We start from the raw sequence: 65737 nt of genomic DNA on the forward strand, positions 1-65737 counted from the left end.
GAATTTTCTCTGGCCAAAGATTGCCTAGTGAGTAATGCATTGATTTGGCAAGCTTTGATGATTATACTCCCCAGTTCTGATTTACTTAAAATTTCTTTTGTAGCACTCCTTGATCTATGGAGTTATTTCAGGAACTCCTTAGCCATGCATTGTGGAGAAATTCAGGCTTCAAGTGTTTTTTGTAGATTATTTGAGATACTAATTAGTCTATGCAGTAATATTGGAATCCTTTATTTTTAGAGTTATTCAAGGTGTTTCTTGATTTAGCTGGGTATCTAGGGCATCTATTTTATTCACCAGTTTTGAATATTCCTTCGTTTGCAGAAATTTTCTGTAGCACACACTGGTTTATTTAGGCCATCATTTTGTCTTTGGAGTTATTTTGGGCTTTTTCTTTTGTCCATTCAGTTGTTCATAAGCTTTTTTTTTTTTTTTTTTTTTTTTATCTTGGAAGTAATTCTGAATACTTTCGTCTTTAGTGTCATTAAAACACTTCTTGGGGTTTGTCTTTGACGATCATTGTATAATGAAGTGATCTATAAGTTATTTGGAGCACTATATTGCCTCCTGAATTATTTAGAGCAATGGTTTTGTGCATGGAGTAATCTTCATTGGATTGATTATTTCATGTCACTCACTCTTTCCTTGTTTCTATTCAAGTAATTCCTTCTAACGTTTTTTTTTTTCAATCTTGTTTCGAAGAGTTCCAGATTTCTTGCATATCTTGAAGCTCCAAAGTTATGTAATTGGTGGATTTAAGATTTATGCATATTTCTAATAATTCTGCTTTTATCTTTTGGGGGATATTTAAAAGAGAACTTCTGTATCAATGGAATTCAAGGTATGTTCGTCACATGTAGCACCTCAAGTTTTTCTTCCTAAGCTATATGCCAAACTATCATAAAACTTGCGAGGTATTTACTTTATCCCATTTTATTTTTATATGAAAATATTAAAAGCATAATAATCTATAATTTCTTGTATATTTGCTAAGGAAAATTCGTGTACAATAATTAACTATTGCTTTCCTCTTATTGAAAATATTGTATTTCCCTTTTACAATAATGTTTTTTTAAGGATGAAAACAAACTAGAATCCTTACTTTGAACTATAAGTCAGAGATAAAAATAAGTATGGTATCTTGTATTTCTTATTCTTTAATGAGTGAATAACTCTTAATCACTTGTCAAATTTCGTCCAAATAATAATCCATCCTCCCTTTGACCTTTTGTATTACTTTGCACAAGTTGGTATCTCTCTCTCTCTCTCTCTCTCTCTCTCTCTCTCTCTCTCTCTCTCTCTCACGTTCAATTTTCGAGTAATTAGGAACTTGGAGTGACAGAAGTAATGGAGATGCTAGCTAATGTAACTAAACAGATTGAATAATGAAAGGAGGTGATGAAATATAGGTCAGTGAACGTCCATAGATCAAGATTAATTTGAAACATCGGTTGTGAAGAAAAAATGGTGATAAGATTTAAGTTATTAAAAGGCTAGATATGAAATAAAATTATCATATCGGTAGGGGCGTAGTGCCATCAGTGTACCTGTGGTGGTCCATTGTAGGCATTGCTTAATTCTCTTTGCAACGCTCCTTCAGACCTTAACTCCATTTGCTTTATACCCTTTTACAATAACCCCCTTCTTGCTTCCTTTCTTCCATTTTGGTGTTCAGTTTCTTATCTTTTACTACAGTGCAACTGCCGGGGCATCCCCCAGTTGCAGCTAGTCACGGAATGACCTCAGAGGCCCAAGAGATGAGTTTTATAGCCAAAAATCTAAATCAAATCCGATCCTGAATATATTATGAACTATGCATGATCGGCAGTGTAAAAGAATGTGGTTGACTGAAATGATAAGATATCGTATATTGATTAATGGAAGTATGAAATATAGAATATGTAAGTATATGAGAAATAATGGATATGTCATGAGTTATTAGTATAATGAAGTCGACTTCAGCTCATTAGATATTTGTGAATTAAAATGCACTAGAAGTAAATATCAGTAATATTAAAGCTTATAAGTTCAGGTTGATATGGGTTTAACGAAAGCAAGTATTTGTTATGCAGTGTTCATGATGTTTTGGTAAATATAAATAACCTTTGGCATATCAACTCCTAAAGCTTCATTTATTTATGAATCACTAACTGTAGACCCAGGGCATAAAATAAACGAATCTAAATGGTGTGACTGTTGACTGATATTAGAAAGGATCTTTCGTTAATTGGGAATTTTAGAAGGCGACCTCAGCAAGCAACTGATTACTGATAAACTTTTGCTGTGAATTGCATAGTTAGATGAAAATTTTGATTTCTTGGGTTAATAAAATCTTTGTGTAAAGTGTTTTTGTGTAGCTAAATGGAGGGAGAAGGGTTTAGAATCATGTGGTTGTGTAGCCAAATGTAAATTTGTGATTATGTATAAGATAGATGGGATATAAACTAAATGGAATTTAATGGCCACCCCAATCTAAGGAATTCCCTTAATTTACTAGTGCTTTAAACAATTTAGTAATGCTCTCTCTCTCTCTCTCTCTCTCTCTCTCTCTCTCTCTCTCTCTCTCTCTCTCTCTCTCTCTCTCTCAGTGCTACATGAATATACCTTGAAGAATATGCTAATTGTTAAAAGTAAAAGGAGACTTTAAACATATTTTCAAATATCGTTGAATCTTGAAGAAGTTCTCTTTTATTTCAACCTGATGCTCACCTGCAATTTCAGATCTCTCACTCCCCATCCTTGATCCTTCCTTTATCCCAAAATTTGGAAATGTTTAAAAAACCAAAGACTCGGCTCATATGTCTGATGAGTCTCCCACTGCCCCCCTCCTCTTTGAGTATCAGCATTTGCCAATTTGTTCCTCGCCACAAAAAGGGCTAAAGAGACCATGAGGTAGATCCTGATCTTAAATAGATTAATCATTTGTTCTTTTAGACTGTTATTTTATTCCCCATGTACAGAACTCTTGAGAGTTGTATATTAATGTCATAGCTTGAATATATTGTTATTTTCAAAGGCTGACAGTCTGTACTGGCAAACATGTTTGACTATAGTGTGCTTATTGATGCAGCTGTCTTGTCTGTGAAGGTTTTATCTGCCAGCTAAAGTCGTGTAAAATAATGGCTGTGTTATGTCATTATTAGCTTGCTCAAAAGCCTCAGATTCTTTAAATTTGTAATATTTATCTGATTTTAGAATTTGGTAAAAATTATCTTATTCAAATTAAATATTTCGGAATCTTTATGAAGCTTGCATTGTAGAAGGTTAAAATGTCAAATGTACAGGTTTTGATACTATCATTTTCATTTCTAGCAAAGTTTTATGTACTTGTGTCAATGACAAAAACATCAAATATGTTATGAACTGTGTAATGTAAGTAGTGGAAAGTATCTAATGTAAAAGGATTGTGATTCAATGTGCTTCAGACATGTTATGCTCTTTTTGAAGTTATATGTAATGGATTATGACTTGTTTTGGAATTATTCATTAAAACTTCACGTTCGAGTAATACCATATTACTGTAGTAAAGGTTAATGATAAGTTTATTTAACGTAAGTGCTTCAAGGAATTAGTTAAGAGGGTCATTTTCAAGTCTTGCATTTCAGAGCCTTTTATTATAGCGTGATACCTGGGCTCTCGGAAAAGGTGCACAGCTCGGTTCATAAATTCCATTTTGTTTCTTGACTCGTGTCGTTTGTGCCCTTGACATAAAGGAGGGATAAATAACACTTTAATCATTTTTAGATAAATTGTGTAATAAGTTTTTGAATATGTTGTCGTTGACGAGAAAGCTGTCCAGATGTGTGTTTGCGAGTGTTTGTGTTGTTAAGAGTGGGAAGACTGATTTGGTATGAATAGGTTTGTAAATCGTTGACAAAGAATTTTGTCAGGTTTGTGTGTTTTAAGGGTGATTTTTTTTCTTTTGGTGGGGTTGGGTGTTGGATTCATGGCAAGGATTTTTTTTTTTTTATTTTCGTACATTGGTCAAGGTAAGAAAGTTCCATTTCCATAAAATTGCTTCGTTTGCATATCCTCATTACATGTGTTTTAAAGATGCATGAGTTCTGGGTAGTTTTTATGGTTAATGCAATACTTATGTGCAGAAATAGTCCTGTCTTTAAACAGTATCATTCCTTGAGGAAAATTCATAACATTGTAAGAGACTTATTAGGTTTATAAAGCTTGCAAAATTTTCAATAATTGGAGTATCGTTAATGCCCTAAATATAAATTATTCATAATCCGCTTTACTTCTTTTATAAATCCCTTAACTAACTTTATAGTTAGATATCTTGTCAATGTATTGATACTGTAAGATTATTAGATTATACACTGAATCGTGGGTAGGTTCTTACCCGACATTTTTTGTGTAGCGAGTTTTAGTTCGTCTTTTAGATTGCCTGATATTTTGTCCAGTTTTTCTTTTAATTCATTAGATAACTTTTATCAGCTTCTCCTATATGCAACTGGCGTCATCTTTGATTATCGCTTTAATGATTAAAATACTTCCCACTCAGATCATGGATAGTTATGAGAAATTTACAGATTGCCTTATTGAAGGATGGTAAGATAAAAAATGTTACAGTACAATATTAAATGTTATGTCTTTCGATGCCTTAAGGTTTTAATTTTGCCAAAAACAAAGTACCCACTACTATCCTTGTAATTATTTATTTCTGTGCTCACACCCTTTTGTTTAGTTGCTTGCCCTTAAGAGATTACAAGAACTCAAGCTAGAGTATTTTTAGCATTAAAATTAGAAATATAAGATTAGATTAAAATTAACTGATGGTGCCGCAAAAGTAATAAAAATTAAGTATACGAAATTGGATATTGCATAACCTAGCCACCTTAATGTTACTTTTTTGTTCCACGACGCAATGAAATAGGGTAATTCATACCTCTCCGTCTCTTCTCTATCTCTCAGAAACTAGAATAGTTCAGTGTTATCAGTGCACCTCACAGGATTCTCTGTAGGCTTTACTTAATGGTCTTGGCAATGTTCCTTCAAGCCCTATTGTAGCTGCACTAGCTCTCTAGCCTTCAACTTTACCTCCTTTCCTGCCTCATTCTTCCGATTCCCTCCAAGCTATTATAACTTTTACTTCCAACATTGCACTGTGGTGTTGAATAGCCTCACAGGCCCAAACGCCGGACTATATCCCTAAATGTAATCCAATCTGCTTTTTAAAACCCCGCCAATTGCACGTTCCCCATAGGAGAAGGTTTTTTCTTACTGGTCAAGAGATCAACTGCATTTTACACTACATGTTTTCTCATTCATCGCATATCGGTATAGCAATAGGATTTAAAACCCAGTAAATTTTCCTCCTTGATATCAGTGTCTGATTTAATTGTGATGAGGATCTGCAAATACTGAATATTGGGACTTAGTGCTATGAAAATTTTAAGAATTCCACTGCAAGGAATGAGTGATTGTTGTGCTAGTATTGAGTGATTGGTTTGAGTTTCTTATATAGATGTTAGGTCGTTCTTTAGTCTAATTCTTTTCAAAGTATGCCGCAAGGTGGACAAGGGAAGTCTGCTTTTATTTTTAGCAGTTTACTTAAAGAAGTCAGACAGGAAGGATTTGAGTTACAGCTTTTTGTAGAGGAGTACGAATTAGGATTGTATTTTTTTTTTCATATAGAATTATGGAGAGTTTTGCATTGTAATTTACCTAGCGTAGTTTCTGAAAATTTTTTATTTAACTATGTGAAAAGGTGTAACATATCCTTAATCCAATTAGCAAGTACCACACTCAGTAAGTCAGCCCATTGGCAAGCTTACCTCAAAGTTACAACAAAAATAAATAAGAAAATAAAAGGACTTTTCAAGAGAGTAGAATCATCAAGTTTAGTAAGTAGAGAACATAAAGAGAATTTGGTGTTTTAAGTTTTTGAAATAGCCCTTCTTATATTCTTATTAATGTATTAGGTTACAAAATCACTTGAAGTTTTAGTGTATGCCCGAATATTATAGATATGCTGACATAGCTTTGTACCTAATTTAAAAATTTTGTTTTTTTATATGAATTTCCATAAACGTATTCTCTAAAGATAGTTTTTTCTCGAATTTAAAGTTTTGAGGTACTAATTATGTGATTTGCTGAACTATCTAAGAAGAAAATTTCAGTCTCCATAAAGTCACTCATATGTAATTGATAGAAGAATATATTTTTTTCTTTTTGTACAGGGAAATATGACTTTGATGCTTCTCTCTTTTTAAGTGTATATTTTCCTGATAATAATTAACTATTATAGAAGTTGTTATTCCGGGTCCTGTGTTTCTATTACGAAAACGATTCTGTTTTTTTATTCTGAAATAAACCCCGCAATGAATTCATCATTATTAAATGTTATCAAGTAAGGGTATTGATGACTTTTATCGATAAGTATTTAATTATTTGAAGATATATTTTTGTTCAAGCACCTTATATTAAAAGGTATTTGGGGGTTCAGAGTTGTTTGCGTTCCGAACAATACTAAAATCATATAGCTCATTTGATATTTGTTTATCTTGTTCTAGTTTTCACCAGAGAATGGCGTTTCACAAACGTGATCTCTCATGAGCCTGATCACATTTTGGTACCTTCAAAAAAGGCATTCTAAACTCCAATTTCAGGTTGGGTAATATAAAGTCTGTTAATGACAAAAATTCGGGAAATGTCAAATTATCTTAACAGCTTGATCATCACTATATTGACCGTAATTTGAGGTGATATATTAAGTTACACAGGACCTGCGTAAAATGCATAAGAAATTTTATAGGATCGTCTCCTTTGATTATTTCCTGAAGATACGTTATTCACGAAATATGTGCTCGGGATAGTATAGTAAGGAATTGTAAGCAAAGAATAGTGTAGGAGGAAAGGGAGTGTATCATAGATGATTATAAGATGATCATATATTATGGGCTTATATACTGAGGATAGTATACTGCAGTAAGGGAACATAAGCTAAAGATAGTGTATTAAAGGTGACGATAGTATCTAGTGGGGTTGACTTTAATTAATTCTATAGGTGTGTAAGACAGAAGCTTATTTCTCAGAGTACTGTATATGATTTAGGTATTAGTTTTAAGCTTAAGCTTGTCATTAGGATTATGTCAACTTTGAATTAAAACTTAATCCACCTCAAACTGCAGGTAAATATTCAATAAGAATCATGTGTTTTATAACTGTCTCTACATGTTGAATGAAAGCCATTTCCATAAGGTTATGTTTTAAAAAATTGTGTCGTTAGCTAAGTGTTTTGGGCTAAACTCGCTTTCCAGGTTTTTCTTGGGTTTGCATTTGAGAACTTTATTACACAGCTAAAGTGATTCAGGTGTCCATGTGTAAGGTGAATGCGTACTTCGGTCCGATCTGACTGTCTGCTGGGGGAAGTAGCAAGGATGGTCAGGGCAGTAGCCTTGCACGTCTCTTCTCTTTTACCTGACACAATCATGTGCATTAAATGGGGCGAGACAGGGAGGCATCTTGGCATTTGTGAATCTTGTCTGCTTTTGAGTGAGCTTTAGGTGTCTGTAGTAATGGATCGTTCTGAAATTGCACAAAGGCCTGAACATGAATTTTATTTATTTTAGATTTTCACTTTGTTTTTTAATCTAGATATATTGATTATCTTTTTTTCTTCTTTTCTAAGTGTATAATTTTGTGTTTCATTAAAAATAAATTAACGTAACACTATAATTGCTGGAATCTGCCTTATAGTAGTAATGTAAATAATGACATGTCTTTTACCATTTAACTTCAGGGGAGCTCCAAACTATTCCTGAAATCTTTAAATTGCAATCCTATTATCATTGTTTGTAAAAAAAAAAAAAAAAAAAAAAAAAAAAAAAAAAAAAAAAAAAAGGAAAGCATTCAAGGGCCTAGTAACATTGCTTCCTCAGAAAAATACTTTGCTCTAAGTTTGGTTACTAGGTGGGACAGGGGATGGCCTTGGTGGGCTTTCCTTTTCCTTCTTTTTTATTAATAATTTTATGTTTCTATTAGAGAAAGCACTACTTACTTACACAATCATGAAATATGCAACTCTAAATACTGAGCTTTAAATACACCTGGCCTGATAACAAAGAAAACGAAACGTTTTGTCATACTGTGCACCAAATTGGACGAAGGGCGACTAGCCTAAGGACGTTTCTTTGTCGAATCATGAGTTTAATGTATGGCAAAGATTAAGTTTTCTTCGAATCTAGGAAATTTAAAGTTTTCAGAAAATGGGGTTTCGTGAATTTGATACTTATATGTCATTGACTTCGTAGTGTTTGCTTTTCCATTATATAACATTGGAACCTGTCTGTTTGACATTGTCTTCTACAATAAAAGTATATAACGAATTTATAAGTTTTTCTTCAGCCATATTATGTTAATGGAAAGCTTTAATTACATATTTAAGTATACTTTTGTACCTATAAATGAAATCTGATAGCTTCAAGATTGGACCTAATTCAGAGTCTTTTGAGGAATATTAATTCATGGGAAAAGGGTCATTATTGTTGTGACTTTAGTAAGGAAAAAACCTCACTTGACAGACAGCTAGATTAAAAAGTGTACTTTGGTCCAAAATGTAATATGAGATGGTTAGGCTATCTTGACTTTGAATATATCGTAAGACATTAGTACTGCTGCTCTCATCACCCAGTGGCGGTGTTAAACTACTCTGTAAGTGGGGGTTCAATAACAGTCTAAATGAACAAGTGGCTAGTTAGGAGAAAAGATTATTTCATGAGCTTTTTGGCCACCTTTCCGTGGGGAATAAGGCATTTGCTGGTACTAGAAGGGGTAGGGGGGCGTTTAGGGAGAACACTCGGCCATATGAGGTTTGATATAGGGAGAATACTCAAGTTGTTACATTTTCTTTTTTTGTTTTTTTTTTCTTTCTTTTCAAATACCAGGGAGACCAAATTAAAAAGTAAGTTTTCTTATATACTTTTTATTTCGGAATTTTCAAGATGTTAAAGTTTGAGTATGGTAAATATATCTTACATAATTTAATGGAGTTTGATATTTTCATATAGTATAATGAAAATATAATAAACACTTAAAAGGTCTGTTACAAATATAGAAAATGGAGCTGTAGGCCTAGATTTTATTCGTGGAAATACCCGTTGTAAATAATAGGCACCATTCGATAATCGTCAACTAAGAAAAATTTGTATGAACGAAATACCTAAAGATATAAGAGCATGGATCCCGAATGATTATTTATGACAAAGTAACATCTCAATGATAATGGTATGATTACATATTTCCTAAGTAAGGTTGATGGTCCATCATTTAAGATATCAGTGGTTTGTAATTTGGACATTAAGGACCACTTTAGTCATATGCTAAGTTAATTATAATTAGGGAGCTGATGATAACATTTTAATAAATAGCTAATTATTAGACATATCTTGAGTTGAGCAATATTAAGGTTTAGTAAAGGGGGCAATATTTCTTATTCCCCATGATTAATAGCAAATCTTGAGTTATTTTTCAAAAGTGAAATAGATATGCAAGACCATTCAGATGATTAAGCTTTATTCTTTATAAAAGTTTCTACTCTGTAAACTATGCCTATAAATGCTTCATTTGAGGCTGAATTCTGTCCTCATTGACTTTAGCATCAATATTATTAACAAATTGAGCCTGTGTAAATAAGTTTAAGCACTTGGAAATAAGTCTTCTGAACTAATGATCAGAGATTCAATCTCATATATAAGACTAGATTTACATTTATATATGGAGTTATGAAAAATTAACAAACAATTAGGCTTTACATTTTATATGGCCGCGGGGGCATATAAAAATTAGAATAGCGCCAACGTTATCCCTGCGTGTCGTAAGAGGCGACTAAAAGGGACGGGACGAGGGGGCTGGGAACCCCCTCTCCTGTAAAAAATTCCTGCGAGACATCGACAAGGAGATGGAGCTGGGGGGAGAGTGACTGCTCCCCGCACTCTAGTTTTGGGGTGTTTAAATGTGCGTGGATGTAGTACGATAGAGAGTAAAAGATGTGAGATTGGAAGTATGTTTAGAAGTAGAAGGATGGATGTATTGGCCTTGTGTGAGACAAAGATGAAAGGAAAGGGTGAAGTGATGTTTGGTGAAATGTCTGGTAGAGTGTCTGGGATTGAAAGGGGAAGAGCGAGAGAGGGTGTGGCGTTATTGCTGAGTGAATGGATGACAGGTAAAGTAGTGGAATGGAAGGAGATATCCTCTAGGTTAATGTGGGTAAGGGTTAGGTTGGGTAGGGAATGTTGGGCGTTTGTCAGTGCGTATGGGCCAGGTAGTGAGAAAAGTGAAGAAGATCGGAATGAGTTCTGGAATGATTTAACTAGGTGTGTAGAAGGACTGGGTAGAAGGAATTATGTAGTTGTTATGGGTGACTTGAATGCTAGAGTGGGCGCTGGAGAGGTAGAAGGTGTCATTGGTAAGTATGGCGTACCAGGTGAAAATGAGAGTGGTGAGAGACTGGTAGACATGTGTGTTGAACAAGAGATGGTAATAGGTGCTAGCTTCTTTAAAAAGAAAGATAAGAATAAGTATACATGGGTAAGAGTGGCAAATGGAAGAGTAGTAGAAAGGGCATTAATGGATTATGTGTTGGTAACTAAAAGAATGTTTGGAAGATTGAAAGACGTGCACGTGTTTAGGGGTATGGCTAACGGTATGTCTGATCATTTTTTGGTGGAAGGAAAATTAGTTGTAGCAAAAGAGTGGGGGAATAGAGTAGGTGGATGTAAAAGGGAGGTAGTGAGGATTGAAGAGCTAATAAAACCGGGGGTAAAAAGTAAATATCAGGAAAGGTTGAAAATGGCATATGATGAGGTGAGAGTAAGAGAAACTGGTAATTTAGAGGAGGAATGGAAGTTAGTAAAAGAAAATTTTGTTGGGATTGCAAGTGATGTATGTGGCAAGAAGGTTGTTGGAGGCAGCATGAGGAAGGGCAGTGAATGGTGGAATGAAGGAGTGAAGGTGAAAGTGGAAGAGAAAAAGAGGGCTTTTGAAGAATGGCTGCAGAGTAATAGTATAGAGAAGTATGAAAAATATAGAGAGAAAAAGGTGGAAGTAAAGCGCAAGGTACGTGAGGCAAAGAGGGCAGCTGACCTGAGGTGGGGTCAGGGATTGGGTCAGTCATATGAAGAGAATAAGAAGAAGTTTTGGAAAGAAGTGAAGAGAGTAAGGAAGGCTGGCACAAGAATTGAAGAGACAGTGAAAGATGGAAATGGAAGGTTGTTAAAAGGAGAGGAGGCAAGGAAAAGGTGGGCGGAATATTTTGAAAGTTTGCTGAATGTTGAGGATAATAGGGAGGCAGATATAATTGCTGTTCCAGGTGTTGAGGTGCCAGTGATGGGAGATGAGAATGAGAGAGAGATAACAATAGAGGAAGTGAGGAGAGCACTAGATGAAACGAGAGTAGGAAAAGCATCTGGTATGGACGGTGTGAAAGCTGAGATGTTGAAGGAAGGGGGTGTGACTGTACTTGAATGGTTGGTGAGATTGTTTAATATGTGTTTTGTGTTGTCAATGGTACCAGTAGATTGGGTTTGTGCATGTATTGTACCACTATATAAGGGTAAGGGAGATGTGCATGAGTGTTGTAATTCAAGAGGTATTAGTTTCTTGAGTGTAGTTGGAAAAGTGTATGGTAGAGTACTGATTAATAGGATTAAAGATAAAACAGAGAATGCAATCTTGGAAGTACAGGGTGGTTTTAGAAGAGGTAGGGGTTGTATGAATCAGATTTTTACAGTTAGGCAGATATGCGAGAAATATTTAGCAAAAGGTAAGGAGGTGTATGTTGCGTTTATGGATCTGGAGAAAGCATATGATAGAGTTGATAGGGAAGCAATGTGGGATTTGATGAGGTTATATGGAGTTGGTGGAAGGTTGTTGCAAGCAGTGAAAAGTTTATACAAAGGTAGTAAAGCATGTGTTAGAATAGGAAATGAAGTGAGTGATTGGTTTCCGGTGAGAGTGGGGCTGAGACAGGGATGTGTGATGTCGCCGTGGTTGTTTAACTTGTATGTTGATGGAGTGGTGAGAGAGGTGAATGCTCGAGTGCTTGGACGAGGATTAAAACTGGTAGGCGAGAATGACCATGAATGGGAGGTAAATCAGTTGTTGTTTGCGGATGATACTGTACTGGTAGCAGACACAGAAGAGAAGCTTGACCGACTAGTGACAGAATTTGGAAGGGTGTGTGAGAGAAGGAAGTTGAGAGTTAATGTGGGTAAGAGTAAGGTTATGAGATGTACGAGAAGGGAAGGTGGTGCAAGGTTGAATGTCATGTTGAATGGAGAGTTACTTGAGGAGGTGGATCAGTTTAAGTACTTGGGGTCTATTGTTGCAGCAAATGGTGGAGTGGAAGCAGATGTACGTCAGAGAGTGAATGAAGGTTGCAAAGTGTTGGGGGCAGTTAAGGGAGTAGTAAAAAATAGAGGGTTGGGCATGAATGTAAAGAGAGTTCTATATGAGAAAGTGATTGTACCAACTGTGATGTATGGATCGGAGTCGTGGGGAATGAAAGTGATGGAGAGACAGAAATTGAATGTGTTTGAGATGAAGTGTCTGAGGAGTATGGCTGGTGTATCTCGAGTAGATAGGGTTAGGAACGAAGTGGTGAGGGAGAGAACGGGTGTAAGAAATAAGTTAGCGGCTAGAGTGGATATGAATGTGTTGAGGTGGTTTGGCCATGTTGAGAGAATGGAAAATGGTTGTCTGCTAAAGAAGGTGATGAATGCAAGAGTTGATGGGAGAAGTACAAGAGGAAGGCCAAAGTTTGGGTGGATGGATGGTGTGAAGAAAGCTCTGGGTGATAGGAGGATAGATGTGAGAGAGGCAAGAGAGCGTGCTAGAAATAGGAATGAATGGCGAGCGATTGTGACGCAGTTCCAGTAGGCCCTGCTGCTTCCTCCGTGGCCTTAGATGACCGCGGAGGTAGCAGCAGTAGGGGAGTCAGCATTATGAAGCTTCATCTGTGGTGGAAATGTGGGAGGTTGGGCTGTGGCACCCTAGCAGTACCAGCTGAACTCGGTTGAGTCCCTGATCAGGCTGAAGGAACATAGAGAGTAGAGGTCCCCTTTTTGTTTTGTTTCATTGTTGGTGTCGGCTACCCCCCAAAATTGGGGGAAGTGCCTTGGTATATAGATAGATATAGATGAAGAAAGAACTAACCTCACCAAGACCAAGGAATGCTCAACTTGAGGCATATCATTTCCATTATGGGTGAATTAGATTCTAATTAGATTTTCACGTATCTGGTACTAAATAATATGAATGAACCATTGCCAGCTCTCAGACCATACTATCCACCAATGGCATCCAAAAGCTATGATATGTGACTTTTTGCCATGAAGTTTCATCAAGGGCCTTTGCTCTTACATCTTAAAATATTTTCATCCATACATTTTTTTCTGAAGCAATTGACATGAGTAATGCCTATTATTTAAAAATAATATCTTGAATAATCATTATAACCAAATTAAATTATGAGTTATACAGGCATCTTTCCAAGTTTTTATAATTAACATTTGTACATAAAATTGTAAATGACAAAAAAGCATACTGTATTATTGTGTATAAAAAGGCAACTGGTTTTAATCATTTGATATTTATATAACCATTTTGAATTCCCATTCCATTTATATGAAGTTGCAAAGCAATTCTACATATAAAACCTTTGCTAGCTTGAAAAGATACAATATATATTTCTATTATAATTGAAAATTTCAACCACTACATTACCCACTAAATCTATAATCATTAATTTAAAGTAACCTTTAAAATACTTAACGAATCTCACAGGCATTTACCAAACTGTTTTAAGAAACCCACATTTTTTTTTTTTCACTTTGAGATTCCTTATAGGTAATAATTCCTCCATTGTCCTAAATAATTGATCACGACACTATTATGTTTCTTCTTGAAATTAGATGCAATTCCTAAATCCCTGAAGTTTAACCTACATATCAAGAATGACCTGTGCCTAAGCATTCCCTTTACATAACATTTAATCTTAACCCTTCCATTAGGCCTTTCGAAAATAATCTTGAAATTTTACATCAAAAGCACTCTTAGAACATCTGTTTTTAAAAAATATTTAGTGAATGTTGATTTAAAACTATTTTACTGATGGTTTCCTACTTTTAAGACTACCATAACTTGAACCGAATCACTATTCCTTTCACAAAACCTTTCAACAGATTTAATTCCTAAAATGCTCCAAATTACAAACATTAATAACTATATAAACTACATTCTAAACTAGAATACAACCAAATAATTGCACCTTTTGTATAACAAATTTGCTAAGCTTAAAACCAGTAAACAAGAAATTTTATCCTTTTGATAGCAATTTTGTCAATTTAATGTTTTGAAGTAAATTCCTGCTCACTAGATTGAAGAAAAGAGATTATGATCTTCCACTAAAAACAAGCATTTGGAATGTTATACGTGACCAGAATAATTAAAATAATGACATTTTGATAAAAAAAAAAATACATACATACATACATACATACATATACCAAAGGCACTTCCCCAATTTTAAGGGGTAGCCGACATCAACAAAGAAACAAAAACAAAAAGGGGACCTCTACTCTCTACGTTCCTCCCAGCCTAACAAGGGACTCACCCGAGTTCAGCTGGTACTGCTAGGGTGTCACAGCCCACCCTCCCACATTATTCACCACAGATGAAGCTTCATAATGCTGAATCCCCTACTGCTGCTACCTCCGCGGTCATCTAAGGCATCGGAGGCAGCAGCAGGGCCTACCGGAACTGCGTCACAATCGCTCACCATTCATTCCTATTTCTAGCACGCGCTCTTGCCTCGCTCACATCTATCCTCCTATCACCCAGAGCTTCTTTCACTCCATCCATCCACCCAAACCTTGGCCTTCCACTCGTACTTCTCCCATCAACTCTTGCATTCATCACCTTCTTTAGCAGACAGCCATTTTCCATTCTCTCAACATGGCCAAACCACCTCAACACATTCATATCCACTCTAGCTGCTAACTCACTTGAACAAGCTTTATATAAAGTTTTGAGATTAAGCTTACAAACATTGCACTTTTAACCAGACCTCCTTTTATAGTAAAGATAACCTTAATGAGAGAGAGAGAGAGAGAGAGAGAGAGAGAGAGAGAGAGAGAGAGAGAGAGAGAGAGAGAGAGAGAGAAATTATGTTAGCCTTCTAATGCTTACTATTATGACCTTAAATACAGTGACACTCTTCAGAAATATTCCAAATTATTCTATTCATGACTTTCCTCAATTCCCATTACACAAGATAATTGGATAACATGCTTGCAAAAAATGTGCACCTATTTAATAAAGGCAAAAGCAAAATCTTTAGAGAGAATACTTGCATCTTCCTTTAACTGAAAAATATGGAAAGTATATGGAAATATATGGAAGAAAAGCGCAAGGTACGTGAGGCAAAGAGGGCAGCTGACCTGAGGTGGGGTCAGGGATTGGGTCATTCATATGAAGAGAATAAGAAGTAGTTTTGAAAAGAAGTGAAGAGAGTAAGGAAGGCTGGCTCAAGAATTGAAGAGACAGTGAAAGATGGAAATGGAAGGTTGTTAAAAGGAGAGGAGGCAAGGAAAAGATGGGCGGAATATTTTGAAAGTTTACTGAATGTTGAGGATAATAGGGAGGCAGATATAATTGCTGTTCCAGGTGTTGAGGTGCCAGTGATGGGAGATGAGAATGAGAGATATATTACAATAGAGGAAGTGAGGAGAGCACTAGATGAAACGAGAGTAGAAAAAGCATCTGGTATGGATGGTGTGAAAGCTGAGATGTTGAAGGAAGGGGGTGTGACTGTACTTGAATGGTTGGTGAGATTGTTTAATATGTGTTTTGTGTTGTCAATGGTACCAGTAGATTGAGTTTGTGCATGTATTGTACCACTATATAAGGGTAAGGGAGATGTGCACGAGTGTTGTAATTCAAGAGGTATTAGTTTATTAAGCGTAGTTGGAAAAGTGTTTAGTAGAGTAATGATTAATAGGATCAAGGATAAAACAGAGAATGCAATCTTAGAAATACAGGGTGGTTTTAGAAGAGGTAGGGGTTGTATGAATCAGATTTTTACAGTTAGGCAGATATGCGAGAAATATTTAGCAAAAGGTAAGGAGGTGTATGTTGCGTTTATGGATCTGGAGAAAGCGTATGATAGAGTTGATAGGGAAGCAATGTGGAATGTGATGAGGTTATATGGAGTTGGTGGAAGGTTGTTGCAAGCAGTGAAAAGTTTCTACAAAGGCAGTAGTGTTAGGATAGGAAATGAAGTGAGTGATTGGTTTCCAGTGAGAGTGGGGCTGAGACAGGGATGTGTGATGTCGCCGTGGTTGTTTAGCTTGTATGTTGATGGAGTGGTGAGAGAGGTGAATGCTCGAGTGCTTAGACGAGGATTAAAACTGGTAGATGAGAATGACCATGAATGGGAGGTAAATCAGTTTTTGTTTGCGGATGATACTGTACTGGATGCAGACACAGAAGAGAAGCTTGGACAATTAGTGACAGAATTTGGAAGAGTGTGTGAGAGAAGGAAGTTGAAAGTTAATGTGGGTAAGAGTAAGGTTATGAGATGTACGAGAAGGGAAGGTGGTGCAAGGTTGAATGTCATGTTGAATGGAGAGTTACTTGAGGAGGTGGATCAGTTTAAGTACTTGGGGTCTGTTGTTGCAGCAAATGGTGGAGTGGAAGCAGATGTACGTCAGAGAGTGAATGAAGGTTGCAAAGTGTTGGGGGCAGTTAAGGGAGTAGTAAAAAATAGAGGTTTGGGCATGAATGTAAAGAGTGTTCTATATGAGAAAGTGATTGTACCAACTGTGATGTATGGATCGGAGTTGTGGGGAATGAAATTGATGGAGAGACAGAAATTGAATGTGTTTGAGATGAAGTGTCTAAGGAGTATGGCTGATGTATCTCGAGTAGATAGGGTTAGGAACGAAGTGGTGAGGGTGAGAACGGGTATAAGAAATGAGTTAGCAGCTAGAGTGGATATGAATGTGTTGAGGTGGTTTGGCCATGTTGAGAGAATGGAAAATGGCTGTCTGCTAAAGAAGGTGATGAATGCAAGAGTTGATGGGAGAAGTACGTGAGGAAGGCCAAGGTTTGGGTGGATGGATGGAGTGAAGGAAGCTCTGGGTGATAGGAGGATAGATGTGAGCGAGGCAAGAGAGCGTGCTAGAAATAGGAATGAATGGCAAGCGATTGTGACGCAGTTCCGGTAGGCCCTGCTTGCTGCCTCCGATGCCTTAGATGACCGCGGAGGTAGCAGCAGTAGGGGATTCAGCATTATGAAGCTTCATCTGTGGTGGATAATGTGGGAGGGTGGGTTGTGACATCCTAGCAGTACCAGCTGAACTCGGTTAAGTCCCTTGTTAGGCTGGGAGGAACGTAGAGAGTAGAGGTCCCCCCCCCCCTTTTTTTTTTCTTTGTTGATGTCGGCTACCCCACAAAATTGGGGGAAGTGCCTGGGTATATGTATGTATGTATATGGAAAATCATTCTAGTAGGCCTACTTGTGCTTTATGAAATTTTCAGTTAAGCAGAATATGTCACTATTGCAAGAGGGAAGGAAATATGGCAGTTATTTTGAAACTTATAAGCCAAAAACATCAATTAATGTGTCTTGATTCTCTGATATATTTACAATGTCAGCAATTATACATGTATTGATTGCTAGGATATGATAAGCTATTCCCAACCCTACCCTACAGAAAATAATTGACTTATAAGAACTGGTAAGATGTGGCTACTCAAGAGACCCTATTTTTTTTTCAATAGCTACTATCTTTTAAGAGAAAATTGACCTTGTATAGATTCGACAGTGTAAAAGAAAATTCAATGACAGTTACTAATAATTAGTGGACAGTCTTGAAAGAGAAGAATTGGTGTACGAAGACAAATATCAAATGACATTTAAAGTTAAAATAATTAGTTGTAGGTTATATTCATGTGTAAATAATGTACTTTAATATACAGATTGTAAAATGAATTTGAATCAATAGCTAATAAGGTGATTAATATAAATTTGTCCACATTTAGATAACTTGTGTACATTACTTTACACAATTCTACACATTATATGATATAGAAGTATGTTAAGAGTTTCAGAGGAAATTGACATTTGATTTACAGCTAGTTAATGCAGTTTAAAAACATCAACAAATTTCAAAGGAAAGTCTCCTCCTTCTTCAACATTTGTCGATCTTAATTGGTTTATTAATGTGTAATTTTATCATCTTTCAAACAAATTTACAATAATATACAGTATATATGAAACTAATCTATTTAACATTATCTATAACAATTTTGGTTTATTATTTTTTGAGAGGTTCGCCAACTAGTTAGAAGGCAACTAAACGAATATTTTGCTTGTTTAAAATAAAGTAACTAGGAAATTGCCATCTAAATTTGAATTAAAAAGTAAAGAAAAAAATATCTAAAGTTGATCTGGACCCAATTTTCAATTCAAATTTTGGATGTTTAAAATTCACTCGCAAAAAATATTATCATATAGATGCATAGATTTAACTTTCTAAAGTTGGCTTTATAAAAACTGACTTTGTAAAGAAGATTAAGAGCAAATATAATACTTGCTACTAGAATGAGTAAAAGTCAATGGCTTTGATAATTAAATTCACGGTTTCCAGAAGCAAATACTTTGATAAACATGAAATAATCTGGTAGGATCATTGTTGTAAAAATGACAATCTAGGAGGAAATTTGTATTTTTCCAAACTATACAAACCTGCGTTCCTTACATAAGAGAAAATATCAGCTCAAGCTGGCATACAGGTATAAAAATATTTAACAAGATGTCGACAACCAGTTTTTACCAGTACAGTAGTAGCAAGGAAGCACCGCCTCTCCTATTCACTCATTACTACTCCACTTTGATGGCAAAAGGGGCTTCCCGGTGTAAGTGATGGCAGGCAAAATTTGTGTAAAGAACATTCAAATCATTCAAATGTTCCTACACGAATAGAAACCTTTGTTTTTTTTTACAAACGAGACTCGCACTAGCTGAAACTTTTACGTAGTATTGCAACACTCGAGCATGATAATGTGTAAGGAGTGAGCATCCTGACATCTTGTGAACCAGTGACTTGACAATGGTAGCGAGTTGACGGCCCGTGTAAAAGAGGAAAGTGAGTTTAAGAACATAATTGTGACAACGTCTCGGGCAATTTATAATCAATAAAATTGCAAATACGTATACACAATGTGGTCCACTGATTCCACCAACTCCCGTTTGTAAGGAGATTGGTTACGTAACAAGTTGACAAGTTACAGCTGACAGGGAGTTAGATATTGTACTGCACCCCAAGAGAAGGGGAGATGGAGAAAAGTAAAAGCCAGTCATTCTTTTACATTGATTGCAGACTAAAGGGTTGTGGTGGCCGATGTGGTAACGTCCTTGATTGGTGAAAGCCAGACTGGAGTTAAGAGTCCCACTCAAACTAGTTAGTTTCTATGGTTGCTGCAACCTCACCATCCTTCTGAGCGAAGGATCGGGTGTTTGGAGGAGCCTATAGCTCTATCTGCTGAGTCATCAGCAGTCATTGCCCGGCCCTCCTTAGTCCTAGCCTAGGTGGAAAGGGGGCTTGGGCACTGATCATATGAATATATGGTCAGTCTCTAGGGTATTATCCTACTCGTTATGGTAATGTCACTGTCCCTTGCCTCCGCCATTCATGATTGGCCATTAAACCTTAAAGCCTAACCTCTGTCCTCGAATGACTAGTAATAGTCTTGTGAGAGGAGCTAAGGTAGCTATACCACTTGCAGAGCAGCTACCACAGGGCCAGGCATAAACTCATCTAGAGCCTTGTGTGTCACATCTTGCTGGTAGTGAGCTGTGAACATGGTTTGTTGTTTCCATATGCCGGCCTGTAAAACCTGTATCACAGAGAGGTTCTTTCTGAACACCAGAGCCATGCTTATGTTGCTGATGTCATGAGCCCTGGGTCATACCCCTCGTTGGGGAGGGGAAGGATTGATGGCACGGTCGATGACAAATACCTATCTAGGGGATGGTGTTCTTGGTCACTTTCCTCTCAACCCTTCACAAACTGATTAACTTATATCAATTGAGGGCAAGCTCCTCATTTCTTTGAGATAATGCCTTAATGCTCTCATACGACACAAAATCAGCCGATTAGGGTCATCGGTTACCTGCTGAAGACAAAATCTGGAAGGAACTAAATCTAGTTGGAAACCACCGGATTTTGAGCTTTAGAAACAAACTCAGGGATGAAGCCAAACGAAAACTGATTCCATCCCCTTAAGTGAGCGATGTCGTAAAAGAGACCACGTAGCCCACTGAGCCTCTTCGCAGAGGTCAAACCAAGTAGAAATACTGTCTGAAAGTTAAATCGTGGTCTGAAACCAGACTTGACAGATTGTATGATGTTCCTTCCAAGGAACAAAGAACTTTTGTCAGTCCCAGAGGTTTCACTTCCGACTGGGAGCAAGTTTGCTTAAAACTCCATATGATCATACACAATTCTACTGAAGAAGAAATATCAACTCCTTCCCATCTATATATCTGGCTCAAGGCCTAGTCATAGCCTTTTACTGTCGAAACTGAGCAAGTATTTCCTTCCAGAGATACAGTAAAAATCTAAGGTTGTGCTGTCGCTCATCAGCACTACTAAGCTATTGAGCTAGAGGTCCCTCAACTCTAGGAGTTTTGTGTGGTATTGCTGATCTGACTCGGACCACAGCCAGGAGGCGATGTGCTGCACCAGGTGAGCCTCTTAACTTTCTTTGATTCATCGGGGAAGAGCATCAAACCTGGAGGAGGAGAAAGGTTGTCTACCCTTTGAAGGAGGTCGTAGTCTAACATCCACCAACTCCGGTTTTTATTCTGCTCTGACCACACTGGAACAAGCATTCCAGGAGAATGAATGAATGATTTGAAGTTCTCTAACATCAAAGGTCATTGACGCCAGCATTCCAAGAGAGTCCCTCTCCTGAGACAACGAGGTCTTCAGTTGCAACTTCAGTGAATGGATGCAAAGGTGACTGGTTAGCGCCAGTCACTCTTAATGATACCAGTTGACCCAACAGGCACTTTCCCAGATTTGCTTGCAGCAAGTTTTGCTGGAGGAACGGTGCAACCCTTCCTTGAATCTTGAGACTCTCCTTCTTAAGTTATTTCTCTCTTTTTACCACAATTCCAAGATCGAGGCAAAACTCATGATGTCTGTCTCAATGATGGGGAAGGGTCTGAACTGAGTCTGCCAATCATCCAGGTATATTGAAGTGGGCCCAGGCCAAAACCAAAGTGAACACACATGTGGACACTTGAGAGGCTGTTGACAGACCAAAGCACACTGCTCTGAACATGTATATCTTGTTGTGCAATATGATTAAGAGGAGCTTCATTGAAATATGATGGATGGGGACCTGGAAGTACGCATCTTTTAGATCCGATGTGATCATGAAGTCTCCCTTCTTACTGCCTGTCTGACCGTGGCAGCGGTCTCTAAATTGAATGGAGTCTGTAGGTCAAACTCGTACAAAACCTACAGATCTATGACTGGTCTCTAGCCTCCAAATGCCATCTGAGCAAGAAAGTCTGGAGACTTGTTGAGGATCTTTTGGAAAGCACCTTTCTCCATCGTGGTCCAGACAGTGCTTGATCTAATAGCAGGGGAGAAGGAAACTCGTTCAAGACATCATATAGCATAGGGTCTAAGGGGGGTGTGTGTACATTTGTCTTCTACAAGTAAACCATGCCTTTTACATATGATGGGAGCATTAAAGAGAGTTGGGTAGAACTTTTGCACTGGTACATTTTTCTACAGAGTTCTTTTGCAATTATAGTTCAGCACCATTCGGCTGAAATGCTAGTACTCAGATTAAACATAATAACCAACTAGGGAACAGTCTTAAGAGTGAAAAGTTATATTCATTTATAATGTTAAGAAATACCCAACACATCAATAATATATTTCAATGTCAGTTGCAGGATTTTAAAAAAATGCATTTTTGGGGATTCCTTAACAAAATTTCCTCGTTTGGAAACCACCAAAAATTTCAAAGCCTCCCTAGATACTAATATTCATTGAAGAGGCTAAACAGTGTGAAAAACATCCTTATGGGGTCCTTTCATCAAAAAAATTCCAATCTTTGATTTCAGCAGTGAATGGTCGGTGAAGGGGTAAATATTTGCAAATGTTCCCCTAACCCAAAAACCAAGTTTCCCCCTACCCAAAACTAATTTCCACTAAACCCATTTGGGGGCTTTCATTCATAAAAAATAATCTAGATATGAAGTTACTTTCCAGTTCTAGGTATAGGTTTTCAATGTCCTGGATTTGACTATGACTGTTTTAACCCATTCACTCTAAGACAGTTCCCTGGTTGGTTATTCTGTCAAATCTGAATACAAGCATTTCAGCCTAATAACGCTGAACTATGATTGCATATTGAGCTCTATGGAAAAATCATACCAAGTGCAAAAGTTCTACAACCTTTTTTTTAATGTTCCCATTATCTGTAAAAGGAAAATGCATAGCGTAGCTGTAAAAACGAAATGTACACAGACAACCCCCCTGAGCCAGGGCTTATAGTGCAGGTAATGTGAGTGTGAGCGAGACACTGGAGTTTATGTTGAGAGGGGGTTAGGTGCTGTGCTGCTCCCTCAACCCACCCAAGTGAGCTGGATGGTAATCTCACCTGTTGTGCTAACACAGTTGTCTGGGCTCACTGGAGACTAGTGGAGTCTCAAGACTTTTGTGGCAAGATAAGCTGCACACTGGGTTGCTCTGGCAAGGTTGGCTCCAGAGCTAAAATGCCCTGGTGACAAATCTTGCCGTTACTTTTGAGCTACCTGGGTAGCTGTACTCCCAGGAGTAGATGGCCTTTCATACTAGCGAGGATGTCATGCTGAAGGTTCCTAAAGGGTAGGAATGCTGTTGTTCCAGGAATGCCTCCCCATGCTCTCACAACACTCACCATGTCAATCTTACTTACCATTTCATCGACGGGCTTACCCGTCACTGTGAGGCCTCAGAAGGGAAGAAATACTGCCCTTCATGTCCTTTGGTAGCTGTTGATGAAATGTTATGTGAAGAGGGTTTCGACGAGTTCAGTGCTGACAACTCCCATCCTGCAAATGTTCGTCTCAGTTTTACCACTGGAGCTTTTTGGCCTCCGAGTCAGAAATTCAACCACTTTGATGAATATTCCCTGGACCTTAGGGTTGTGGTGGCCGATGTGGTAACGTCCCTGACTGGTGAATGCCAGTCTGGGGTTCGAGTTCCGCTCAAACTCGTTTGTTTCTTTGATCGAGGCAACCTTACTATTCCTTTGAGCTAAGGATAGGGGATTTGGGGGAACCTATAGGTCTATCTGCTGAGTAATCAGCAGCCATTGCCTTACCCTCCTTGGTCCCAGCTTGGGTGGAGAGGGGCTTGGGCATTGATCATATGTACTGTATATATATGGTCAGTCTCTAGGGCATTGTCCTGCTTGATAGGGTAATGTCACTGTCCCTTGCCTCTGCCATTCATGAGCGGCCTTTAAACCCCTAAACAAGTTCAGAAGGATGCGGGCAGAGCAGTCCCGCCCCAGGGGACAGCTTGCAGAGGGAGAGTTCTCATGAACACTACCCAGCAGATCCTCAAGTGGGAGAGAATCAGCTGCGGAAGATGAATATTCTGGGTGCACGTGACTGAGCAGAAGGGATTCCCTCCTGTTGCCTCTGAAAAGGGAAGTACTGAAGCCAACCCTGGCAAGAGCAGAAATACTGTCCTGTCGTGTCCCATGAACCAATACCTCCTTAGGTGAGCCTGCAAACCCTAAGAATGGCTACAAAACATGTAGTCTCTTGAGATGCATGCTCCCCACTTGATGAAGGATTCTGTTTCACTAGGTGAAAGGAGAAGAGCTTCCTGACTCAAAGGTTGTCCAAGGGTTAATGAATGAATGATTTAAAGTTTTCAGGCATCCTGACATTGTCCAAGGGTTAAACAGCCATAACTGAGAGAGAGAGTCCAAGGGTTAAACAACTATATATGAGAGAGAGAGAGAGAGAGAGAGAGAGAGAGAGAGAGAGAGAGAGAGAGAATCCCTTTCAGACTACTACTTCCTCCTGTCGCTCCACTCCAACTACGCAGGAGGTTAGTCTCAACACTCATCACATGGACAGGCCTCCATACAGGAGTGTCCTCGGCATGAAGGGCAAAGTCAGTGAGAATCTATCTTAACTTAGCACATAATCGTTCTGCAAGAGCAGTCCGCCATGCTTAGACAAACTCTCCTACAATGCATTCCTCAAACACGCGCACACTGATTCAGACCTGATAAAGAAAAGGGGAAAAGTTTCCAACTTCAGCCAATGCCAGATACAACCATGAAGAGATACGTCAACTCTCAACCACGGCTTAAATCAAAGTGGATTAGTTGTGAGTGGCGGAAGGTTTGGGGATTTCCCGCTAATACTGGTAACAACCAGAATGGTTATTGACACCTTGTTAAAAAGTTTGTATAGCCATGTGCCAGCTTGCGCAGTTATATCTTCTCTTATGCAAAGAACAAAAGTTTTTATTAGTGTGAGAACAAATTCATATTACTTATTTACTATAACTTATCTCGTTTTAACTTCACCTTCAGTTAGTGATTGCTACAGGAAGTATGGGCTATAAATGGAGTGACCATTGCAAGACACAACTCCCTAATATCTCAATAACTTGGGACAACTGATTCAAGATATTTGTAGTACTGGACATTAATATTTATCGTAAGGGTATCTTAATACTATAGAAAAGTTTGATTATTCTGTCTTCCCCTGGAACATTCTGGAATTCTTTTTTTTTTTCAATAAATCGCCAATTATTTGCTGTCTTATCTTCATATCAACAGGAATATTTCATTACACCATCTCATATTTGCAGTATAATTTCCAGTTTTGAACAGGGGGCTGTAAATAATCTCTTGACTCTAGTCTGAAAAATAAATAAAAGATGTTAATTGTACAGATAAATCAGTCAATATTCAAACATTTTACTGTGAACTTCAATATAAAGACTACTTTTCAGTAAAATCTGCATAAGAAGTTATAAAAAATATAGAATATTCTAATTCATTAAATATCCAAGTGGAAAAAAAAATTGACATGTCCATGACATTTATAATAGCAAATATTGCAACACAAAATATATCTGGTAAAGTGGAAAAGTATTACCTACTAAATCTTTTTAAGGAAATTCTTCACTTGAATAATCGAACACCAATTGGGCTGCTAGACCTTTTGGCAATTGCTTATTGCTAAATTCATGCTCTTGGTTTTAGGTTCCGTGCTTCTAACATCACCACCACTCACTGTTTGACAACTATGCTTGCCTGTTGACACTCCATGGTAAAGTGAACACATCCTAACTAGAAGGAAATATTTGAGATAATTCATAGTTTACCTAACTATATAAACCTGAGGCATCTATATATAGAGATAACTGAAAATGAAGAATATGGCAGTTAAAACTTTTATAGCCAGGTGTATACAGATGGCTGGGGTATGGAAGTGCCACCCCTCTAGCTTGCTCACCGAGTAGACACTTTGATTGCAGCTAGAACTTTCTAAAGGGTTGGTGGTGGCGGGAAAGTATGAGTAAAGGACTCAGGTCTGATTCATCATCATCTCCTCCTACGCCCATGGATGCAAAGGGCCTCGGTTAGATTTCACCAGTCATTTCATCTTGAGCTTTTAATTTAATACTTCTCCAATCATCATCTACTTCACACTTCATAGTCCTCAGCCATGTAGGCCTGGGTCATCCAACTCTTGTAGTGGCTTGTGGAGCTCAGTTAAAAGTTTGGTGAACTAATCTTGATTGGAGAGTGCAAAAATTATGCTCAAACCATCTCCATCTACCCCTAACTATGATCTCATCCATATATGGCACTCAAGTAGTTTCATTTCTAATCCTGTCTTACCATTTAACTCCAAATATTCTTCTAAGGGGTGTGTTCTCAAATCTGCAAAATCTGTTTAATATGAGGTAGTTGGTTGGCCATGGCACCAGCAGCCCATTGAGATACTACCACTACAGAGTTATGGTGTCTTTTGACTGACCAGACAGTACTACATTGGCTCCTCCTCTCTGGACACGTTTCATTTTCCCTTTTCCTACACATAAACTGAATAGTCTGGCCTATTCTTTACATATTCGCCTCTGTCCTTATACACCTGACAACACTGAGATTACCAAACAATTCTTCTTCACCCAAGTGGTTACTGCACTGTAATTGTTCAGTGGGAACTTTCCTCTTATTAAGGGTAGAAGACACACTTTACCTATGGTAAGCAATTCGTCTAGGAGAAGGACAATCCAAAATCAAACCATTGTTATCTAGTCTTGGGTAGTGTCATAGCCTCTGTTCCATGGTCTTCCACTGACTTGGGTTTGAGTTTTCTTGCTTGAGGGTACACTCGGGCATACTATTCTATCTAATTTCTCTTCTTCTTGTTACTCCTCTATGTAAATGTGTTTGTGGTAGCTCAAGTCCCACTGATTACCGCCCAATTTCCATAACTCCCATATTATCTAAAGTTTTTGAACGTCTTCTGGCAAAACGTCTTAATAGGTTTGCTGAAGGTAATCATCTATTCCCTAGTTTGCAATTTGGTTTTCGTAAAGGCCTTGGAGCATGTGATGCCCTTCTTACAATCTCCAATGCTGTACAGAAATCCCTTGATTGTGGTCAGGAAGTTCGTATGATTGGCCTTGATTTTAGTGCTGCCTTTAACCGTGTTAATCATGAGGCCCTTGTTTTCAAACTCAGTCAGTTGGGAGTGAGTGGTTCGTTTCTTAGCATTATTATTGATTTTTTTAAGTAATAGATCTCAAAGAGTTGTTGTTGTTGATGGGCACCATAGTGAGTATAGGAATGTGATATCCGGTGTTCCACAGGGTAGTGTTCTTGGCCCATTACTTTTCATAGTATATACACATGACATGTGGTTTGGCCTAGAAAACAAGCTTGTTGTATATGCAGATGATGCTACTCTCTTTGCATCAATTCCATCCCCTGAATGTAGATCTGGGGTTGGTGAATCCCTTAATAGAGATTTAGCTAAAATTAGTGCATGGTGCAAATTATGGGGTATGAAGTTGAATCCTAACAAAACTCAAAGTACATTTGTAAGTAGGTCAAGGATGGTGGTTCCTCAACATCCGAATCTTAGTATTAATGTTTCTTTAAATTTGTATGACTTAAAATTTTAGGCGTGATTCTCGACAGCAAATTTACTTTTGAGAAACACATTAGGTCTGTGTCTTCTTCAATTGCACAAAAAATTGGCTTATTGAGAAAGTCTTCCAAGATTTTCGGTGATCAATGTACAGTATTCTGAAGAAGTGTTTTAATTCTTTCATTCTACCTTGTTTTGAGTATTGTTCTCCTGTCTGGGGTTCAGCTGCCGATTCTCATCTTAATTTATTGGAGAGAAACTTACGGTCTATTAAATTTCTTATTCCTGATCTAGATATCAATCTTTGGCACCGTAGTTCAATTAGTTCATTATGCATGTTGCATAAGATTTTTCATAACTCTGACCATCCTTTACATTTAGATCTCCCTGGACAATTATATCCTGTTCGTAATACTAAGCAGGCAGTTAATTCTAATAGCCAGGCCTTCTCCATCATGAGGCTCAATACTACACAGTATTCTAGAAGTTTTATTCCAGCTGTTACCAAGTTGTGGAATGATCTTCCTAATCGGGTAGTTGAATCAGTAGAACTTAAAAAGTTCAAAGTTGGAGCAAATGTTTTTATGTTGACCAGGCTGAAATGAGTCTTTTTATAGTTTATTTATGACATATTTGTTTTTGATGTTAATAGTTTATGTGTGACATGTCTGTTTTGACGTCGTTACTCTTTTTTAAATGATTTATTGTTAATTTGTTCTCTTCATTTATTTATTTCCTTATTTCCTTTCCTCACTGGGCTATTTTTCCCTGTTGGAGCCCTTGGGCTTATAGCATCTTGCTTTTCCAACTAGGGTTGTAGCTTGGATAGTAATAATAATAATAATAATAATAATAATAATAATAATAATAATAATAAGAGGTCAAAGTTTGATGTTAAGTACCATTAAGTACATGACTCATGGCCCAACCAGGAAGCTTCGACTTCAATGTTACAGGATTCTGGAGACATGAACATAATGTGTTGAGAGGCTAGGATTAGACCAGGGTAGAGACAGCTGGGTCAAAGGGTAGAGGAGAGTGATGACAATCATGTATTACATACTGTAATAGAAGTTCTGCTTCAGAAAAGCAGGCGACAGGATTGACGATAATTGACCTGCTTTCAGGGAACCTTTCTGAGCCAATACTGCATATTGATCTTGTTTGATACCTCCTTAGCTCTCATAGAGGAATTCTAATTGTCTCGAACCCTGGGGAGAAAGTCACAGACTGTCTGTTGACGCTTTCCTGCCTTTAATCGGCGGTCTAGGAGTTCACTAATGTCATTAACCCTCCTGATCAGGGACAGGGCCTATAGAAAGGAAGACACTAACTTAGTTCCCTCAGACTTGGTAGAAACTGGACCAGCAGACAGCCATACCCATCCTACGGAGTTAAGGAGTCCTCACCCCGGGAGAGGTCACTCCTTTGAAGAGGAATCTTACTGCTTCTTGTCTTCTTATTCAAATGACAAACCCCGCAGGCACCAAAATGGGTCGGGGATTAAAACTTTATTCTAATCTCTCTATTTGGGGAATCAAAAGGTTTGAAGGGCAAAACATTTCCACTTGCTGAGGAACCCCTCCACCTACCAGGTGACATACAAGACGGATTGTCAGGATCTATCCTACAAAAAGACCTCGGGAAGTCAGCTAATCTCTTAGCCTTCTTGATGGAGTCTTTGCTCTTTCCTCTTTGTATCCGTTTTATTATGGATTAACGTAATTTTTTAGTTTGATTTTTATCAGCCTTGTTTCTACATTTATTTTTTATGTAAAATTAGTGTAAATTTAAAGTTTTTTTTCGGTTGAAAAGCTGTTTAACCTCCTCCCTGCTCATTTTAAGTTGTGTCTAGTTTAACGCTTTGTTTCTTTTCCGTGTTTTCCGAGTCGTTGGATGGCAACAAACACCGATGTTTACCAGTGAGGAACTCATTTGGTGAAAGGATCAGTTGAGTTTTAAGGCTTCCCGAATCTATAGCAGCTGCTGGCTAAATTGAGCCTTTTTGAAGATTGCGACACCCACCATTGCCGGTTTTATGTAGGCGATTTTCTGGCCCCGTGCGGTGTTTTGCTGTTCCTGCGTGCTCTCTTCTGGAGTCTGTAGAGCAGACGCATTAAATCCCGGCTTTGGGGAGGACTATGGAGAGGCGCCCCTGTCAATGCATCCTCGTCATGACCAGCTGTGGGAGCCTTAGAGCTCGTGGTGATACATAGAGAGGCAGTTGCCAGGTAGGAAAGATTATTTACCTTGTTTTTGGGGTGTCCCTCCCTTTGGTGAGGAGTCCTACGGAGCTGTACTCCCTACAGTAGTAGTGTGCCTGTGGAGCCGCTACCTTATTTGGAGCTATGGGAGTTGTTTTTCTCCAGCCTCAAAGTGTGTGATATGGCTAGGTATTTCGTTTATTTATTTTTTTTTTTTTTAGTTTAATTATTCTATTTAACTCTCTCTAGTTGAGAGTGTGTAGTTTCCCGTAGGGGAATGTTATCGTAATTACCCATTTGGGTGTTTAATCATTAATTGACTCTCTCTTGCTGAGAGTGTGTGGTTTCCCATTGGGGAATATTGTTATTTTTTTTAAGTGATACTTGTTAATTAATGGTTAAAGTGTTCATTTAGTTATTTGTTAATCATTTTTATTTGCTTAGTCTTAAGTTGTAAATTGTTAGGTAGTCACAAGGTTGGCTTTTCAGAAAAATTGTTGTTAATAAATATTGTTAAGTTTTCCCAAGTGTTTTCGTTACCACTGGCCAATTTTACCACAGATATTACTTCTAACACTGTTCTCCCTATTTGTGCAATAAGAACTGACACCTTTGAATAGAGTAAACAATGGTTTTCTACCACTTCTGAATGGACAATACTTTTTCCTAAGGGAAACTGTATCAAAAGGTGGTTACCTGGATGAAAAATGCTCCAGTGATGGTTTGGTGCTGTCAAAGGGCAGACCATACACAACCTCAATAGGTGACAATCTCAATTTTCAACGAAGGAGATGCATCTTGACAGTCTTGATTGCCTATGGACCAGAGGACAGGGATCTAATGCCTCAGTTAAAGTCAATCTCACCAGGATATTTTCCCTACATTTAGCAACAGTCATTGAACTGTGCTGAAGGGGCGCAGAATTAGTGTGCTTGCATGTGTCTATTTTCTATCCTATGTATTACATATCCATGAGTAAAGAAGCAAGGGTTCGTTATGACCAGAAGCTCGTAAGCAAACTGGTGAGCAAGCTTAGAGTGCAAATAGATAACAACACACCAGTGTGTGAATCCACTAAGCTAGATGAACGAGTACAAATTGAGGAGCCAACTCCCTGGTAAGACCAATAATATGAATGAGCGCTAGTGGAGATGCTTCCATAGGAGAGCGCACTAGCAGGCAAGTGAGAGTGTGCGCGATTGATCGCGAGCAGATAGGGGAGGGAATACAACCAACCAATAGTCGGGAAACAAGTGACTGATAGCGAACAGGATAGCGATCAGTTACAAACCACGACTCGAGCAAAGAACTGTGACTTGTGAACATTTACTGTCATGCCACTCTTAAAGAATGCCAAAATCCCTTGTAGTACATCTAGTATAGCTCTACAGAGAGCAAACTAGAGGGAAATACTAAAATAGCAAGAAATTCATAAAATTATATTTTCATAATAAAATACATTTTTTAACATACTTACCCGCTGGTTATATAAGAATGGCTAAAGTCCCTGGACGCCCGGCAGAAATTCAAAATCTCCCGGCAATCGCAGATATGCCAGGTGTATACTAGCGCCCTCGTGGTAGACAGGCCAAACTATTCCAACCAATTCTGACCTTCCATGCCCCTTGGTCACTAGAGGGGAGCAGGGTGGGATTATAACTTATATAACCAGCGGGTAAGTGTGTTCAAAATTTTATTTTATGAAAATATCATTTTTAAACAAAATTTACCAGCTGGTTATATAAGAATGGCTGACTGACACCCTTGGTGGTGGGTCAGAGACAGCAACGTAATTGGAAATTCACTTAAGAGTTAAATATAACAAACTTAAGAGGTTCGTACTTGATAAGGAAGCTGACTGCTGCAATGGTTCTCTGCCTCATTCTGTCTGCTATCCTTAGGAGATCCAGCGGTCCACCCAGGGGGCTGACGATCTCTAGGAGCTGTCAAACGGGGCATAACCTATAACTTGACAGGACCTCAACTAATACCCTTGTTCCGGGCGCTCTCAAGGAACAAAATGACCACCTGACCAAATCAAAGATTGCGGAAGACTGTCGACCAATCTCCACATACAACCATAAAAACTATACAAGTTCCAAGAGGGAGAAAAGGGTACTAGGAATTAGGGAAGCGTAGTGGTAGATCCTTCACCTACTACTACATTCGCCACAACGAATGGACCCAAGGTGTAGCAGTCCTCATAAAGAGTCTGGACACGTTTCAAATAATGGGATGCAAATACAGATTTACTTCTCCAAAAAGTTGTATCCATTATGCTTTGCAGAGAGCAATGACAAATTCGAAGATAATTTGTATTTTTCCTAACCATACAAACGTTAGCTATTTACATTGGGTTTACCTTTTAGCGTAGCTGAAATGGCGAGCCATTAGAATTTAACGAGGGTGTATTACCCTCGCGCTAGTTAGCGTGGGGGGGGGGTTAGGGGAGTGGTAGCTAGCTACCCCTCCCCCCCTCACACACCGGTGAAGCTCACTTTCACTTAAGAGGTAGGACTTGTCTTGGGGGACAGGGCTGGCGGGCAAATATGTGTAAATAGCTAAGGTTTGTATGGTTAGGAAAAATACAAATTATCTTTGAATTTGTCATTTGTTCCGTAACCAAAATACAAACCACGCTATTTACATTGGGTGACTTACCCCTTAGGTAGGGTGGAAAGTCCCCAGCCATACTGGCTTTGGCTCTACCCGGGGACTCAGAATCCGAGTGAGTCGCACTCGAGAAAAGGAGTCCCTGCACCTCACAAGTATGGCCTACATAAGCTTGTGTGTGAAGGAAGAAGTGTGACCCGTCCTAGGCAGTTGACCTAGAGTTCCAGAAGGAACTCTGGGTTAGGACGTTCCCAATACCACCTCGTCAGGGTATGGGGGACGCGACAGTATTGACTCAATACTCGGAACACAAGGAAGCATGGTTTACCTGCAGAGGTTCGAGGTCCAAGTTGAAGAGGTATACTGGTGACTCTCCCCCGTGTCCTCCTTGTGGTCCCAAACCGGCTGCAACTGAGGACAAACTGCAGCTGTTCCCAAAGCTAACCTTTCGATTCCTTTACTGGCAAGAAGGAGAAAGTTTTGGGACATCAGATACAGAATGGTGACTCGAAATCTTGAAGGAATTGGACCGAAGGGCCGGGACCCCAAGATTCTGAGTCTAGCCAACAACTCAAGAGCGAACCTGAATGTTGCCTTCCCCCATTCCTTAGAAAGGGCGGAATCGTACGAGACCAAGAAGATTGCTTACACACTGGCCGCGGCCAGAGTGAGCAGGAGCCCCAAGAAGGAATACGATCAGAGGCCTGACGTAAATGGTCTTGAGAAGATCTCTTAAGGGACTAAAAAGTCCGAGCCATGCTCCAAGTTGGAGGTCTCACTCCAACTAGGGCAGGGACATTCGCAGCTTCGCATGAGCGAGGAAAGGTCCAGCGGGAAGGAAAAAGTTTTCCTTTAAGCCTGAAGGTCAGGGAAAGGCTGAGCGACAGGCTTCATTGCCGAGAGCGGAAAGGAGTTTCCTCCCGCCGAAAGGCAATAAGATCGTTATTGCTGGAGAAGAGGCGTCAAGGGAAGAGGTATATCTCCCACGACACCAACCACCGAAGACTCTCCACTTCGCCTGGAAGACCCCTGCGGATGACTATCGCAGATGACGCGACCTCCGTCCCGCGACTGTAGCGGGTTGTCTCTTCTTGAGGAGGAGGCGTAGTGTCTCCAGGCATGAAGCCGAAGCGACGCCCCGGCTCATGAAAGATGTTGCAGTGTGGTTGTTTGAGTAGCCTGTGCCGTGGGAGAAGCTCTCCCGGGAGTTCCGTCAGGGGAAGCAGAGGGTCCGGAAACCGTTCTGCGCATAGTCCCAGTGGAGCTCTCAAGCCCATTGAAAGGTTGACAGACAACCTGGTCTTGTTGAGACCCATTCTCAACAGACAACAAAGGAGGGAAGACGCAGGCGTCGATGTTGTCCCACCATCACCGGAATGCATCTTGCCAGAGTCTCGGGATCTGAGACTGGGGGGAAGGACAGCGGAAGCTTGAGGTTCCAAGCTGTCGCGATCAGGTCCCCCAGACCAGGACTTGCTGGTTACTCAAGGCCAAAGACCCCCAAGTACACTCTCTCTACGAGGCTCTGCTCGGATAGTCGGAGAGAACATTCATCAGCGAGAAGAGGAAGGGGTAAACCAGCCATCCCTTGGCCGATGGAGAAATCTCGAACGGAAAGGCCCCCCCCCCAAAAAAAAAAACGCTTCCAAGGAATGACGGGGAAGGGCTAACCAGGTTCTGGAAAGAAGAAAGTTGCTCAGACCTCCCTGAATATTCTTCCAATTCTTGCATGGGCCATGCTCTGCGTTTACGGGGTGAGGCCGTGTTCTGGAAATACGGTCCAGAAGACTCGCCAGGCTGGCCATGCTGCGAAACCCCAATGGGAATCTCAGTCGCAATCGCCCTGGCGCTCGCGCGATGGTAAATCAATGATTTGCGCGTGGGCGAACGTGGAAGTGCCCATGCGCGGGCACGCACGGGCGAACATTGGAGAACGTGCGTGGTCGCGCATGAGCGTAGGCGTGCAGGCACATGGGCGTGTGGCCGCGCAGGCACGTGGGCGCGCGGGTGAGCGCAGGCGGTTGGGAGACCGATGACGCGTAGGCGGGCGATGGCGCGTTGACGAGCGATAGCCCATTATGGCGAGCGATAGCCCGTAGGAGAGTGAAGGCGCGTTGGCAAGCGATGACACGTCGGCAAGCGACGGCACGTTGGCGAGCGGTTGTGCGTTAACAAAACGCTAGCGCGCAGATGAAGAATCGCGCGGGCGCGTAGGCGATTGCCAACGCGAGAGACACTAGTGATGGTTAGCGAGCAGGTGAGCGCTGAAGCAAGCTGTTAATCAGGCGATCCTAGACAGTCAGAAAACCGTTGGCGCCCATTGGTGCGTGGCAAAGAAGGGCGCGCAGATGTGCCCTGGCGATTGAAGAAAGCTGGCGCACAGAGTAAAGGTGAGCGCTGGCGAGCAGGAGGAAGATCTACGGCAAGACTCAGCTACCAGAGATCGTGGTCCACAGCAGGCGAGCGCTAGATCGCTACTGATGGTGTTCAGGGGAACTGATACGCGTGGCAGATCGATGGCGATCGTTGACGCGTAGGAGATCGCTGACGAGTAGGTGAACGTTGACGCTTCTAAGGTCGCTGGCGAGCAGAAGGCAACGCGTGGAAGCCTGTGCGTAGAAGAAGAGTCCTTGACCCAGACCTGAACCGAAGTTCTAGATCGCGAGGGCGAACGTGGGCGCACAGGGCGCGTAACAGGAACCAACAGGAACAGCAGAGATGATCATCATGAGAGCGCTGACGAACAGGAGAGCGCTGACGAACAGGAGAGCGCTGACGAACAGGAGAGCGCTGACGAACAGGAAAGCGCTGATGAGCAGGAGAGCGCCTGTGTGCTAACACTGAGCAGGAGCAGGAGAGCGCCTGTGCGGTAACACTGAGCAGGAGAGAACACAGCAGAAGGGCACGCAGGGGACCCCTGACATGCAAGGGAAGAACCCCCGTGGGAGGCAACCCTTTGCCCCGAAGGGATCGTCCGTCGGGAGACTGATGTCCGTCGGAAGACCGTTGTCTGTCCGCCGGGAGACTGATGTCCGTCGGAAGACCGTTGTCCGTCCGGAAGACCGTTGTCCGTCGGGAAGACCGTTGTCCGTCCGGAAGACGAGGTCAGACTGCTGTCCATCTGCACCAGGGGTGGAAGATCAAGAAGAAGGAGTTGTAGGCTGCATACGGAGATTCAAAAAGGCGCCTCTTATCACCCTTATAAGGAGATGGGAGGACCTTATGACGAGGCGGACGGTGAGCCTTACGGCGAAGGAGGCCAACAGCAACAACAGCAAAAGAATCCTCCAAAGAGGAGTCTCTATGAGTGTAATCTCTCGCGAACGAAAGAGAAACACTTCGTAGAAGAGACTGGTCAGCCAGTGACCTAAAAGAAGCAATCCTCCGAAGAGGGGCTCCTGCAGTTGCCCAGCCCCTTTAGCGAAACTGCAGGTGCGACCGCTCAGCACCAAGAGCACATTCGCACGAAAAAAAGGCAAGAGAAGAACCCCTCCAAAAGGGGAAAAACTCAAGCCTGGACAGGAAAAACTTCCCTCGGAAGGAAAGTTACCCACTCAAGGAGGGGAGCCTCCTGAGAGTTCTAAAATGAACTGGAGAGCTGTCAATAGTCACGGGAGTACTTCAAGTAGAAGGAGACACGCCTCTGACGAAAATCCAAAGGGGAGGCAGCGACAGCCGAATCCCGAGGCCTCAACAAGACAGCTCACGCCGTTGCCATATTACAGAAACGAACTAGCCTAGATCAGTAACTGTAAAAAAATAAAACAAAAATCATTAGTACACATTCATTCCCCCGGGAAGGCTCTGAAGAGGAATCCCGAGGGAAAGGAAAACAAGAAATACACAACAGGCACATGCCCTCACAACCACTTACACTCACGGAAGGAGAGCTGTAACCAAAACAGAATTATAACAATTATAATTATGTAACTATGTAATTATGTAATTAAAAAAGAATGAACACTAAAGAAAGAACGAAAACTCCGAAAGGAATCGTTCTACAAAGCTGAAAAATTAACAAATACAATTAGATTCATAAACTAATTGAGACAAAACGTACGGCGTAACAACCCCCCCCCCCCACACGGGAAGGAAGCTACAAAAGGCGTAGTAACGTAGTAAAAGGGTGAACGACCTCAAGAGAGAGAGAGAGAGAAAGACCGAAGTCAAACTCGAAGCAACCCAAAAAATTACACCATGGTGGCCTAAACTGCCGAGGGCTCCACGGAGATATCGTACACTACACACACATCTCTGAAAAGGAAACTTACTGATTTCTATACTCAAATATATATACAAACATGAAAAAATGTTTACATATATATTGAGTAAAAGAAAAGTAAGTGATTAAGTAAAGACAAAACAAACAATGGCTGCCAAGCGAGGACAAAGACAGAGACGTCTGTCCCAGTCCGAGCTAAAAGTGAAAGTGAGCTTCACCGGTGTGTGAGGGGGGTGGGGGGTAGCTAGCTACCACTCCCCTACCCCCCCCCCCCCCCGCTGACTAGCGCGGGGGTAATACACCCTCGTTAAATTCTAATGACTCACCATTTCAGCTACGCTAAAAGGTAAATCCAATGTAAATAGCGTGGTTTGTATTTCGGTTACGGAACAAATTTTGTTTAAAAGCCCTCAAAGTAGCTACGGCTCTAGCTTCGTGCGTCTTAACCTTGAGCGGCTTAAGGTACGCCTCACCCCACTGGGTGTGAGCCTCTCTAATCAAGAGCCTTATAAAAAAGGATAAGGCATTCTTCGACATAGGCAGTGTAGGCTCCTAACTGCACACCTAAGAACCTCTGAGTTGCCTCTCAAACTCTTTGTTCTGTCCAAATAGAACCTTAGTGCTCTAACAGGACAGAGCACCTTCTCCAACTCCTCGCCCACTACATCATAGAGATTCGCCCACTACATTATAGAGATTAGCAATCTCAAAAGACTTAGGCCATAGATGGGAAGGACGTTCATTCTTGGCCAGAAAATCAAGCTGCAAGGAGCATATGGCTTTCCCGTCTCGGAAACTAATGTTCTTGCTCAAAGCGTGAACCTCACCGACTCTTTTACCTGTGGCCAAAATAACCAAGAACAGATTCTTCAAGGTTAAGTCTTTAAAAGAGGCCGAGTGCAAAGGCTCGAACTTGTCACTCATGAGGATTTTAAGAACAACATCCAAATTCCAGGCAGGCAATTCTTGTTGTCGCCTCTTAGACTTTCCAAAGACCTAAGAAGATCTTGTAGGTCTTTATTGTTGGAGAGATCCAAATCTCTGTCTAAAAACCACTGCCAGCATACTTCTGTACCCCTTGATAGTCGAGGAGGAAAAGTTATGCTTACTGTATTTCTAAGATCTAAGAAGAAATCAGCAATCTGTACTATAGAGGTACTGGAAGAAGGTGCAATGTCCACTCTGTGGGGAGAACTTGATTCCTCCTGCTGAGCCTGTCCGCACTCATGTTCTTGACTCCCTGAATAAATCGTGTCAATAAGGTAACTTTCCTTTCCTTCGCCCATACGAGAAGAGGTCTTGCTATCTCGTAAAGAGACTTCGAGTGAGTCCCGCCTTGCTTCGCTATATAAGCCAGAGCTGTGGTGCTGTCGGCATTGACCTGTACCACTTTGCCTAGGACTAGTCTCTCGAAGCCTTTGAGAGTTAAATGCACTGCTAAAAGCTCCTTTTGGTTGATATGGAGGTTTTCTTGCTCCTTTGTCCACAGACCTGAGATCTTTGCCTTCCCTAAGGTTGCTCCCCACCCCGAGTTTGAGGCGTCGGAAAACAATACGAGGTCTGGGCTCTTTAGTTCCAACGAGAGGCCCTCCTGAAGTCTGTGCACGTTGTTCCACTACTGAAGGCGAGTTCTTATGGGATTCGTAATGGGAATACTTTCCCTGTCGAGACTGTCCCCTTTCTTCCAATGATAATCGAGATGAAATTGAAGGGGGCGTAAGTGCAGCCTCCCCAGTGACACAAACTTTTCCAGTGACGAGAGGGTCCCCAGAAGACTCATCCACTCCCTCACCGAACTGACGTCCTTTTTTATAAAGGCACAAAGCTTTAGGAGAGCTGATTGAATCCTTGCAGGTGACAGAAAAGCCTGAAAAGTCTGACTCTGAATCTCCATCCCCAAATAAAGAATCTTCTGGGATGGAGTCAGCTGTGACTTCTTTGAACTCACTAGGAGTCCTAATCCCTTTGACAAATTCAATATCAGCTGAAGATCCTTCAAACAGCGATCGGCCGAGGGGGTTCTTATGAGCCAATTGTCCAAGTACAGGGAGGCTCTGATTCCCCTAAGTGAAGCATGCTTGCCACATTCAGCATGATCTTCGTGAATACCAGAAGAGCTGTGCTGAGACCGAAACATAAGGCTCGGAACTGGAAGACTTCCTTCCCGTACACGAACCTCAGATAACGTCTGCAACTCGGATGTATTGGGACATGAAAGCAAGCGTCCTGGAGGTCCAATGATACCATCCAGTCGCCCTTCCTTTCTGCTGCCAGCACGGTTTTCTGAGTTTCAAATCCTGGACGTAGCTGTTGAGGGCACTTACATCCAGAACTGGTCTCCATTCCCCCAAACTCTTGGGGACCAAGAAGAACCGGTTGTAAAACCATGGCGATTTTAAGTGCCTCACTCTTTCTATCGTTTTTTTTTTCTCTAGCAAGAGAGACATCTGAAGCCGCATGGCTTGCCTCTTTGGTCCTTCTCTGTATTTGGGCGAGAGATCCATAGGATTTGTGGCTAACGGAGGTTTTGAGAAGAATGGGATTTTGTATCCTTCCTTTAAAACAAGAACAGACCAAGGGTCTGCTCCTCTTCTCTCCCAGGCCTGCCAGAAGTAATTCAGCCTGGCCCCTACTGCTGTCTGAAGGAGAGGGCAGTCAGACTCTGCCACGACTGGATTTTGTTCCTCTTTTCTTGGACTTCTTCCCATCGGGCCTGAAGTTACCTCTTCCGGCAGGTTTACCCCGAAAGGGCCGAGTGGATTGTGAAAATGAAGTAACTTCCTTTGGTCTACGGGAAGGGAAAGAAGTAGGCATCACCTTCCTAGCTGTCTTGGCAACCAGATCATGGGTAGCCTTCTGGGTCAGCACAGTGGCAACTTCCCTTACCAACTCTTGCGGGAATAGCGCAGAAGACAGTGTCGCAAAAAGTAACTCCGATCTCTGAAAAGGAGTGACCCCCATGGAGAGGAAAGAACACATACTTGCCCTCTTCTTCACAACTCCGGCTGTGAATAGGGCAGACAATTCGTTTGAACCGTCCCTAACTGCCTTGTCCATGCATGACATTAGTTGAATGAGGTTACTAGTGTCAGTGCCCTTCATTTCCAACACTTTCCTCCCCAAGGCTCCTAGAGACCAGTCCAGAAAGTTAAACACTTTGAAAGCCCTAAACATGCCTTTCAACAGATTGTCGAACTCAGACTTAGACCACCACACTTTAGTCTCCCTCATAGCTAGCCGACGAGATGAGTCTACTAGGCTCGAGAAATCTCCCTGGGCAGAGGCAGGAACTCCCAAGCCTAAGACTTCCCCTGTCTCATACGAGGCACTAGACTTGGAGGCTAGTCTGGCAGGAGGAAAAGCGAAACACGTCTTGCCAAGGGCTTTCTTCGAATCCATCCACACTCCCATTAACTTTAACGCCCTCTTAGAGGAGCGAGAGAGTACCATCTTCGTGAACATAGACACAATTGCTGCTTTACCAAGGATAACTTCCGAAGGCGGAGAACGCTTGGCTACAGGAGTAAAATGGTCTGGGAATAGCTCCGTAAAGACCAGCATTAAATTCTTGAGGTCCACCGAATGTTGAGGCGGTTTATCCTCTTCTCCCGGGAAGAAAACCTCATCCGGCTCCTTGTCTGAAAAATCAGCTGTCGCAGCAGTGCCTTGTTCAGAAATGCGACGTTTCTGTGTAGATGCGTCAGCGCTGAAGTGGGTGCGCTTGCGCTGATCTATATTCCAATCTGCATGACGTTCACTAGCCTTGCGTTTGTTGTCACGTTCGGTTTGTGGAATAGTATCCAACTGACGCGAGGCGACAAGGGTCGACTGACGCGTGGCATCATGGATTGGCTGACGCGTGGCGTCATGGGTTGACTGATGTGTGCCGTCGTGGGTAGACTGACGCGCGGCGTCATGGGATGACTGACGTGTGCCGTTATGAGTAGACTGACGTGCGGTGTCATGGGTTGCCTGCTGCGTAGCGTCTGACTGACGCTGACGCTCCGTGATGTCATGGGTTGACCGACGCGTAACGTCTGCCTGCCGCTGACGCTTCGTATCGCGTCCGGTTCCGTCCTGCCGCTTAGCGGCCCGTTCCTTTGTTTGGCGAACGTCGTCGCATTTGGAAGACTGACGTTCAGCGGTATGAGCGGTCAATTGATGCTGAGAAGCAGGTCCCTGTTGAGACGCATCCACCTCAACTTGTCGTTGAACACTGCGGCTGGGAGATCGCCTGGGCGACAACGCGTCAGTACCGGAGACAACAGGCCGCCTGTGCGACAACGGGTCTAAAACGGAGGAATGATGCCCAACCCCACTGCCAACAGCAGGCCGATAAGATTGCGTAAGCGACGAGAGTTGCTGCTTTAGGCCCAACACCCTTAGGCGACACGCATGCAGCCTCTTCCAATGCAAATTCGCCTTCCTCATCGCTTCCAAATCGCTCCCCACTTTCGGGAGACAAACACCAGTTTGATGGAAGTGGCGGTGCATGAACCGTAACACCAGAACCAAGGATCAGCTCCGAATCTGACTGCACCAAACCTTTATCTATTTAAGAACCCCCGTCAGAGCGTTTCACAGGTGAACACTCGCCAAGGGACTGAAAATGCTCAGGTGTATCCCAATGGCTACAGCCAGGTTGTTGCGAGCGAGAATCGTACTGCTGTAGCACTGCGTGTGCTTTTCTCTTAAGAGGTCTAGAGGCTTGACGCCAGACCTCGCCACGCGTAACTTCATCCGAAGATGGCGATAATGCACTAACCTCACCTTTCCTATGGTGAGGGTGAGCGACCTGTGGTACGACCGCAGGAACGCTTGAGGGGACATCTGCGCGAGTGATGACGCCTCTCATTCCCTTTCGCCGTTTGACGTTACTTCTCCCATGGGTTCGGGAGCTTGAAAGAGGTCTTAGGCTAGGCGACGACAGGATCGCGCAGAGGAACCCTCCACAACAATGAACACATTAGCCAAACTTTTCACACTTGCTAGGTCGCCTGTGCGACAACTTTTAAGCAAATTGATTTCGGACATAATTGGGTTCTTGTCCGCCGCTAACGATTCAACTCTTTCGCCGAGAGCTTGAATCGCGGACAACATATCCTTCATCGTAGGTTCCTTCGGTTCCTGATCTACCACTACAGGGGAAGGATTAGGATCAATGACATTAGATACAGTTAAATCTACAGAACGAGAAGAACTGCGTCTAATTCTGTCTCTCTCTAGTCTCTGAGTATAGCGCTCATAAGCTAACCACCCACTTTCGGTCAAAGAAAAGCATTTTTCGCACCAATCCCCAAAATTACTAGTTTTACCCCTACATTTTACACAAATCGTATGAGGATCAAAAGAAGCTTAAAGAAGACAAGTATGACATCCTATAATACACTTCCTATATACAGGGGAGGGGTTGGCCATATTGAAGAGTTATGAGAGAGATCAAAACATAAACAAGGGTCAAAACTATGTAAATAAGCCTAAAACAACAAAGATTTCAAGATAATATGAAAGAGAAATCAATAAAGCGAAAGCCAAAACCAAAAGACAGTGTACATCAAATAAACAGTCCAAATCAAAGTAAGATGCGAGTGAAATCCAATCGTTCCAGCCAACAATGGCTACAGAGAAGGTCTGAATTGGTTGGAATAGTTCGGCCTGTCTACCACGAGGGTGCTAGTATACACCTGGCATATCTGCGATTGCCACGAGATTTTGAATTTCTGCCGGGAGTCCAGGGACTTTATCCATTCTTATATAACCAGCGGGCAAGTTTTATGTTTAAAATATATCAGCAATAACAAGCAATGGTGGAAAACATTCTGGAGATGTATGTATCATTGGATGTGTGTAACCGTTTCAGAGCTGTTTGCCTAGGGGTGTCGTTTCAATGTTCTCTTACCAGGATCACGAGCAGAAAGAGCTAAAAGACTACAATCGAGGGTTGCTTAAGGAAATTCAACAGCACTCAACTCATGTAGTTTCTTCGTCCTCGATGAAGGTCTGGCTAACCCTATTTCTTCCGACGGAAGAGAAAAGACCGGAATACAGTAAGAATCCATTGAAGCTCCCACTAAACGGTCTTTAATAACAGTATTTAAACAAAATTCTCATTTCCTTTCGTTCGATTGTCATAAGCTGGGATTACTTTACCGAGGTAGATAGTTTTAATGTGCGAAAAATAGCTTGTACAAAAGCCTCTATGCATAAAGATTTCAAGAAAACTGAATGCATTTGATGAAACTTAAAAAACACGAGGCCACTGGGGAATCAATCTTCTGCCTTGTTAAGGCCATGCAAATGCATTACCAATGTACAGTACTACTGTACTGAAGAGCTGCATTCTACAGTTTCTTTGCACTTACTCTTAAGAGCTAAATGCATAATTAGGGTATAATTCACGAGAGAGAGATAAATACATATATAAACCAATTTGCAATTTTACCAAAACCCACGATTTCTGAATAACCAAGTTTTGAAATTTTGGGAATTGGTACAAGCAAACTAGTGATTTTTAATGTAATCTTAAAAGAGAGAGTTTAGAAGGAAAAATTCAAATTTTCTGATAACCTTCTCTCTTGCCTTGCAGCAGAGACTCAGGCTCTAGAGAGAATTTGTTTTAATAAACACCCTCTTTAAAATGTGAATGCTGGATAGCTTACACATACTTGCATACAATTGGCTATCAGAGGCTCAATCATTCTCAATAAATAAACCAACTCTTGAGCTCTTAGATGTTTAGCTCAAAGAGCACTAAGTAGAGAGCAAGAGCTCGGGTGAGCCAAGCGGTCACCTTGACTGTTGAGCAATGCTCTGCGATTTCGTTATGTGAACGCTGAAAGTGGTGAACGTGATGGATTCATCGAACCCACACAGGTCTGCGATCAGCCACAGGTCTGCAAGCCTGGCTTGTGAGCTCTACCAGACTCAAAGCAGTACCTGTGGAAGCCTGGCTCGTTACCTCTACCTAACTTGGAGATGTCACAGCTGTGTGATTCAGGCTCGCTGTGAGCCTGGATAGCACTTCGATTTTGGAACGTGCCACGAGCCTGGATCGCAAGGCATTGAGAGATCACTTTTTCAAGAAATACTCTCAGGTGAAAGGATTGCTCTCACCTTTGGCATCATTTATGCAGGCTAGCTGTGAACTTGGCTCGCATTGCAACTCTCAGATGAAAAGCTATCTTCAACTTTTGGCAGCACGATTTTGACTTACGATGAGCATGAATAACGTCATGAGGAAGCAAGAGATTGCTTGCTTTAAGCAAAAACTCTCTGGTGAAGGGAAGCTTTCACCCTTGGTGCCGCGATACAGGCTCACTATAAGCTTGAATTGTGCTGCAAGCTTGGCTCACAAGGGGTTGAGAGGTAGCTTACATTAAGCAAAACTCTCAGGTTAAAGGAAAACTTGCCTTTGGCACTGCAATAGACTCAATAAGAGCTTGAATCTCTTGGCTCGATAGAAGTTGAGAAATCACTTGTATTACGCAAAAATCTCAGGTGAAAGGATAGCTTTCACCTTTGGTACCACCAGTCACTGAAACAGCCGGCAAGATCTTTTAGGAGCTCTGAAGAGCTAGAGTGCTCTTGCATTGGAAACGTGAGAATGCCTCTGAGTTGCCTGGATAAACTATCAGGCTAGGACAGTAGGTCACAGAAGCAACTGCATCCTGAACAAACCCAGAAAGGTTTATGGTATGACGTAATCTTTACCTGGTTTTTGTTGACCAATTACGAGCTTCCAAATATTTATGCATAAGGTGCCGGATACTGTTCTGCAACAGCCATTTTTTTCCCCACCCTCCCCTTCAGTTACAGATTCACCACCATCACATCACGATTTCTCCAAGAGAGAGTACTATCTATTTCAAAATTTAGAGTAATTTCTTTTTTAAATTTAGTGTAATTTCATTTATGTCAGCAATTGGTTATGATGAAAATACACTCCGTTCAGTGCATCGATATTGTTGCTCGAGTGAAGGTAACAATTAACCCAGAAATAATTACCCACGGGGCTTCCGAGTGCAGAGATGTAATGTTAATTTTGCAAGTGTAGCGAGCCACGATGGAGCAATAATTATTTAAAGTTTAAAAATACCTCTCCGAAATAATGACCCACGGGGCTTGAGAGCACAGCTCGACATGTACCACTTGCGAGAACATAGGAACAGTGATGTAATGTTGATTTTACTTGAGTAGTGAGTCGCAGCGGAACAAAAACCGTTATCTTGTGTCTACTTTGCATTTCTGATCATTATTATTACTACAAATCACTTTTTTCTTATTTCCCCACCAAAAAACCCCAGGCTTCCCACTGGGGTCCCCATAATCATCTTTTTATAAGGAGTTCAAAAACTCATAAACGGGTGGTTTGCGTAAATAATCATGCACAAAAATACATAAAACACAAGCTAGCGAGTAGAAAACTACATGGTTCACATATTTGGCTAGAATGTCTACCAACACATCAGCCATTTAGTAACTCGAAAGGATATAGAAAAAGGCTGTTACAAGACCTATAGCATAAAACTTTCTGGAGTTGCATCCAGTTCAAAAGTTCTGCTAGTAAATATGTCGAGAGATTAAAAGATCCTAAACCCACATGACAACGGCATAGAGACAATTATTCACCATTGATTTCTAAACCAGCAAAAAGACCAGTTTTTCACATCTATTTTGCTAGACATGTAAAGTGTTATTCTTTTGATTCTTTAAATTGAGAACAAAATCTACCACTTCTCATAAGCAAATCCAGTTTAGACAGAATATTTAACTATCTTACAGTATATAGTTCCCTTATGTTGTGAATCTTTGTCAGCTGTGTCTTAGCTAAAGTTCTGATGAACCAAAGTACACAATTCTTCAAAATTACAAAACTTTGTATAATACAGTATAGCTTTGATAACTGTTTGAGTTAGGAGTTTAACAGGGATTTGTGTCGTGTGGTAGGCTAGTTAGGATACAATTCCAAAATTCTATTTAATCTACAGCATTTATGTCAATTTGGAATACTGTAGGCTATATCCTTATAATTCTATTTCATCTAGCCTACAGCATTGTAAGTCACATTAGATGTTGTGGGGATGGCTTAGTCTGGCTAGGTAAAGGTATAGCATCCTAAATTAGGTTAAGTTAGTACACATTACTGTAATTTAGATTATTGGTAGGGTAGAGAAAAGTAATAAATCTTGGTTAGCCATATGAGACAGCCCAATTTTTTGTTTTAAATAACAGGCTGTAATGTGTAGTAATGCTTTGAAAGGGTTGCTTTAAACTTTTTGTGAAGAGACTGATTTTCATTGTATATAACGTTCCCAGCAAGATTATGGAGAGTCATGTCAGAATGCACCCACCTAATTTTATCCCATTTGCATTTTCTTAGGTCTCACTACGTGGGGGAAAAGTTCAGGCTAGCTAGGCCTGACATAGTACCTGGCCTAGGACATCCCTATGTTTTTTGTGTATCCATATACATCGTAGAATGTTTTTGCAATATTACATTATGAGCAATGAATATTGGATGTTGAGACTGTAACAAAATTTATGAACACCTCCTTTTCCCAAATAGTGTATTGTATTCAATGTGTGTTCAACCTTACCCTAAAATCCCAACTTCTCAATCGTGTCCTCCATAGTCTGGAAGTTGTAATGTTTACTTAAGCCTTATTGGGTGGTTTAGGCCTATGTTAAAGATGTCATGCCTATTGTTTTTTTTTCTTCAAGGATCTAATACACTAAACAAATTACCTGTAGAATAAACCAACAAGGGACAAATAGATGAACACAATCACCCAAGGTACTATCATGAACAAAAGTTCGTTCCCTTAGACCTCCAGAGAGTGAACACGAATCGTCTGACTATGAATCACCGAAGCTTTTGAACAAATAATTCATGGAAAACCCAATAGATGGAGCACCGCAAGGACGTTGGAAACAGAGAGGAATAGGAAGTATTTATTTTTCTAAAGCATTGAGTAAAGTCTCCATAATCTGACATCGTTAGATGATTTTGTTGTTTTTGACGTTACTGGGTTTGCGGGTAAAATTTGCAATTAACGAAATAAGCTAGATAAATATGAGAATAAAATTATGCTTACGATGTCAACATTCTTGAATTGGTATTCTCATATATTATCGTATCTTATCAAGAAACATGACTAATCATGGGTCATTACAAAACATTTTAACTTAAATGTGTACGGAAGTGTTTCATAATCTGCAAGTCGCCTATCGTAAAAACGAAATAAACATTTGTAGAAGCAAGTCGGCAGGTTTTTTTTTTCACTTGTGTTATTAATGTAGTAACCACAAACTGCAGTTTCAACTGCAAATATTTATAGATCTGTCATATTGCGTAATTAGGCCAACATTCTGAGCGAAGGCGGGCGATATGGGGTATGGCAACCGAATGGGATTTTATAAACTAAAATTATTACCATACTTATTTTTTTTTCAAAATATAATATAAAATTTACATATTTCCACGAATGTAATATTTCCATATGTAACAAGATTGAAAAAAGTCAGAATAATATTTTAAGAGCACAGAAATAAAAACAGGAACAAAATATGAAAGAGTGTATGTCACTGGGAAAGTGGCAATCTAAATTACGTAAAAATTAAACAATCTTTTCAGTAATTGTTGTTTAGTAATTTGATAGGCGGCATAAGGTTACGACAATGTAAATGAGCTAAAAAAATATTATATTTTTTACTAGACCAATTGTGAGTATTGGTAATGTAATTTAGAATGCCATGGTCATGAACACTTTTAATCTACAAACTACATTATAGATTTGACACTCTAAATAAACATGACCATCTGCACCAAAGTTTATAAAACTACCCAGGGTGGTGAAAGTTAAACCTTTCGTAGGAGGTGACTTCAGACACACTGCAGCGAGTCTTGTTACACACTCTACCTTCTGCTGTTATTGACTAGAGCCACGAAAATCATTTTATAGACAACGCTTTTATTCCAGTATTTGAGATAATGAAGTTGACATCTTTAATATATTTGTGTATATAGATTTATCATTCTATCATAACAGCAATGCCTGAGGGACGCGCAAATTCCACAGAGGTGATTGCTGAACGAGGAAGAATTATCGGATTATGGGAAAGTGGATTGACAGTGGCGAACATTCCTCATCAAATTGGGAGAAGCACCAAAATGGTCAGGAAGTTGATCGCCCGGTGGTGGGAGGAGGAGAGCTCCGTGAAAACACGGCCTCGAAGTGGAAGGCCACGTGCAACCTCGCCCAGGACAGATGCCCAGATTGTAGCAGCCTGGGAAATGCATCCTATGAGGACGTCGGCTCAGCATACTAGAAATCTGAGGTTAAACTGCCATCCCATGACCGTTAGACGAAGACTCAGTGAAAAAGGGATTCACTGTCATATCCCATCATACAAAGGAATGCTCACTCCTGGACACAAGAAATGTTGCCTTGGGTTTGCATTGGAATACCTTCCGCATGACGAAAATTATTGGAGAAATATAATCTTTACTGATGAGAAGGTGTTTCAGTCAGTGGCAGTCTGAGCTAGATATTGTTGGCGGCGACCTAACACACGCTATCAGGAGAATCACATCCATCACCAAGAGATGAGTGGCAGAGTGGCATTATCATTCTGGGGATGGATGTGGGGATATGGTCCTGGCGAACTTGTCAAGATCGATGGCCCCTTCACAGGAGAAAAATACGTCGAAATCCTGGAACAAGTGTTACTTCCACCAGTTCGAACAAAGGCAGTTCCTGCTCCTGGTTTAATAAAGTTTGTCCACGATCAAAGTCCCGTTCATAAGAGCTGCGTGGTGAGTAACTGGCTACAGGATCCTCCTGAAATTGAAGTTTTGGAGTGGCCATCAAAAGGATGCGACTTGAACCCAATTGAACACCTTTGGGCTATGATGGTTCGGGAATGGGACGTTGGGAGCAGCGTACCCGCCAGGCAGTAGAAACTAAAGCCAATGATCTGTGGGAGAGTGTCCGTTGACGTCCGCTACTTTGCATAAATCTTGTAGATTCCATACCCAATCGTCTGCGTGAGGTCATCGATGCAAATGGAGGTTGGACATCATACTGAAGGATTGTGTGTAAATACTAATAAAATATTAACAAAAAATATGATTTTTAGTAAACTCCCTTTTACTTCATTACTAATTAATACAAAATGTTCTGGAAGATCGTGCATGATATAAAGCTCAGAGCAAAAATAATTTTATGTTCTTCAATGAAAGTGATTATGTCAAAATCAAATTAATGACATAGAAACAATGAACTTGGTGAATTGCTAAGGAATTGTATAACACACTGTATGAAAACAATAAAGAGTTTTTAAGAATAACTTTGTCAAAGTTATCTTTAGGTTTTGTAAAGAAAAGACATTTTAAATATTACTAGAAGTTGTTTTTGTTAAATAAAAAGAATTCAAAGAATACGCTAATTCCAAAAAAAGAAGGAAAAATTTAAGTAATAAAGTAAGATAGTAATAAAGTTGACAGACCTGGAGTACTACACTTTAGACACAATATCTGTTATTTAAAATAGGACCCATGAAGTAAAAATAAAGACTGATAGAATTGGTTTGAGTTGAAATATGCATCCTAAGATGGGTTGTATACTAGCTAACCTAACTCGCAAAGGTTTCCACTAGTGGTTAGTAATCCTTCTCATATGACAAGAATGAGTCTGGAAATGTCAAAAAACCCTGCCACTTACTTTCCATGATAGAGAAATTGAATTCCTGCAATAGCATAAAATAACAATAAAAAAGGTCGTTAACGCATTCCCATTAGCTATACATACAAGAGCACTGGAAAACTACTTTACCACAAATTTCCGACAACAAAGCGTCGTAGAAAAATGCCAAGCTATTCTCGAAACTAAGTATATCTGCTTTGCTATTGACAAACTGATAATATGAAAGTAGTAAAATGAGGCTTGTTTTACGATGTCGTTAATGTAGAACAGAAACTAAACGCTACTCCATCATCTCTCTCTCTCTCTCTCTCTCTCTCTCTCTCTCTCTCTCTCTCTCTCTCTCTCTCTCTTTGAATATTTGTCAGCTCTTTTTCTCTTGCTACTGAATATTAACTATGGTGAAAGTATCTTTATATTTCATAATGACTTAATATACATGAAATTACAAAAAATTCAGTATTATCAGGTGTCCGAAAACTGGCATTGGGTGCCATACCCCATGTCGCCCAACTTCGCTCAGAATGTTGGCCTAATTACGAAATATGACAGATCTATAAATATTTGCATATAAAACTGCAGTTTGTGGTTACATTAATAACACAAGTGGAAAAAAAAAAAAAAAAAAAAAAACCTGCCGACTTGCTTCAACAAATGTTTATTTCGTTTTTACGATAGGCGACTTGCAGATTATGAAACACTTCCGTACACATTTAAGTTAAAATGTTTTGTAATGACCCATGATTAGTCATGTTTCTTGATAAGATACGATAATATATGAGAATACCAATTCAAGAATGTTGACATCGTAAGCATAATTTTATTCTCATATTTATCTAGCTTATTTCGTTAATTGCAAATTTTACCCGCAAACCCAGTAACGTCAAAAACAACAAAATCATCTAACGATGTCAGATTATGGAGACTTTACTCAATGCTTTAGAAAAATAAATACTTCCTATTCCTCTCTGTTTCCAACGTCCTTGCGGTGCTCCATCTATTGGGTTTTCCATGAATTATTTGTTCAAAAGCTTCGGTGATTCATAGTCAGACGATTCGTGTTCACTCTCTGGAGGTCTAAGGGAACGAACTTTTGTTCATGATAGTACCAGAATTCCTATTTAGAAAATATAGCACACCACTACTAATATTCAACCACCAACAGTTTGATTGAGCATTAATAAAGAATAATTCACATTTTACCCATTCCTAAAAGTTGTGTCATATTGATAAAAGTTAAAGATGCAGTGCAGGTAGATCAATATTACTCATTCAATGCTAAAACAAAAAAAAGGTTGTAGAGATTATCATTATTAAAAAAAAGTTGTAGAGATTATCATTATCAGTAGTAAAGCTACAACCCTAGAATTTCCTAAAAATTATACCATCATCCATATGTGAAAGGGGCAAAACCAATGCTCCCACAACCTACAGAGGACCATCAATCTCAGCCCTTCCAAACTTAAGGTAAGGATCACAGTAAATATACCTACTATTAATACTTTAATAAAGTAGTGGCCCACTACTTGCTAAAACAGAGGAGCAGTGAAATAGTATAAAAAGTTATTTATTTTGGTCTGAAATAAGATAATACTGGTCTATAGAAGTTAGGTAAGTAAGGATGCAGCATTGAAAGGGAGGTCAGGTAAGGAAATACCAGTGTATGGGAGGTTAGGTAAGGAAATACCAGTGTATGAGAGGTTAGGTAAGGAAATACCAGTGTATGGGAGATTAGGTAAGGATACAGAGTGAAAGGAAGGTTAGGTAAGGATACGGCCGTGTAAGGGAGGTTAGGTAAGGATACGGCAATGTAAGGGAGGTTAGGTAAGGATACAGCAGTGTAAGGGAGGTTAGGCAAAGATACAGCAGTGTAAGGGAGGTTAGGCAAGGATACGGCAGTGTAAGGGAGGTTAGGTAAGGATACGGCAGTGTAAGGGAGGTTAGGTAAGGATACGGCAGTGTAAGGGAGGTTAGGTAAGGATACAGCAGTGTAAGGGAGGTTAGTTAAGGATACGGCAGTGTAAGGGAGGTTAGGTAAGGATACGGCAGTGAAAGGGAGGTTAGGTAAGGATACGGCAGTGAAAGGTAAGTAAGGTCTACATCAGTGAATGGTATGTTAGGTAAGGAAATAGCAGTATGGGAGGTAAGGCAAGGATACACAGTGTAAGGGAGGGTAAGGATACACAGTGTAAGGGAGGTTAAGGATACGGCAGTGTAAGGGAGATTAGGTAAGGATACAGCAGTGAAAGGTAGGTAAGTATGAAGCATGGAAAGGGAGGTTAGGTAAGGAAATAGCAGTGTGTGGGAGGTAAGGTAAGGATACAGCAGTGTAAGGGATGTTAGGTAAGGATACAGCAGTGTAAGGGAGGTTAGGTAAGGATACAGCACTGTAAGGGAAGTTAGGTATGGATACAGCAGCGAAAGGGAAGTAGGTAAGGATACAGCAGCGAAAGGGAGGTAGGTAAGGATACAGAAGTGTAAGGGAGGTTAGGCACGGATAAGGCAGTGTAAGGGAGGTTAGGCAAGGATAAGGCAGTGTAAGGGAGGTTAGGTAAGGATAAGGCAGTGTAAGGGAGGTTAGGTAAGGATACAGCAGAGAAAGGGAGGTAAGGTAAGATTACAGCAGTGTAAAGGAAGTTAGGTAAGGATATGGCAGTGAAAGGGAGGTAAAGTAAAGATACAGCAGTGTAAGGCTGCATTTACACCAAGCGAATCGAATCGATTCAATTCATGGAGAATCATTTGACTCGAGTCATTTTGAATCAGTATAGTTCCAACCTACTGAATCTGATTAACACATCATTCAGTACCAAGGCAGCCTTCGGGGAGTATGGACGTCTTTGCTGTTGCAGAAATAGCATTGTTGTTGTGGCTGAGAAAGCGTAGACGGAGGCGGAGGCAAGTGCAACGATTATATGGGTGCATCCAATAAATTCAAGAAGACCTGAATCTGGGAGCTTTGGACATTTGTTCCCAGATTTGGTCAATAATCCGAAGAAGTTTTATGACTTCTTAGTGCTTGTTGAAAGGCGTTGAAAAAGAAGAATGAAGAAGGTATGAAATTAGATGACTTGCGGGCATACAAACTGCAACGTACGGTAATTTACATACTCAAATATGCAGAGAGAGAGAGAGAGAGAGAGAGAGAGAGAGAGAGAGAGAGAGAGAGAGAGAGAGAGAGAGAGCTGAACGCATAGAACGGATGATTGACAAAACGTGTTTTAAATAAAGGAGAGTAAATAAATGAATTGAATATATAAAATCACTGACAATATAATGTGAATAAACATAATATATATATATGCTTCCTGCTCGGCTGATTCGCCTCGACTGATGAAAAAATGGGACCCTGCGCATCAGTGCTTCTGAATCGCCATGAATCTCCATGATTTGAATTGACTCGATTCGCTTGGTGTAAACGATTTCATTGAATTTAACGTGGGGAATCATGACGAATCATGAATAGGGATGATTCTCCATGAATTGAATCGATTCGATTCGGTTGGTGTAAACGCAGCCTTAGGGAGGTAAGATAAGGATACAGCAGTGTAAAGGAAGTTAGGTAAGGATACGGCAGTGAAAGGGAGGTAAAGTAAAGATACAGTAGTGTAAGGGAGATAAGGTAAGGAAGGATACAGCAGTGTAAGGGAGGTTAGGTAAAGATACGGAGGTGTAAAGGGGATTAGGTAAGGATACGCAGTCTACGAGAGTTCGCAGGGGGCAAAGACCCCCTTGGTGGTTAGATTAGGTGGGAACTTTATGTTAGCTGGTGTTCGTGTGTTAGTTTCACTTTTAAAATTTAATGTTTTGGGCATGACTTTTGAAATTACAGCACAAACCATATAATATTCCAACTGGTAATCTTGAAGTCATTACGCATTTCTGACCATTACATTATTACTGTCATTTCTCCCATCCAAAAGCGGGTTTTCCCACTGGGCTCCCCATAATTGTTTTAAGATAAGTTAGTCCAAAACCTCGAAAACTGGTGGTTTGCCCTAATTATCATGGTCAGAAAGGCATAAAACACAAGATAACGCGTAGTAAAAATATATGGTTTATGTATTTGTCTAAAAAATGAAGAGTATCATATATATATACATAATTAGCGATGTTAATCATGCTGACAATAAAGGGGAAGGTAGGAAAACAGCGGCTGTTGTGGAACAATGTCCTGGAATTTGTGCATAAATATTGGGAACTTCTTAATTTGTTAAAAACACTGGTAATGCTTAAGCCATACAAAAACAGAAGACCTGGCAAAAGCAATTAAGGTATGGCAGTAACATATAATCAGTCTCCTAGAAGTAAAATTGTTAGATATAAGATATTGTGCTTAAGCTACCTTAGACATAGGGGATAATGGCAAACTAGCCAGCATAAGCAAATTTTGCATAGCAAATTCTAGTTTTGCTATGAATTAATGTACCCTATCATTCATTAACCATTCTTCAAAATACGTCAGCATCCCAGTAATCTGCAACTTAGCATTATAACTCGAAATATAAATATAATTTCACAAAGGGGAAAACATATAATTGAAGAATGCTCTGAACCAGAGGCCACAAAATTGTTTCAGAGCTCCGGAGCCAATTAAAAACTACAGTGATATTCATTGTACTTAACACATGACTTACGCAGTACATGGGTCTTAAAATCTATATAATGGTAAAATGGCCAGCCCTATGACTACCGACTCGAAGCGGAATAGGTCTACCCACATTGCAAACTACATATCCATAAATTTTCATTTGAAAACATCAATCAAGATACTTTATTAACCTGACCTGACATTCACTGTACTACGCCAACCTTTAGAAAACGTGTACCATTTAATTACCTTAAATGTCGTAACCAAGGAAAGGTGTATCCCTGCTTTCTTCTCTCTCCATCAGCAAGGTGTAGTGTCAGTGTCATGACGTCACACGGTCACAGTCACACCAGATTGCGGAACAATACATTTGTTAGGAATATTGGAATATGCAAACATTTCTTAAAACCATTATTTAATCGTATCTTTCTTTTGAATACCATGATATACAGATAAAACAAAACATGAAATAAATACGCATAAACTTAGTTGGTTTTACGATAAGATGGAGGAAATACCATGAACCAATTTTCTTGCCAGATTTTTTTTCTAATCTTTATGCAAGCAAACAAATACATGGACACCCATTCCCACAAATAATGCACACACATTCATATGCCCTCATGCACATGCAGATCAAACAAACACAGACACACATAGGCTGCAATATCCTGTATATGCTGGCCCGTAGAAACCAGGGAGCAATAAACACACTCTGCATTGATATGTGATACCCACGACCGGAAATCCGTCCTGAAATAATTAATTGACGGAACCCATATTGTTCAGAGGGAGAGCGACTGTGACAGACATATAATAGGCTATAATCAAGGTCTATAGACCTTGCTCATAATAGCTGAAGCTATAAGCATCTCTCTCTCTCTCTCTCTCTCTCTCTCTCTCTCATATATATATATATATATATATATATAGCAGCTTCAAGTTTTCAGGTGTAAGCCTTTGGTTAATGGCACGATGATTACTCCGTTTCTTCATTTATTTTGTTCACTTCTGCACTGTTTCCACAAAAAAATATTGTCTTTATCAAGTTATTTATATTTAATATAGATTTACGATTCCTTATATATATATATATATATATATATATATATATATATATATATATATATATATATATATATATATATATATATGCTACAAAATTATGATTGATTATTTCGAAAATATATTATATATGAAACTAAGTATAAAAACTTGAAAATTTTTAAATTTATAAAGATCTTTAGATTATTAAGAGGATAATGAGGTAAAAAAATATACATTGGATTGAACGAGGACACGAAAATAAGTAATTGGTCCATAAAAGACCGATATAAGACTGGAATAAAACTAGGAGAAAACGCTGATTAAATCGCATACGAACCTATAAATATATATTTTGAGACCAGGCAATGTTGAGGTTACTATACAACCTCATTTTTTTTTTTTTTTTTTTTTTTTTTTTTTTTTTTTGGGCAAAAGTAGATATGAGACAAGGTCGTGTTATATTCCCCTGGCTGTTCACCATCTTTAGTAACAGAAGGAGTGAAATGAGAGCTCACAGAGGACACTATGTTGTAGATATAAGAGCAAAGGCGAAATTTAAGAAAGAGGATTGTGTAGGTTATGGGAGAACTGATTTTTGCAGGTAATCAAAATGCTTATTAGTGAGAGAAAAAAATATAGGGAAATCAGTTGTCAAGGGTTTACATATTAATAAAGTTAAAATGAATCTAGATTTTTGTAAGGTGACAAGTGTAAGTAGGAATAACGAGGATGAAATCATAAATAGTAATATTTAGGGAGAAATTTTTTTGAGAGTGGGAAACTGTTCCGGGAATGCGTCCCTTCAACATTCAACAAGATCTACTCTGAAGGATGGGAGTGCCAACGCTCTAAAACATACAAACCAGGGATAAATTATATTTGGTGCGGCAGTTCGCAAATCTTCACCCGGGGAAAGATTCTTCTGTCCATAGAAAACAACTCCACACGAAATATTTTAGGGCTCTACTTTTGATTTGTCATTACTAAAGCCATATCCTTACTCTTGGGCTCTATTTCGGATCCGTCCCAGTGACCCTGGTGAGATGATGGACAGGGAATTACTTTAAGAGACAATTTCGATGAAAGCGGGGAAAGGAGCAGTGACGTATGCAATAATTAAAATGGGAATTTTCACCTTCGAGGCACAAGAATAAATACGTACCTTCACTAATATTGCTTCCCTATGTAACTCATAGTTTAACTTACCCTTTTCAATATCTCTGGCATAATCAACACCTCTAAATTCACTTACTGGAACCTTTTGCGAAATATCAATAATATATGTATTCACATATCAGATTGAAGAGACGTATATAGGAATTGGGATAATTATCTATTTTTTTTATTAAACAAAATTACAACAAGGAAACAGACATCATAACATGGAAAAATGCGAATAAATTAAAACAAAAGTTAGCACAAAATCAAATGAATGAGCAATACTCAACAAGATATATAAAGTGAAGGTTACTCATGGCATCCCTACACTAAGAACCGAGGTCAACTGGAAAGTTCTATAACTAAGATAGGATACGCCATGAGGTCAGACACGTTCTCAGTGACCTGTGTACCAACCGTGTGTCACACGATCTGACATAGTAACGACATTTCATTTTGTGTATATATTATGTTTGTATCTTCGCTCTCCCCTTGCACTAAAAACATCTGAAATAACGTGTCTGTTTTTCTCACCGTTAACTGTTAACCGGTTGAACAGGAAATTTACTGTTGCATTGAGTTTTTGTATATAAAGGCGAGTGTTCTGTAATAAAGATACTCAGTTGCTTTCATCCTGCCTATGATTCACAACCTTCTCTCGGCTCGTAACATTGGTGACCCCGGAGGTCAACTCGCTCCTCCCGCCTTCCCCCCCCCCCTCACCCCTCCGTCGTTAGTACTATGGCGGACTCCACGGAAGTTGGTGCTGCCGCTGCCCCATTAAACTTTTGTCATTCGCCAGCGGAGAGGCATTTGCTTGGTTTCAGCGCGCAGAAGTTCAGTTTCGCATCAAGGGCGTGACTCGCTCAACCACCAAAGCAGATAATGTTCTTGTGGCGATACCCGAGGACACCTTCCCGGAAATATCCGACTGGCTTTGTGAACAAGGAGACACCCCAATAGCGTACGACACCCTCAAAACATACCTTCTGCAGCAGTACTCGCCGTCGCCAACCACCCGTATAGCAAAGCTTTTTAAGCTCTCTCAACAATTGTTGGGGGACCAAAGGGCTTTGCTCGCTCTCAGGGAAATGACCAGTATCGCTCGCCTTCAACCTGCCACAGACGGCTCTCCTTGTGAGGTGAACCTACTTTGTGCCCTTTGGATACGCCGTTTACCCAAACCTGTACGCGCTGCCATACCCGATGTCGATAGTTTACCCATAAAGGACTTGATGACCAAAGCCGACGCCCTTATGGACAGCCACTTCAAGGCCTCCATCAACGCCTCCACTCGTGACGAAAAGGACATCTATTCAACGTCAATTGAAGCTGATGTGAATGCAGTAGGACATACACGCCTACCACGTGACGTGCCGAAGCGGCGACAAAGCCACCCACCACTCGCTCGGACCCCAACCAACGACTTCTACAGCCACTTACTGTCTCCCATCCGCCGCAGTTTTGTTACTACCACAACAGATTCGGGGCAATTGCGAAGAAATGTACCAAGGATTGTCAGTGGCCAAAAAACGTGTAAGTAGGCCATCGCTCGTGGCAGTGGCCTCCCGTGTTTCTAATCTTTTCTTTTTACATGATGCAGGAACAGGCGTGTGATTTTTGGTAGACACGGGTGCTTCTCGTTCTCTTTTGCCAAGGGAACTCTTCTGTCTACGTCAGCCGACGTCTGCTTGATAGCTGCCAACAGATCTGCGATACCCACCTACGGTTACGAGAACCTCACATTATCGTTTGGAAACGGTTAATTTAATTGGAAGTTTCTCGTTGCTGACGTCACATTGCCAATCCTTGGTGCGAATTTCCTCTCTCATTTCCACCTTCTGGTCGATGTCACCCACTGACGATTGGTCAAGGCAAACTCGTACTTGTCGACACCTCTTCAACCCGCCCCCTCCAACCTTGCTCTCCACATCAGCGCACCCACGGATGCCTACACCCACCTCCTCACATCGTACCCGGAAGTTTTCCGTCCAGAACTTCGCCAAACGGCCAGGGCTCCTGCCAAGCACGGTATTTATCACCACATCAAGAAGACGGGACCCCCAGTCTTCGCCAAATTCAGATGTCTGGCACCGGAACGATTGGCCGCCACCAAACAGACGGTTGCCAAAATGGAGGAAATGGGCCTTTGCCAAAAGGCCTCCAGCCCATGGTCGTCACCCTTATACATCGTCCTGAAGAAGGACGGCTTCCTCCGTCCGTGCGGGGAATACAGGCACCTGGACATGCAAACAGAACCGGATCACAACATTGTCGACGTGACCTCCTACCTGCACAAAGCGAAGGTTTTCTCCACGCTCGACCTCCTGTAGGGGTAATATCAGGTGCCTATGAACCCAGAACACTTCCCCAAGATTGCCATCACCACTCTGTTTGGTACATACACCTTTAATTACTCCTGTTTTGGCCTTCGTAATGCTGGGGGTACGTTTCAACGTCTCATGGATGGCATCTTAGGGGACCTCCCCTTCTGTGCATGTTATGAGGATGACATGCTTGTGTTTTCCTCCTCAAAAGAGGAACACCTACATCACCTGTGCATCGTGCTCGACCGCCTGCAACAAAACGGCCTTGTAGTCCGGTATGGCAAGTGTACCTTTGGCGCCAACGAAGTGTCGTTCTTAGGCACCACATCACTCCTGAAGGAGTCCATCCCCTCCCTGAGAAGGTAGCAGCCGTTCAGGACTTCCCCGCGCCCTCAACCGTCAAAGCTCTGCAGGAATTCTTGGGCATGACCAATTATTATCACCGTTTTTTGCCATCCATTGCCGCCAGTCTTGCTCCCCTCTACACCTCCCTCAAGGGCAAGCCAAAAGACCTGAAGTGGGGTCCCCTTCAAGAAGCGGCCTTCTGCAAGGCAAAGAAGGCCCTATCAACCGCTGCAGCTTTCACTTTTCCTATCCCATATGCCCTTCTCCTCTCCACCGATGCCAGCGACGTTGCTTTTGGTGCAGTACTCAAGCAGGTGGTCAACGGCTCGCCCTGCCCATTGGCCTTCTTCAGCAGAAAACTGTTTAAGGCAGACTCGGGTTATTCTACCTTTGATCGCGAATTGCTGGCGGTGCACTTGGCTGTCCGTCACTTTCGCCATTTCTTAGAAGGTACTCCCTTCGTCATTCGCACAGACCACATGCCTCCGGTGCACGCCTTCACTCGACAGTCTGACGCCTGGTCCGCCCGTCAACGCCGACATCTCTCCACCGTGGCTGAATACAATTGCACCCTTCAATACGTCCCTGGGAAAATGAATCCCATGCCTTGTCAAGAAACACATTGGCTGCCGTTCAACTGGGATTGGATTACAACGTCTTGGCTGAAGCCCAACGACAGGAACCAGAGTATCAAGCACGTAGGACATCCTGCACGTCCTTCCGTTGGGAAGACTTCCCCCTCGAAGACTCCAACACCACCCTCCTCTGTGACATCAGTACTGGTAGACCGCGACCTTGGATTCCTGCTCCCATGCGCCGACAGGTGTTTGATTTCATTCACGGCCTTTCACATCCCTCGTGTCATTCTACTGCACAGCTGCTGAAGATGAAGTTCATTTGGCACAGCGTTTCTAAGGATGCTAAGGATTGGGTCCGTGCCTGTACTTCTTGCCAAACTTCCAAAGTACATCGTCACACGGATTCAGGAGTGGGCACCTTTCCTCAACCTCAGCGTCGTTTCACACATATTCACGTCGACGTCGTAGGCCTCCTACCCACATCACAAGGCCATCGTTACCTGTTTACCGTCATCGACCGCTCCACTTGTTAGCCTGAAGCCATTCCCATAGAAACTGCAACGTCCGCCTCATGTACATCTGCCTTACTCTCAGGATGGATTGCAAGATTTGGTATCCCTGAGAATATTACTTCTGACAGGGGTACCACTTTCACCTCTCAATTGTGGACATTATTAGCGAATCTCCTGGGCATCACCCTACATCAGACAACTGCCTACAACCCCGCTGCCAATGAAATGGTTGAATGTTTTCATCACACCCTCAAAGCAGCTTTGATGGCCCGCTACAAGGATTCCAACTGGTTTACTCAGCTTCCCTGGGTCCTCATGTGACTAAGGACCACTCCTTAAGACGCCCTCAACGTCTCGGTAGCTGAAATGGTGTATGGCAACCCATTGGTCGTCCCTGCCAAATTTTTTCCTTCTGCAACCTCCTCCGACAATCTCCAGCGCCTACGTCACGTCGTGGGAAAATTTACTTCGTGCCGCCAGACTTACAAGCCCCCAGCAAAGCATCACATACCGACAGACTTGCTCTCTGTAACGCACATCTTCTTACGCAACGACACTAGCAAGCCACCGCTAACACCCCCTTAGACGGGCCCTTTCCTTGTGATCCGACGCAGTCCGAAAGCATTCCTACTAAACATTCGTGGCAAAGAAGACTGGGTCTCCATTGATCGTCTAAAACCTGCTTATCTCCTGCCAGATGACCCGCCTACAGTTCGCCTCTCTAGATCAGGGCGCCCTATTTATTATGTAGCCTACAGTATGTTATTTTTAGGGGGGAAGCCATGTACCAACCGTGTGTCACACGATCGTACATAGTAACGACATTTCATTTTCTGTATATATTATGCTTGTATCTTCGCTCTCCCCTCGCACTAACAAGACCTGAAATAACATGTCTGTTTTTCTCACTGTTAACTGTTAACCGGTGCGGTGTCGGTTGAACAGGAAATTCCTGTTGCATTGAGTTTTTGTATATAAAAGCGAGTGTTCTGTAATACAGTTACTCAGTTGCTTTCAACCCTCTCTCGGCTCGTCACACCTGAGACTCAAATACACTAAGGAAAAATATACCCAAATATTATAAAGTAAAATGAATACCACACACACAGCCCAAATCTAGTATAGCCAGTATGATATAAAATGTAACATATAATTAGTCTAAAAGGGGGAATATATTTGGGTAAACGTATACATGCACTCACTCAAACGTTCGGTGATTGGAGAACTTTTGTCCGGATAATGGCAACGTTGTAGCCAGGCTCCAGCATAAGCTAGTACTTTCAACTCGCTGTGGCACCACTATATATGTCACTTGCTGCTTGGCTGATCGGGGTCACTGGTTCAAGTTCCAGTTCTGGTCTGGTCATTAGTCCTACGGCTCCTAGAATTCCATCTCGAAACACATAGATCAAGGAAAGAACCAGCGTATGTCTTTTGTCTCATGTTTCTATCGTCGTGACGTCATAAAGACAAGGCATGGATCAACGGCAACTACACCATGGTCTACCCGTGTCTCGGTAGAAGAAAACGTAAAGAAAGAAACAAAGAAAAGAGGAAAATATCAAAATACTATGGATGACTCTGCGACATTTTGACTAAACGAAAAACATATATAAGAAGGAAAAAAAAAGGAGAAGGTGATCCTTCACAATATTGATTCTAGAAGGATTTCTTATGACTTTATTAAGTGAACTAAGAATCAGAGTTTGATATGAGATAAGTGGCGATTCATTGAATTTGTGAGGCGAGAAATGGAGCAGTAAATGGACTTCACATTCAAAGTGGAAATAACTGAATGATTGTTAAGGCCATTATTCTTTATAGAAAGGAAGCTCGTTTAAAGGTGTGTATTTATCTGATTTTACACACACATATATATATATATATACATATATATAGATAGATAGATAGATATAGATATATATTGTACAAGCTAGTTGGGAAAGCAAGATGATATAAGACCAAGGGCTCCAATAGGGAAAAATAGCTCAGTGAGGAAATGAAACAAAGAAACTAAAAGAGAAGTAATAAACAATCAAAATAAAACATTTTCAGAATAGTAGCAACATTAAATTATATCTTTCATGTATAAACTATAATAGTTTAAAAAAAACAAGAGGAAGAGAAATAAGATACAACAGTGCGCCTGAGTGAATCCTTAAACAAGAGAACTCTAATCCAAGATAATGGAAGACCATGGTAGAGAGGATATGTATGGCACTACTCAGTGGTTTTATTTTGGAGTGTCCTTCTCCTAGAAGAGCTGCTTACCATAGCTAAAGAGTCTCTTCTACCCTTACAAAAAAAGAAAGTAGCTACTGAAAAATTATAGTGCAGAAGTTAACCACTTGAACGAAGGACAATTGTTTGGTAATCTCACTGTTGTTAGGTGTATAATGAGCATGGCTGGATTAACTATTACGCAAAATAAGCACGTGCTTAATGCATCTAGGGAAGGGGGTAACCACAGCATCATTATTCATGCCCTGTTAGGGTAACCGTTAAATTTGCGGATAAAACAAGGCAAAACCTATTTGAGCTATTTGAGGACACGCCTCTGAACGCTATATCTCAGACTCATCAATTAGTGAAAATCGAACTTTTGTACAATTCATAACAGTCTAAGTGGACGTTCTTAAGAAATTTTTTTGACCCTGATCACCAAGTACGCCTACAGTATGCTTACACCAGTAACTTTATCTCGACATCAGGAAATAAATTTGCAACCTATTTGTCAATCAATAGTTTGTTAAGGAGATGTGCTATTTATTAGCTTAGGTTAAGAAATTGAGTATTAAAGACTGCAAATTTTACAAGTAGGCCTATTCAGCAATCAGTTTTGCTGATGCTATTTTGATTTCTTAACAGTTAAATCATTCCAGTTTATAAAGAAAACTGATGAGCAAACAAGAAGCATATTCTCAACTGCTTTCTGCCATGGCAAAATAAAATTCTGAATGTGATTTTTTCCGCTCATAAGATCACTTCTGTATTTTAAATTTAAGCCATAGTTTTACTAATGTTTATAACAAAACAAATACATAAAAAGAAAATTCAGGTCTATACTAAACCTCTACATTGTTATTTACAATATTGCTTTTGGACTTCTGACTTGATGTTTTCTTTTTTGTTATAAAATCAATTAATATGAACTCAAAAATTTTCAACATTATCTTACAAGATATTCAAAATGATAGTTATAGAAATAATGATGATGATAATAATGACATAAAAATTATCATATATGCGTTTCTCGCTCCTAAAAGAAAAGGAAAGTGTGACTACTGAAGGGAAAGTCTGTAATGGAATAACTTTTGAATTGTATATTAAATATAAAAAATAGAAAAAATGCTCTTCTCAGGCTACTTAAATATCATCATTAGCTGTGTATAAGAGATATGAATCAGGATAAAAAAAAAATCCTTAAATAGAGCGTTTGAAGGAAATGCCCTGCGTGAATTTAAATTCATTTGCCAATAGCAGCCGACATACCAGAGGAGCCCTGTCACCTTATACATTTTAATGAGAAATATCTGGCGCCTCATTGGCTAACTCTTTCTCAGCTCTGGTGGTTGTATATGACGTCATCAATTGTCGTTCATGAATGTATTTGGGTAGGAGTGAAAAAACTTATATTTATTATAGATAAATTAAAACTAAAAAAATACAATTTTCATGGAAATGAATTTAAATGGTTATTATTTACGTTAAAAATAGATAATGGATATTGTGGAAGAGTATAAGTTAGAATAATACATCATATTCGAAAGCATACTTGACTTGGTTTTGGCTACGATGATAACTGTACGTGTGTGCGTTTGTTAAGCTGTAGTAAGCGAGGGTAACTACCAATCACAGTTGAGGAAGTTATAGCCAATCAGAGGACTGGAATATCCCGCCAAGGGAGAATTCCGAGGTCTTATGATTGCTGTACAAGAAGAAACCTGACATAATTTCCTTAAAATCGTTTTCAAACGCTCTAATTACGGAGACGGTGATATCAAATGTTAAATAGTGGGATAGATTCTGATTACTAAATCATAATTGTCATTCTGAAAATACGTCTGTGTGACGTCATCAAGCGTAGGATGATGAATTTTGCAGCTTGTCTTTGCTGGTTTGAATGAACTATTATTATATCGAGCTTTAATTAGTAACCACGTAACTTTAATTAGTATTTTGCTGCATTAATCATATATATGTTTATTAGGAAATATGTCGTCATAAAGGGTTCAGGTAAAATACCAGTGGTATACATATTTCCCATAAATAATGACTTAGAAATTTCAAATTTTATGGAAACTATCTCAAAACACTTACTTATTTATTAAGTATTAAGATGTATCTTAAATATAAACAAATTAAGAACCAAGATTGAAGTCCCTTAATATCTCGTGCGTTTTTAGCTCGTTTACCAACAGCAACCCATAATCTGAAGGAACCTCTCTCGCCTTATGCGTTTCTTTAGCGGGAAATATCTGGTATCTCATTGGCTAATTAATCCTCTGCTGTGATTGGTGGTTGTATGTGACATCATGCAATCTCGTATGTTATGAATGAATTTGCAATCTCGTATTTTATGAATGAATTTAACTGGATAGAGGTAAAGTACTTATACTAATCCTATATAGCTTAAGTTTTGGAAATTAAGATTTTTATGGATATAAACTAGAAATATTATCAATTTATTATTAAAATAGATAATAGAGCTTGTTCAAACGTGTAAGTTAAATAAATACGTCATTTTCGAAAGGAATAATTCACTTAGTTCTGGTTACGATGTTAGAGGTGTATGTGCCAATTTGTAAACAAATGCAACAGTCAATCACAGCTGAGAATATGCAGCCAATCAGAGGACTGGAATATCCCGCCAAGAGAGAGTTCCGGGGACTTATGAATTGCTGTTAGAAAAAAACTGCGCGAATTTCCCTAAAATTGCTTTTAATCGCTCTAGCTAGGGGGGGGGGGGTGGTGGACGGACTTGTAGATTTTGTTTTTTGTTTAAGGAGATTAGAGATATAGTTTCTTCAAAATATATAGAGACAGTCCCGTATAAGATGTTTTAATAGCATATTTTATCAGAGAGGTATATTCTAATTATCAAATAATTATATTTATTAAGGAAAAATTACGTCTTTGTGACGTCATAAGGAGTAGGATGAAATAGTTTGTCTAAATGACTGATTAATTCTGTTTGCTGGTTTGAGTGAACTATTGAGTGACACGTCACACATGGCTAATATTTGATATTCATATAGCTACTATTATCATATCGAGCTAATATAGTGAAGAAACTACAGTGCATTACTGTAATTCGTATTTAGTTACATTTCAAGACTAATGTAAATTATTCAAAAGAGTAATTGACTGTTTTGGTTACGATGTGTGTGTGCAAAGTTACAGTAAACAAAGGCAATACCCAATCACAGAGTTACAGACTTTTTTGTTCTGTTTTTAAGGCAATTAGAGTTACATTTTTCAAAATATATGGAAACAGACCCTTATAAACTGGATTTTACAACATATTCTATTAGAGGAATAAGTTCTGACTACCAATCATTTTTTAAAAGAATAATACGTCTCTGGGACGTCATGAAGAGTAGGAGAAATCTCTCAGTTTATCCAAATGACTGATTAATTCTGTTTGCTGGTTCGAGTTAGGTATTGAGTAACAAATAGCCAATAAGCGATACTGAATGATAGAATGTTTTGGGCCGGTTCTATAAGGGGTTGGAAACTCACAATGAAGCAATGGTTCACATTTGCACCATCGGAAGTGTTTGTGTTCCACTTCGTACAACTTCATGAGTTACTGCTGCTATCTGAATTAAAATGGCCACATTCAGCAGCACTAACTGCTTGTTCTAGCAAGCCAGCTGAAACTTAACTACTTCCTACTTTGTTAAGGTGAGGTCATACCTTTAAGACAAAAAGTATAATTTTTATTCCTTATGCAAGTATAACATCTCTTATAATGAAATTGTAATGTTATGCTCAGCTTGGCTATTCCATACCTAGCTTAAATTTCACCTTTTTTCTCGTTTTTTTTTTTTCAAGCACAAAGGTGAGTAGTCTATTTAGCTATTTTCAACAAATATTTTTTTTTCTTTTCTAAAAATTCGACTTGATTCCTACGCGACATTGGATGGAAATGTTTTTAAAAACCTCATTTCAAATATATTTAGGCTTTCTTTTTGTAAAAGGGTTGGCATAAGTTGAATA

At 40.3% G+C, this 65737-nt stretch overlaps 1 long non-coding RNA gene across 1 annotated transcript; it reads right to left on the reverse strand.

Annotated features, from left to right (window-relative positions):
* Nucleotides 1-24737: 24737 nt before the first annotated feature.
* Nucleotides 24738-53874, reverse strand: LOC137654367 (uncharacterized). The gene is made up of 3 exons (XR_011046618.1): nt 53798-53874; nt 25211-25404; nt 24738-24971 (listed from the first exon to the last, which is right to left on the reverse strand). It is a non-coding gene; the product is annotated as an uncharacterized lncRNA (long non-coding RNA).
* Nucleotides 53875-65737: the final 11863 nt, after the last annotated feature.

Source organism: Palaemon carinicauda, chromosome 15 (genome assembly GCF_036898095.1).
Source record: "Palaemon carinicauda isolate YSFRI2023 chromosome 15, ASM3689809v2, whole genome shotgun sequence".
Taxonomy (NCBI): Eukaryota; Metazoa; Arthropoda; class Malacostraca; order Decapoda; family Palaemonidae; genus Palaemon; species Palaemon carinicauda.